The sequence below is a fragment of the Pelecanus crispus genome, chromosome 17, assembly GCF_030463565.1.
Source record: "Pelecanus crispus isolate bPelCri1 chromosome 17, bPelCri1.pri, whole genome shotgun sequence".
Taxonomy (NCBI): domain Eukaryota; kingdom Metazoa; phylum Chordata; class Aves; order Pelecaniformes; family Pelecanidae; genus Pelecanus; species Pelecanus crispus.
Window position 1 is genome coordinate 3,534,696 of NC_134659.1, and position 69,093 is coordinate 3,603,788.

The 69,093-nt window shown below is 58.3% G+C and overlaps 2 protein-coding genes across 2 annotated transcripts; one reads left to right on the top strand and one right to left on the bottom strand.

Annotated features, from left to right (window-relative positions):
• Positions 1–22,056: 22,056 nt before the first annotated feature.
• On the bottom strand, positions 22,057–33,027 carry MTCH1 (mitochondrial carrier 1). Its single transcript, XM_075722285.1, is given in 13 exon segments — positions 22,057–22,794; positions 23,205–23,280; positions 23,993–24,060; positions 24,251–24,298; positions 24,665–24,758; positions 28,070–28,129; positions 28,940–28,991; positions 29,444–29,501; positions 29,819–29,896; positions 30,360–30,466; positions 31,807–31,891; positions 32,748–32,954; positions 32,956–33,027. Coding segments are annotated over 13 exon segments (1,080 nt in total). The 3' UTR covers positions 22,057–22,719.
• An 866-nt stretch (positions 33,028–33,893) lies between these two features.
• Positions 33,894–42,555, top strand: FGD2 (FYVE, RhoGEF and PH domain containing 2). The gene is made up of 17 exons (XM_075722323.1): positions 33,894–33,958; positions 36,050–36,052; positions 36,085–36,352; positions 37,016–37,096; positions 37,603–37,751; positions 38,164–38,320; positions 38,450–38,588; positions 39,153–39,211; positions 39,611–39,757; positions 40,166–40,258; positions 40,582–40,661; positions 40,741–40,771; positions 40,912–41,004; positions 41,224–41,349; positions 41,538–41,684; positions 42,097–42,240; positions 42,325–42,555. The coding sequence occupies exons 1-17, from the start codon at positions 33,894–33,896 to the stop codon at positions 42,553–42,555; spliced, it is 2,013 nt and encodes a 670-aa protein (XP_075578438.1).
• The last annotated feature ends 26,538 nt before the right edge of the window (positions 42,556–69,093 follow it).

Genomic DNA, 69,093 nt, shown 5'->3' on the forward strand with positions numbered 1-69,093 from the left:
CTGTCTAGAGGTGCTTGAAGGGGTGAGAGAAATTGGCAGGTAAAGGATTAATATGTTTCTTCACAGCAAGATCCTCCAGGCTGGCAAAAAAATGGCATTTCCAGTCCGGCTTTCAGACTCATTTTTGGGAGGGAGAGGTGACCTACAACTGTTCTTCAGTTAGCAGGACTCAGGGCGGCTCGTGATGACCAGCCGACCAGACCCCCAGCAGACAGCCCAAGCTGATGCCCCCCCCCCCTCCCAGATTTCAAAGCATCTGCAGACCAACGATGCCCGAGCACGGCCAAGTCTCTGCCTTTAAAACGGGGAGGCACGGAGCCCGCCTCGGAGAGTAGCTGGAAAGGCTCCGAAGCTTTGAGGAGCTGATCTGGTTTATTAAGGAGCACTGAATGAAATGGAGGAGGGGGGAGGAGGGAGGAGGAAACCATAAAACAACAAAGTCGCTCCTTTAAAAGCAGACACTGCTTTCAGCCTTTGTATGGCCGCAGTCCCGCATGTCGGTGCCAAAACGTGCCGGGGACAGGCAGGGCTTCTCAGTGGGAAATCAGGGCCCCGCTTCTCTGAGAGGCTTTTCAGCCTCCTGGAGCACCGGCTGGACTGGGACAGAACCAGCCATGACCAGCGCAAAGCCTGTGTGCAGCCAGCCGGCTGCGTTGGCACAAAATGGCTGACCGTCAGCCATTTTGTTTGCTTAGCTTTGTGTGTAGAGAAGCGGGTAGTGACTTCATGTCCTCGCCTCGCCACGTTGCTGGAGTAGAAAAATAAAAAGCAAACAGACAAAAAAAAAAAGCAAACCCCAAATAAGCGAAAACAAAAAGAGATGGGGAAGGTTTTCAATAGCTCCCCAACATTGCCGGGGCATGCAGCCACATACAGCACCATTCAGAGCCGCGCAACTACTGGCCAGCAGCGAGGAACCCGCTCACAGAAAAAGCAGCAGACGGCCCAAAAAAACATCTTGAACGCACCCTGTCCCACTGGAAAGCAACAAAATTACATTTGCCAAACTAGCCACGAGGACAAGTTGCTTTTAACTTCTCACAGGCCAGGCGAACCTCTCAGAAAAGCAAGGCCAACTGTCTTCCCAGGCACCCGATCCTGGAGTCGATATTAAAATACGACATTTCGAAAAAGTTAAGGTGCTGTGAATAGGGAAAGGGAAATGGAAGTAAAAATATTTAAAGTTCATAACTGCAACAGCCCCTGTGTCTCAGCAATGCTTTTCCTCCATGCTTTTTTAGTGACGTATGTAGTATTTCATATCAATGTTGTCGTAGCATTTGTTTATTATTAAACAATTAGCAGGTATCTTAATAAACAGCTACTCATCTGTTAGAGGTTGTTTCAAGTCCTATCAGATGTTTATAAACATCTGGATCATCTTTAATGAATCTGGTATTGTTATCTATAATGCACGCATCTGTAACCTGCTTGTTACACGACTTATCTTTTATTAACCCTTCATAAATCCGTTATTAAAGGTGGCCGCAAAGGTAACATTTTTTTTCTAAACATTCATGTATTTTCCTTGTAAATTAGCATATAATTTACACTCTCCTGAAAGAAAAAAAAATCCCAGAATTTTTGTCATAAAATTAAAACAGGCGCTATTGATATTTCATAGAGTAATTCCTCCAAAATACTAAAAATCAAGAGCTCTAAGAGAAAAAAATACCTTTTTGGGGTTTTTTTTACCTGCTCCATACTCAATTCTATAGGTTAACTCAAAAATCTAAAGAAAGAAGATCCTTTCCTGTAATACTCTCTAAAGCTCTTCCATTAATCCTGTTTTCCTTCTCAATGTTCAGTTCAAAAGCTGCTCACGAAAGGTGCGCAGGTAATGTCCATCCCTAACGTAGATTTGGACCAAAATATTTAATTCGCAATGCGAACCGCCCGCCCAGCGCCCACACATGCAGCCCCGGCTCCGGGACCACCGTCACCCGTGCAATTCTCTACATTGTCCGTTTGTAAGCAAGCCAAGCAGATATGGAGGCAAATACCTTTCTGTGCAAGAAAAGCGATTCCCCTCTTTCTGCTCTCCTTCCCAGATCCTCTCTGAAAGTGTCTGCTTCTCTCCAGATGTCCGGGCAGCCCCTCAAGGAAAGGTAGGACGATCACCCCAACACTGATGCCTTACCAAAGCCCGATCCCCCCCATGCCACTGGACAGAGATCCGTTCCTCCGAGCTTCTGTGAACGAAGAGACGTGACTACTAACTCCAAGACATCCAGGCTACTGAAGGAAATGCAGAATCACTTGTGGGAAAAAAAAAAAAATCTCGCTTTTATTTGGCGCATGTTCTGGTATTTTTGCCATGCTTCTGCGCAAAATTGTATGGTAACGCCACCAAGTTCCCTTAAACTTTCAAGGCATGTTACTGTTGATGGCGTCTCTGTCGTGTATCACACCTTAACGTGTGCAGGATACACACGCTGGTGCAGTAAACAGCTTGTTATCACAGTACAGCTCCATCCTCGTAAGAAAAGCAAGGGCTTAAAAAGCCAAGAACAGCTATTTCTTTTAATATTTAAATTAAGATTTTGTACTCCTGAGATGAAAACTTTCAAGGCAAGAAGGCAATAAACAAAACAAAAATCCCTAAAAAAAAACAACTCCGGATCACATCAGCTAAATCCAGGCACTGCCAGATCAGTGGAAAGGTCAGATCTCATATTCACCAAAAACAAGAGGACACACAACAGGTTAAAATGCTACCGTCCAGGAATGACCGGCTCTAATCATACCAAGCCGATGTGTAAAACCATCCGCCCGTCCAAAAACAAATTAGACAACAGTGCTCTCTGGTACTTTATAAATACAGAAGAAAGGAGGGCTGTTTTATTGAATATAGCGAACAAACCTTTCCGTCCGGCTATACCGTGCAGCCCCGCGACTCTGCATGCACCGAGTAGCCTTACGCTGCTAATACAAAAGCTCAGTTTGGCAATTCCAGGCATTTTCAGTGCTCAACATACGCCAAAACTACCCACTCTCTGCCTCTGACTTTGGTCTCGTTCCAAAAGGTCCTTTTTTTTTTTCCTTTTTTTTTCCCCCTCTCTCTCTCTCGCTACAGCCGGTGCCACGCAGAGACGGGAGAGTTGGGCTCGAACATGGCCGCAGCCTCCAAAAAAGAGCCAAGTTCCAGCGTCCTGGCTTCCCCCTTCCAGACGGAAAACAAAATGGCCATGCAGCAGCCATTTTGTTTGCTGCGGGATGGGAGGGAGAAGGGAAGGGAGGGGAGACGCAGGCCAGGCGGGAGTGCACGGGAAGGATGGGGGGGGAGAGGGAGGGAGAGGGGAGGGCGTCGATTCGGCAGGAACCCAAAAGCTCTGCAGCGATGCCCGGGCGCGTCCTCCCTTCCTCCCGCCGGGGCTAAGCGGCCCCGTCCAGCCCTGCAGCAGGACCGATGCAGAGGGACAGACATGGGGTCGGCTTTTCCAGCCCTCCCAGGCCAGTTGAGCTCGAACCGTCCAGCCTGACAGGGGTTACACTTCCTTCCCTGGGCCTGGCTGGCACCTCCGTCCTGCCCGCTGGCACGGGCAGGCTCCTGCCTGGCCACTGCTGGCACCGCAGGGCTCGGGCTCTGCGAGAGCTCCCGATGGGAGCCAGGCAGGAGAGCGGAAACCAACCCGGTAACGTCAAACTCCTGAACTTCCCTGGGCAGGAAACGGTGTAAATAACACCCGCGGGGAGGGGGAGAGGAACCCAGAGCAGGCGAGGAGGCCTTGGGGACGGTGACTCGGCGACAGCATGGCCTCTACAACCTGGATCCTAATGGCACCTGCGACAAGGAGGCCCGGGGAGGAGCGATCCGAGGTTTCCTCGCTCGCTCCCAACCGGATGAGCCCACCTCAGAAACGGCGCTGCATGGCCAAGGCCTGTGCAGGGTCTGGGCTGGCCTGCAACGATGCTCCAGGCTCTCAAGCACACCAGCTTGGACCTGCCCATAATGCAGGGTGCATGTCTGTCCCTGTCCCGGTCCCTCCGAGCACGCCAGGAGTGCAAGGCTGTGCGAGCAATGGAGGATGGGGCTGAGCCATGCTGCAGGCAGCAGGGTTTGCAGGCAGCCCTGCCTGCCCACTGACCAGCTGGCTCTCTCCAGCAGTGCCTCACACCTGCAAAGCGCCTCGCAAGCTCCAGGACTTTTACCTGTCTTTCTGCCCTTCCACAGACCAACACCACAACTGCTCATCCAGACAGCACGCCTACGGCTTGAGGGACCAGAGAAGCGTGGAGTGAAACCTCCTCAACTCTCTTCTCCCTAAAGAAGAGAGCTGAGATCCTAGTTAGCAGCCTTACTGAAGAAGCCAACCCTCTAACCACAGATGTGAAGCCCCTTCAAGTCCTGAACAAAACCAGACAAGAGGTTTTTTTAGAGCAGGGCAAGCACCTCACAACCTTGCGTGAGTACCCAGCATGGGAAGACCCTTAGAAGCACACAAATCAAACACCCCCAGGCTTTCTGCTTCTGTAGGCAAGACAAGCGGTGAAAATCGTGACTATTCCCAGGATTTAGGATGGGCTAGAGTTGCCAGTTACAAGCCCTATCCCCTAAGGATGCAGGGAACTGGAAATGCCAAAACCTAGCACAGTTTTGAAGCTGTTACAGATCTTGTAGGAAAATCCTATAAGGATGTTGGTTAATCGGACAAGGCACTTCGCAGCATATTCATGCGGGATATATTTAAGCACTGGAGGCTGGACCTGCTAAGCTTTATCTAGTCAGTGGGGAGGGCAATTTCTCTGCAGAGTAATTCAGAGCAGAAACATAATGCCAACATCTCGAATTCTCCTGTGAAAAAACCTAAAAATCTTAAGATTTTTTCAATAACTGCTATTCCTCACCATCTGATCCTCTACCAATTTTCTGCAAAGTAACCTAAGATCTCCAGGTGAATATTATTATGTAGGTATTGCTTAGTAATTTGCTGTGATTGGTTAGTCTCATTAAAATGTCCCTGAAAATAAGCATCACCTTTAACAAACTCTATCAAGTGTCTGCTCGTCCTAACTTCTCACATGGGCTTGGTGGGGAGCCATACGACCTCAGAGGTAGGTTTGTGTGCTTTATATTAACCTTGTAGTTTGGGAATTTCAAAGGTATTCGAGAGATCCAAGTCCAGTTTATTTTAATAGGATTCTGGGAAGGCAAGGCTCGCTTGAAAACCCTAGCTTTTGCACTGAAAGAATATTGCGTTTCTTGTGCAATACTCTTCCAGGAAAAACACCGAGGCAGCTTGCAGAATGAAGACCAAAGGGCTCTAGATGCCTATAGCAATAGATGAAGAAATGTCCACATGCAGCACGTCAGTTTGAAGCTAGGAATGAGAACCAATTTCAGCTGCTCTGACACTGATACTCTATTCTAGAAAAAAAATGACAAACTGAGGAACTTTATTTTTATCCTAATGCTAAGTGAAAACTTATGAACAGGGCAGGACGAGGTACCTTTACAAGACAGGGTGTTTTGCCTTTCCCAATAACAGGGCCCCTAGATCAGCTAGGCAGCACCTTGCTGGTGGGTCCTGAGATGGAGCAATAGGGGATTAGGGACATGCATGGGGCTAGGATTGTTGAAGACCTTAATAGCCCACACAAAATCACATATAATCCCTCAGCACTAGTTGCTTATTCAATACATCTAAGTCAAAAGGCAGGGGGTGTGCACAGGGTGAAGGATGGGAATAAGAATTTAAGAGTAAACAAGAGGGTGTGTGCTCTTGGGAGGCTTATTAGCATGGAGGGGAAGGTATCTGACTGTATAAGCAAGTGAAGGAGATCACGAATGCACGACAGGTTTTTGTGGACCTGGGTTACTGAGAGAGTTGAGATGGTTTGTGTTAGGAGAGGGAGGTGTGAATACGATTGAAATGCTGGAGCTTTACAAAGGACAAAGGAGGAGTTGCTGAGCAGGGGGCTATTTTTGTAGCCTCCAATCTGGGCTGTTGTGGGCTCAGTAAAGGGGTGGTCATGAAAGGAGTCCCTTCTACAGGACAGGCCGCTTGCTCTTGGTGCTTTCTGCTTTCAGATGCTGCTGCTGTGGCCTCACCAGAGCTCTCATTCAAGGCACAGCCTTGGCATTGCTGTTCAAGCTTCCAGTGCTGTGAAGGGCTTACTGCCTGGGCCAAAGCCGGTTCAAAGCCAGGAGCAAAGGACTGGTAAGGCACATGGGCCCATATTTAAGCCCCAGGACACTTCCTCAGGGACAAATCACTGAACACAGGAGTTGGTTCTCATTCTTCTACACACATATACTTGCTGCCAAGGACCGTCATTTGATAGTAGGTAGAGCAAAGCGTGCTGTCTGACTTCAGATCAGAGCTGGGTGGGGAGAACAAGACTCCCACTTCTGTTTGTGATCAAGGACTTGTGAGAAAGGGTCTGTGATGCTGTCATGGGTCTTGCAAGCCAAAGAACTCTATCCTTATGCTTTAGCTCTGGCTTTTTTCTACCACGTTGTAAAGCTGTGGAAATCAGCTGCTCATCATCATGTCTTTGGGTCTGTGGACTTCCTCAGCATCAAAGCCTCCCCTCTGGCTGTTTGCTGGAGTCACTTCGCGTCTTATCCTTCTGGTCTATTCACATCCCAGTGACCCTGTACAAACACAGCCCCACCGTCATCTCTCACATGCTCTCTCCTCCCCGCATTGGCTGTTTTGCTTCTGGTTCATGAAATTCAGAGTGCATGAAAATGTGAGTAAGAAGCAAAGAGATTTTATTCATTTGCTGATGGGAAAAACTTTCCTTGTGAATGGGGAGAAATGGCATTAACTTTTTTTCCTTAGCTGGTGCCAGCATGTGGGTGAACCAGATCGCCTTCTCTGGGTATATTTGGATGGATTCTTTTCTTCTGCAGGTTTGTCCAGCAGCACCTTTCCCCACCAGGCCTGTCTTTAGGACTCCTCCATTTCTGTGTCAGGGGAACTATGTACATAAGGCGGCAGCAACAACAAAATCATTTGGGAAGGAAAAAAACAGACTTAACAACTGCATTGCTGAGCTCCTGCATCCAGTCTCAATGAGTCACTTTGCCTCTGTTTCCTCCTTTGGGAGATAGATACTCCCTACCTGGGATGCTGAGAAGGTTAATTAGTTAATGTACTAATTAACTGAATGTGCTTTGAATAGTGGAATTGCTTGAGGCAGTAAATCTCATGAGGGTCTAAGTCTAATACAGGCTTTAACAAGGGTGGGCTCCCAGTTCTTTATCAGCTGGGACACCTTGCCCTCAGCCAGAGAGAAAAGAATTTAACTTATCTGCATTATTCATACTGTTGCCACAACACATCTGAGGCACAAATGGCCAGATTCCATCCAAGCTCTCCCCTGCCTGCTTCTCCGACCAAGGCTGAAGATGCAGCAAACTTTCTTCTTCTCACAAACACAGCTCTGGTGCCGCAGACCAAGGAAGTGGAGAAACTGAAGCTAGGGTTTTCAACAATGTTGCTAGTCTTTCTGGTATATGCCCAGCAGTCTGTTTGTGACCCATATCCCACCTTGCTCTGGACGACTGCACGCACCCAAGGCAGTTTCTCCTCTGTCTTCCAGAAGATGGATGGTGGTAGAGAGCGCTCTGCCTGCTAAAGTGAGAGATGGCTTCACTTTCCACATCACTGGGACCCATCCCAAACTGAATTTGGAGCTGCAGCTGCAATCAGTCCCGCAAGCCAAACCATTCTAGACTTTGGCCGGTCCTGAGCTCATCCAAAGGCCATTTTATGCAGCTTCAAGCACATTATGTGCCTATAGAGGTACTGGACAGTGAGGTCAAACCCCACAGCGGAGGCTGTTACCTAGTTCTGAAATGTTCCAACAAAGATGTATCCACCGGAGATGATGGAGGTTGTTTGCCTTACTGGGGCATGAATACAGCAATCCATCTAGCCCCTGCACTTCTTCAGGGTGCCAAGAGTTACCCTTTAAGAGTGAGACTGTTCCCAGGCCATCCCATGTGGGCTGGATGGAAGAGAAATTGTGACAGTTTGGATTGCTCAGGGAACTGAGGTCGAGTTTGATTTCCAAATGTGAGACCAAATTATCCTTCCACTACAGTTCTGCAGGTTTAGCTGGGTTCCTCCCCAGCTGGAAAAGAAAATACAAGGCAATGTCACAGCTCTTTCTTCTGTGTCACATTTATACAATGCAAAAGCCTAATCTTAAGAAGCTGAAATTCATAATTAGGCAGGCAAGAACCTACAGTCTGAAAAACTCATCCCTCTTTCTAGTCTAGTCTAGTCTAGTCTGAGGCATGTATTGTATTAGGCTCTTAAGGGCTGAGTTTTCAGAGCTTCATTTTTCAGAAATGAACTGCTGCTGAAAGCAGGCCCCCTAAAATAAGCAAGATTAGCAAATGTTCCCACCTCCAGCAGTTCTGACGATGACACCAACAGACAGATTTTCATCACCCTTTTGGCTGAGCCCTTCTGGAGCTGTGGACCTATTTTCTACAGGCAGAGTTCTTTACAAAACTCCCCTTTTCCAACACAGAAACTATACAGATTCCTAACTGCAGCCAAGTTTGACCACAGATACCATAACACAGATCCATCTCTCTTCCCTCTTTGTTGATGCAAAAATGCCTTGGAGAAATAATATCAATGTGTCTTTGCTAATTGATGGTGTTGTGTTGGCTTTGACCCATCAGTTGTTTGGCCATCCTCAACTGTCATTTCCTAAAAACAATATTTTTTTGCTTGTTTATCTTCCCTGGCCTTGTTTGCACACAGCCACCACCCAAAAACCTCTCTCTGTCCAGGGAGTAGGATTTATCACCTCTGTTTCAGTAGCAGCAGAACAATGTAGGCCCTATGCAAACAAGTACTGCTGTTTTCTTTTGCTTTTCATTTATTCCTTAGTGGTAAATCAGTGCATTCCAAAACAAACAAAAGTCAGAAGATTTAGGACCCAAAGAGCAGTCCAGAGCAATGTAATAGGGGCTGAAGACAGGTTGCATTTGGAAGTTAAGCAACAAGTACCCCTTGAAAGCAAATGAAATGTTTAATCTGTGATGCATACCTCAAATTGTTTCTGGCCGGTAATGACGTTTTGGCACGCTGCAAATGGCAGAAGCTCAGGTGCCTGGAATGCTTAACACTACACACAGGAGAGATCTGGGCTGAGCGTGTAAACTGCTCTGAGTAGGGACCATCTTTATCTTCCATATGTGGATAGCACTTAGTCCAATGGATCCCTCAAGACACTCCAACGACCAAATGCGACACAAGTAAGAGCTAATATAAGCACAGGTTGACACAGTTTGAGTATAAAGGACACCAGGACTGGGAACTGCAACCCTTAGATTTTGTCCTGACTCTGCCACCAAGTTTGACCTTTCAGAAGACCTGAAAGGACCACGCAAGCTTGAGCCACTGCATTACAAAAAAGCATTGATCCACACACCAGCTCCTCCTTTGACTTCATTTCAGCCCAAGCCAGCACTTGGCCTGGCATTTGCAAGTCAATACAGGGCTGCCACATGGGTTTTGCATAGTTGGACAAGATTGCCAAGGAAAAGAAGGTGGAAGGAATCTTCAGGATCCTGCATCAGCAGCTATCAACTTTAACCAGCGTTCCTACTGAGCGGGATGGAAAGCCCAGTCCCTTCTGCGCCCATGTGGGGACTGTATAGCCTGTACTCAGGATCCCACGTGATGAACAAGACTTTACAAGCTTGGCAGCCGAACATAATCCACCTTTACCTGCCTGTGGTAAAGTTGAGCTCAGATGAGCAGGCAGTATCTGGAAAGCTGAGCTTATCAGTGTGTTACAAAGATCACTTTGAACTTTTGTTCAAAGCCCTTTGGAGAAGACATCCGCCCTCCCTCCCTCCAAAGAGGTTTCTCCTGGGCTTGGTCCTGCTGTTTGCAGCAGTCATAGCTGGTTTTTTGGCTGCAGCTCTCCTGGGGCTCACTCTGGCCTGACCTAAGCTGCAGAGCCCGGCGGGGAGAGGGAGCAGACGCCGTCACGGCATCCATAGCTCAGAGTGAGCCTTGTTCTCAGCCTTCCTGGAGTGGCCATGGCAGACACAGATGAAAACAGTGCCTGGGAGGCATCTGCCTGCAACGGGGCGTGCGCTGTTGATGCGCAAGGATGAACAGATGGGTTGATTACACAGAGAGAAATGGACACTAATCGTATCCAGATTCACCAGCTGCAGGATTTCCTCCTGAGCCCTAAAGGACAGGAAGCCCTTACCTGCTTCGTTATCCTGTCTCTGTTCATTAGCCCCTTCCCCCGCCCTGGGAACCACATCTCGGCTAATCCCCTGGGCAGGGGAGGGCCCAGACTGCAAAGCTGAGATCCAGATGGGAACTCCCACAGTGCTCAGGCATGGCTGGATCCAGCCCCGGGTCAGGGGCCTATCCTGGCTGTCAGCTCCAGCACAGCCAGGCTCCACCGGCTCAAGTTTCCCTACTTTGGGAGCTCGTTGCTGGACTCTTCTTTTGCCACTGCCTCTCTGAACAGCCTGGAAGATTTCAGGACTAATGAGAGCAAGTTGTGCAACAAAGACTGCGCTGGGAATCGACACATCGTGTGTCACCACGTCTCTGCTGCATCTGCAGCTGCTTCTGGGGTGGAGTCCAGCGTGTGTTGAACAGCACACGGCCGATGGAGCCAGGGAGCGAAGGAGCTTTTGCAGATTTAAAACACCAGAGGCGATCCCCCAGCAGGCTGTAGGACGACTGGCCAGACTGAACTGGGAGGTGATGGTGGAGACCTTATCTGTATTCTTATTCCTGGGAGACTGAGACCTGCTGAGTGGTCAGGTTTCATCGCCTGCTTAGCTTTTGTGCAGTGCCAGCTTGGAGAAAGGAGCAAAACCCTCTAGACCCCTTTATCCGTGTCCTTCTGCGTCCATCCCAGCTCTCTTCTGCCACAGTGATGCGCTCCCCAGGCAGCACAGCTGGAGGGATGATCCCAGGCATCTTCCCTGTGGGGCTGCTCAGCTCCCAGGGTCTTTGCCCAATCCTTCTCCCACAAACAGGAGCCCTAGGAGCAGACGTGCAGAAATGCAAGCTGTTGATCACGTTAAGTGTCAGCACCCGCCCTGACTTTTGATGGAGTCTCCACACGAGGAGTGCAGGCTGCTTGAAAAATGTTATAACCCAAGCCGTTGCTCCGAGTCGGGCTTTTTGGGACCCTCCCTCCTTGCATGCCCGGGGTGCCTCCTTTCCTAGCCCTCAGGCTTCTGTTGTCAAATTCGGTGCAAGCAAATTAGCCTGCTCCCATCCTGCTGCCTGCTCCCAAGCCATCCTGGATCCACACGCCGGGATGCCACGTGCTGCCCCTGTGACCTCCGTTCCCTTCGGCAGAGCTGGTGCCCAGCGCTGAGCAAGCCAAGACTGAAGGAGAGGAGAACCACTCCCTGAATTCTTGGTGCTACTCCCAGAACCTCCCTGCCCAGCCGAAGCTGCTTCGGGTCCCCACACCTGGCACTAAAACATCAACACCAGCCATTCCGTGAGTTCAAACCAGACCCTGAAGATCCTGACTGAACAGTCGACTGAGTCAAAGGTGACCATGGCTGCCCCGCAGAGCCCTCAAGCTGGGAGGAGGAGGAAGCAGCAAAACGCTTGTCACAGGTGAGGAGAAGCCTCCTGCCTGGTCCTGCATGGGCCGGGGCCGCCCTGGGATGCACGGCCATCTCCCTCGGGCTGGTCCTCAGTCCCCAGGCCCAGCAGGACGGTGCCGCTGATGTGCTGGCCGCAGCCACAGGACAGAACAGCGCTGGTGGGAATGAGCGGGAGAGGCGCTTGCAAAGCCACCACCCCACAGCCTGGTTATGGACCTCCCAAAACCACAGGGTGTTACATACAGGGTGATATTTGGTTGCCATCATCACAATAATAGAACACCTACCTCTTAGACTCCACAGACCTCACTTTACGCAGCATGTTGGTTGTGCCCTTTGCTGGGCTACTTCTTCTCTTACATTTTCTGTGGCCAGGACTATCTCGTGAGCAACCCTCGCATGCCAAACCCAGCATGCATTAGCCCTGCGTATCTCACGGGCTTTCCAACTGCAAAGCCAGACAGCACAGCTCAGTGCCCATGAGCAACCCTACAATAACAAACCGGCCGCCTCGCTTTGTCCTCCCAGACCTCACCTTTTGCAGCAGCCAAGTAACATCAAAGACAAACAGTAGCCATGAGCAACTCCACAATAACAAACCAGTACTACAGAAAAAAATGGAGGGAAATTAGGGAATGAAAGAGGTGGCAGAGAGAGAGAAAAAAAACTGCAGGAAGGAAAATAAATTATATTGATTCTTCTGAGGACCAGCTGTGGGGTGGTACGAAGGATGAATCAGATCTGGGTACCTCTGGATACTGTATGTTCCCCATGGTGCGTGAAGCTGCTAGCATCAGCTCTCCCTTGGATGTGTTTCTACAAGGATCTCGTTAAACTTGTGCCCCCAAATCCATCGGAACAATTAGTGGAAAGGCTGAGGACGGAGCCCACAAAGGCCAAATTCAGTCTCCCTGCCTTTTACCCCCTCTTTCCCCACCAGAAATGGTCACTGGAGTGAAGCTGAATACATGGATGGTCCAGCATGGGGGAGGCTGGTCCCCTCAGGGCCGGCCTGTGCAGACACAGAGCACGGCATTTTCTGCAACTGTAAATCAGGCAATTTTCACCAATGCAAGTTTTGCTCCAGGTTTTTTTTTTTTTTTAAAAAAAAAAAAAAGGAAAAAGAAAAAAGGAAATCACAATCCAAACTCTGCCTTGGCCAAACCTGGCCCTTTTAAGGAAAGGAAATTTCCCAGAGCCACCCTCGACAAACCTGGAGGCCCGATCCTGCTCTCAGGAATGTCAGTGCAAATCCAGAGTGGCTCCGCTGACTGCTGGGGGGTTGTAGCAGCCGAATGAGGCTCGAGCCTTGGAGAAAAGCTACCGGTCTCTTGCCTGGAGATGGAGCAGAGCTCGCACCAGAGCAGCCTGAGAGCAAACTCCTGATTCAAAGGCAATAAACAGCAGAAAGATCCAACTCCCAATTTCAAGAATTCATCCTTTTTGCTGAGCCATGTTCTGGAAGCACGAGCCCTACTTTGCTGCGAGCTGTGTGGAATAAAACAGCTGCGTCCCTTGGCTGGATGGCGCTTCCAGGGGTGCCAGATGTTTTGCTTAGGACACGTCAGAAGTGTCTTGCTTGAGTTCAGACTTTCTCTCCTCTCAGGCTGCCCACTGCACAGCCCACTGGAGCCATCGGCTTCAGCGCCTTTTTTTTATATCCGCTCTCCACTAGCTTTTCCCAGGGAAGCAGTAGGGATTGGGAACAAACTGGGAAAGGTCTGGTTCCACCCCTGCCCCCATTTGTAGAAATGATCTGTAAGGGGAAAGCTGGACTGACGAGCAAAACACTAGTGCTGCCTTCTCACTGGCATTAAGGGTCTGGATGTAAACCGGTGAGTAAACGCGCTCCGCTGAAGAGGGCATCCCAACACATTTTGGGGGTCAGACCCCACGAAAAACTGACCGCCCCCAGCTCCCACAACACGGGACTTTCGGCTTCCAAATCAACCGTGGGCTATTGTGAAAACCTACCGACGGCTGCACCGACCGGCACGCCAGCGAGCGGCAAGGCTCAGAGCTGGACCCCAGCGTCCCAGCTGCCAAACCTGGGTGCATGAGGCCACGAAGCTCGCTGCGGGGCCAGGAAGATGCGCAACAGGCGGGACAGCACCTCTGGGAGGCAAGGGGCAGGCGAGGCAATTTTGGGGATGACCCCGGATCACGGCTGATGTGGCCAGCACAGGCTGGCAGGTCACGGAGGCAAAGCAGGGCTGGGGCATTCGGGTGCTCTCTGGCCAGTTCGAAGGCTTTACTGTACGGCCATGCGTCACTCACTGAAAGAGGGGATTTTTTTTTTGGAGAAGGGAGGAGGAGCGGGGAAGCCAGGCAGGGGGGAAGGAGGAGGAAAAATTTGGTGAAGGAGGAGGGGCGTCTTTCATGGCTCCAGAGCGCCTGTGAAGTGCATGGCAGCCGGGAAGGAGGACCCTGCCCTGCAGACAAGCTGCTTTTGTTGCATCCCAAAAGGGCCTAAATTAAGTTTGACAGAAAGAGGGCAGATTCACATGCGCCGGGGCCAAACCCCCGGGCTCGGTTACGGCCGGGCAGACCAGGAGAGCTTCGGCACGGCGGTGCCAAATCTCACCCGGGTGCGAGGGGAGAGGCGCGAACCTCCACGAGGCAGGAGGCACTGGGCGGCCGCGAGCGGCCCCGTTAATCGTCCCGATGCCTTCGCAAAGCAGCTTCCTCCCAGGAGCGCCCGGCTCGGTCCACCTCCAAAGCCTAAAGGCCGTCATCGCTCCGGGAAAAGCTGCCGCCGGAGTGCTCCCTCGGCCAGCTTCGCTCGCCGGGGCCGGCGGAGCCTCCGGCCCCGCTCCCTGGCATCTCCCCGGCCCTGCCGCCTGCCCTGGCATGCCGTGCCAGCGTGAAAAACAAGCCAGCTTCTAAACAGTTAATGCTGACAAAACCAGACCGCTTGAGTTCCCTCCTTCCCGAATCGCTCCTGGTGTAATTCACCCCCCCAAAAAGAAATAAAATTATCCTCCTCCTCTGACCTTGCACCGGTGTCCTCCCTCCCTCCCATCCTCCTTCTCCCTCCTTCCACCCTTCCCATGCCCCCACCCTGCGCTGGCACGGCCGGCCGGGAGCACGCGTGCCCGCCGGTCTGCTCGGCGCTACGAGCTCCCACCACGTTAGCTGCGGCTGCCATGTTGAATTGCAAATCCGACATGATTCGACATATTTTTTTCCCCCCTCGGCGGTGCCCGGTGGGGAACTAAAGAAGCACCCGCACGACACGCACCCAGCCCCGGGTGGCTCTCAGGGATGTCCCGGGCGGCGGGGCGAGGGCAGGGAGAGAAATCACCCTCCAGTCCTGCTCCAAACACTGCACATAGGGACCTGCCTATCTGCTATACATCCCTCTCTATAGGAGACCGATTTTAAAGTCGGATGTTTTAGCACCAAAGGCCGGAGGACTCGACGGGAAGGGGTTTCAGGGAGAAGGCAGGTTACAGCAACAACAAAGCGACTAAGCAAGTGGCGGAACAAAACGTTATTTCAAATCAAAGGCAAAAAAACCCAACTGCATGAACAAAAAAAAAAAAAAAAAACACACCCAAAATTAAGAGTGAGGTTCGATTTCGTACCAAGGCAGCAAGAGAGACGCACCGTGGAAGAGAGTGGTTTTGTTGTTGAGTGGTGGCTGGATTTAGCTCCGCTTATCCGGACAATCATCAGGGAAGGATCCTTTTCCGAGAAAGGCCAGTTTGAGTGAGACAGCTTTTTTTTTTCCCTTCTCTCGCTCGCTCTCTCCCCTTTCCTTCTCCTCGCAGCTCAACGCCAAGAAATGGGCGGTGCCTGGATGCCAGGCTCCATCCGAACGAGACACCCAAGGCCAACGGAGGCTGGCACAAAGGCGAGCTGGCAGGAATTCCTGCACTCGGAGCCGCGCGCTCGCGGGATGAGCCCACCACCTCCCAAAAAATCAATCTCCGACACCGCCCGCTCCGGAAAGTTGCCCCATTGGGCTCGACAACAACCCACCAGGCTCAAGCACGGGGGGAAAAAAAGGACAAGGGGAGGGGGAAAACAAAAAACCAAAAAAAAGCCAAGACTTTCCTTTGCATCGACGCAGGTTAAACAAAAGGCCTGGGGAGGTGGATTCTTTTTTTTCCGCCCCCCCGGGCTCCTTTTCCCGCCTGCCCGTCCCCCTCCTCCCTCCTCGCGCCCTCCATCGCCGGCTCCCTCGCCCGCTGCCCCAGCGTCCAGGCAGAAATGAGCCCTGGGCTCCCTCCTTCCTGGTTTTAGCACGACAGGAGGCGGCGGGTCCTTGAATAGGAACACACACACCCAACGCAAGAGGGATCCGATGGGGGGGGGAGAGGGAAAAAAAAAAAAAAAAAGGCCAAAAAAAAATATATACAAACAACCACCCACCTTCCATGGAGGATGGTTGAGAGCAGTCGCCGCCAAGGGGGCCAGATTGGGTGCCAGGGGGTATTTTTGGCCTTTTTTTTGTTTTTTTGCTGCCCTAGCACCTGGGTCATGCCGATTGTAAGAGGGGAGTCGCGGCGGGTTGGGGAAGGGACCGGAGAGAGCGGGGGGGCGGCCGGGGTTGGTAGCGCTGCTGGGGAAGATGCCAAAAAAACAAAACAAAACACGTTTTCATTTTGTCTGCACCAGCCTGGGCGCAGGCGAGCGCGGGAGAGAGGGAGGGAGAGGGAGGCGCACGCCGCCAGCGAGCTGCCGCGCTCAGACGCGGGCCTGCGGCCACGTCCCTCCGCAGCCGCCCCGGCAGCCGCTCCCGCTCCCTCGTCCCCCTCTCCCTGCCCACCCGGCTTCGCCTGCCAAGTCCGAGTTGGCACGGCTCCCCCGGCTGCGCCGAACAAAGCCGTCACCCATCCCCGAGCCGGCGCTGACAGTAAGCAAAGTGACAGGCGCATCTTCCGCATGTTAATCCAAACGGCGGAAGGCGAACGAGCGATGGAGGCCCCCCCCTTGCCATGCACGCACACACCCCCCCCCCCGCCGCCGCCGCCGGCCCGCGCACCCCACCCTTGGCACCCGCCGGCCTCGTGCGGGGATGGCGAGGCCCCCGCCGGCGGGAGCACCGAAGCCTCCCTGTCGGCGAGGTTTAAATCGAGCCAAAGCCCCGCTCGGCGGGCAAACGAGGCCACTCGGCATCTGCTGTACCTGTTCCCGCTGCCTTCATCTCGCCTTGGAACCGTGACAAGAGCGCACTCGCCTCTGGTGGGCTCTCAAAGCCGCGGGTCTGTAACCCTTTGCAGGAAGTTGGCACCGATCCCAGGTAGGACTTTACTCCCCGGCTCTCGCTCTCTCCCCCCACCTCCGCCTCCCGCTCCCTCCCCTCCGCTCCCCCACCCATCCTGTCCCTTGGGCCCCTCTCGCGTCCCCCAAAACACCTCCCGGCCCCCCGCTCCCCCTTCCGCCACTCGCCCGCCTCGGCGGCCGGGGGACGAGGCGGGGGGCGGCCGACGGCTGCTGGGCGCCCACCGAGCCCCACGCGCCCGCCGCTCTTGCACACATACCCTTTAAGGATGACCTGGGCAACACAGAGAGCAACAACTTCCTGCTCCGGCTCCCTAAAACGCCTGTTTCCACGCAGGGGTTAGGCGGCGCGGCGAGACGGGGGGAGCTGGGAGGAGGTTTGGGGGTTTGTCGTCATTGAACCGTGCTTTTTTTTTTTTTTTTTTTTTTTGCCTTTTTTCCTTGCCTTTTTCCCTTTTTTTTTTTGCCTTTTTTCTATTTTTTTTCCCCTTTTTTCTTCTTTTTTTAACGCTTTTTTTTTTTTTTGGAACGTATATTTTTGCCCAGCAGCCCGAACCCAACGCAAAGGGAAAGGGGGGGGAAGAGAAATCAAATGGGAAAAGAATAGCTCCAAGTCGGCAGGACAATGCACGGGAAACGGGGAGATTAGCGTAGCTCTCGAAATCCATCGCGCCCTCCCCATTTCTGAACCGTTCGCCCCCGCGCCTCGTTTTTTTTAATACTCCCAGCTCCTGAATTATTCTAGTCCACGAGCGGGAGGGGAGCGCACAGTCCGGAGTCCCTCGGAGCTGCCAAGAGCATTGCAACAGGAAAGAAAGAAAGCGAGAGAGGGAGAGCCGGGCAGAGCCCTCACAATCGAGCAGCGAGAAGAGCAAGGAGAAATTAACATCCAATTAGTGCCGTGTTTAACGAGGGAGACAGAGGCGGCTGTTGTTTTATTGCCCTGTTCTTTTCAGGCGCATCTGACAGGCAGCGGGGAAGGCACCCCTGCTCCAAGTGACGTCATCATATTTTATTTTTTAATTTTTTTTTCCCCCCTTTTTTCCCCCCGTCTTTCCTCCTCCAAGTTTCGCGGAGACCGTCTCGGCAACTCGGCCAGGGAAATTCAGGACTTTCTCGCGTTCAAGCCGTCGGCTCCCCCCTCCGCCTCTGGCCTCTTCCCCCCCCCCCCCCCATCCCCAACACCAACCCCGGAAAAACAAACGCGCCAACCCACCCCAAAGTCTTTGTTCTTCAAAAAAAAAAGGAGAGGAAAAAAAAAAAAAAAAACAAAACGTTGGGATCAGAGCCGAAGGGAGCCCGGAGGAGGTTTCTCCGCGTGCGCGTCCGAGTGCGTGCGTGCGTCTGTCCCCTCTCCCGTCCCTCTCCCCAGACGGCTCGCTCGCCTTGTAAAACTTTGCGGCATGTGACGCTGCTCCGGCCTCCTCTGGCAGCCTGACAAGAGCCGCACCGCCCGGCCGCAGAGCGCAGGCGGCTTTTAAGGGAGAAACTCCATTCCTAAAGATTAGAGAATTAACACGTTTTCGGCAAGGGACGGCGCCTCGGACAATGGCCGCCAAGGCGAAGGCACCGCGGACCCTCGCCGTGCCGGGGCGCGGCGGGGGGGAGAGGAGCCGAATCGAAAGCCGGGGAGAATTTTCCCCCCTCCCCGGCTCGCTGGGCCTGCTGCTTCTCCCCCGGACCGCGGGGCCCAGCGCCGTGCGAGCGCCGAGGGAGGCATGTGGGGGCCACGGCAGCTGCGGGCAAAGGCACCTCGGCTGACGCCGGCCGGCCTGTGCCGCCACCTCTTTCCCCAAGGCCTGGGGTCTCCTCGGGGTGGGATGAAATGCTGCCGGCTCCCCCCGAGAGCACCGCCATCCCAGGAGGGGACGGGGAGGCTCAGCTTGCGGGGAGTTGAGGTTTCCCCCCAAAAAAGGGCCCGCAGCAGGGAAGGGGGAGCGTGGAAAGCAGCTTCCCCACGCTCTTCCCCTGCTCTTACAGAGCCGCCGCCAGCGTGGCAGGTCAGGCCACCGCGCCGAGCTTTCCCGCCGTGCCCTTTGTGGCCTTTTCTCCTTGTTTCCAGCCGAGATTTCCCTTGTCCAGGGAGGGAGGAATCCAGCGGGACCCAGCTGGCTCCTCCGTAACATCCCGCTGCGAGGGAAGGTCATCCCGGGGGACGGGGCCACCCCGCTCCCACCAAGGACGGGGCTGTGCGAAGGCAGGGGACAGGTCCAGGGCCACCGCGCCGCCGGCGCCTGGGTCCGCTCCAAGTCCCCACCCTGAGCACTTCCCGGCACCGGCCAGTCCCACCTCCCCGGCGGCAGGATCTCCTCCGCGAGGGTTATTATTATTTTTTTTTTATATATATATATATATAGTTTTTAAAGAATTCTTTGCCTACGTGGAGCTCGGTGCTGCGGGAGAACAGCGCAAACAGCCTTATTGCGGGCAGCCGCGCCGCAGGGGTGCTTCCTGACGCGCGGCCACAAGACGGGGCCCCTCCATCGCTGCCAGGGCTGGCAAGGGCAGGTGGAGGGGGGGCTGGCAGCCCCGGGGCCTTCCCGCTGACCAGACACCAGGGCGACGGGCACCATGCAGTCATTGGGAGAGGTTTGCCGGGCTGCTTTCATCCCGGCTCCGCAGCAGGGAGAGCAGCACGCGCCGGGTGCGGGTTTGGTTTTAACCTGAAGGGTCTTTAGCCGGACGGCTCTGCAGGGGGAGAGGGAAGGACGATGCAACCAAGCCGAGCTCAGCTGCGCTTTCCCTGGGCACAAGGGCTTCACCAGCACCTCGTTGCTCCCCAAATCCTGCCAGACACAAGCGTCCAGGCCCTACGCAGAGTCAGGGCAGCCTTGACCTGAGTTTCCCTCTCCGGCTGCCGTCGCTGCCTCCCTTCTCCCCCGGCAGCTGGGAGCAGATGAGGCCAAAGTCCTGGCAATCTCTGTTTTCCACTGAAGGCTGATAAACCACGCAGGCACAGAACGGCAGCAATCTCCACCCATCCCCGGTTTTGTGCAGGAGAGAGTCAATATTTAAACCTAAGTTTGTTTCCTGGGCAGATAGGGGAGCGCTGGGGCCGTAGGTGGGAGAAATCCCCGGCACCATCCCAGGCACCGGACCGAAACCTCCTCCTACACCCCTTCATTTGTTCTCCCCAGGGCAGGTCTCACCCTGGATCCCCTCTCCTGTGGGAGCAGGGCCCCATTCCCATCAGCTGTGTGACACGAGCACCAGCTGCGGGGCTGGGCACCCACTAACGGGGCGGCAATTTAAGGGAGGGGGGGTACTCAAGCACAGTTTGGGTTGTCTCCTTCCCTGCTCCTGGTACAGATGCTGTCCCTGTGGTGGAACACCTCAAATGAAGTGTGGGACAAGAAGAACCAGGGTTAGAAACAGGAGGAGGGAAGGAAATATTTAATCATCCTATGAATGGCAGCCCCTGCTTCAGGGTAAGGCCATGCACTGAAACCTTTGAAACATGGTTTTCATTTCAATTGCCCAAAAACTATATTCAAGTGTTGCGTTTTCAGCAAACCTCATGGGTCCCAGTGAACTGGGCAGAAATTGCCGGCAGGATGCTTGCTCTGGTGCAGATTTAGGTAAATTCCTTAGGTAAAATCCTTAAAGGAAAGGAAATGGCACTTTCCATTGCAGTGGCTGCAGCCAGGCTGCGTGCAGGGTATAGGAGGTTTTACAGGCATGTGAGCAGCAGAAGGTGGCCTTAATTTGGAAGGCAAAGGCATGTGTTCCTGAGCAGGCATTGCGCGAGCTGGGAGCTGTTGGGTACCCAGTGCTGGGGTAGGCAAGAAACCAGCTAATGTGTTACAGGGCAGGTGGGCAGGGACCCTGCGAGCTGCACAGGGGAGGATGGAGCGGCTGAGCCCACCCGATGGGCTCAGAGCGGGTCTGACAGCAGCAAAGGGTCTCTGTCAGCCCTTCCAGAATTGCTCAGGGTCAGTTTTGAACTCCAAATATCTACTTTTGTGTGTGGTTTCAAGCAGCTGAGCCCACTGCTGCCTCCACACTCGCTCCAGGTGCTCCCAGTTTGCTCAGCCTAAACCTGCTGACCTTCCACAGAGGTGAGGAGGATCAGAGGGAATCTGAGTTTGCAACAGCTGGTTTAGCCCTGGCTTTGGGGAAGAAACCAAAGGAAATGCCTGTGTTAAACTGAAACCTTCCCTGAGTGAGGGAGCCCGTTAAGCAGAAAAAATTAACGTTTTAAAAAAAACACCCAAGAGTTGTTTTTTAGTTGTATTTCGGAGCACAGTTAAATCCTCTTTGAAATAAATCTCTGGTGTTAGGGAACGGGGCCATGCATTATTTAACTTTTGTTACTGTAACATAAACTGTATGGGAGGAAGGAAGGACAGACAGGACTGACTTCACAACACTGAAGGGAGCTGGGTGGGAACCACCGGTCCCAGCGCGTACCAGCGCTGTCCCACAGGCCCTGGCTGGGAGGTGCGGATCAAACCCATCTGACAGATGAAGGACCCCTGTGTGATGCAGGCTGGGGTCCCCAGAGGACCAGGATGGGATGTGACCCCCGCTGCTGCAGCACCCGGAGAACCTGCTCAACGACCCCAAAACCTCTTCCCAGGGAGTGCAGCAACACCTCTGTGCAAAAGACTGCTTCGTGGGGGAACCAAAATGGGGGAAATCTGCCTGGCTGCTGTGACAGTGCAGACTGGTGCAAAAAAAAAAAACAACCCCAAAAAAAACCCTCTTGTGTGGGGAGCTGAGGATAAATCCTGCCCTGCCGCCACCGGCGAGCTCTGCTATGCAAGGGCTGGCCGTGCTCCTGTGTGCACGAGGAGCCCTTGACCCCGACGCCTCACAAGCCTTTGGCCAGCTTGAGGTTTATTCCTTCATTCCAAACAGCAATGGACCAAGCCCCTCCTGCAAGGCGAGCTGTTTGGCATGTAGCTATTAGCAGGACGCTGCCAGGCAGCAGCCCAGTGCCAAAACGCGTAGCTCCGCGTCCATCAGTGAAGCGGCGATGCTCGGGTTCGGCAGGAGCCCGGCAGGGCTCGTGGTGCTGCCAGCTGGGAGACACCGAAGGGATGCAGCTGTGCCGGTACGGAGACACGCTGCACCCAAGCATGGGCCGGTCCCACCCAGGACCCATCTCCTGAGAAATGCGTACAGGCTGCCTGCCCAGGTTACCCCCAGCAGCTCTGTTGGGCGTATCCTAAATACAGCCCGTCCCGCTGCAGAAAGCCTTCCCAAAGCAGCTCCCATCTGCAGCGCACATCCCTCCCCAAGCGCCCCTCCATGTCCAAGTCCCAACGCTGCCCTGGAGCTGAGCCATACCTGCCTCTTTGTAGTGTGACTCTGTTTCCCTTTTCTGTTTTGATACTAGAATTTCTCTTTCAAGCCCGTGGGAGGTGGCGTGCTCCCCAGTGTTCAGGTACTCTCAAAACTTTAAATATGGGTCACAGGGTTGATCTCGCCCAGGATGAGCTACCTGCCATGCAAGCATTTGCCCTCTCCAGAGGAGGTGAGGCTGGTCAGCCGGCGTAGCCTTCCCAGCAAGGCGACCTTGCATCTCCTGCCGCTTCTCAGCTCAGGCAGAACGAAGCAGTCTTTTGTGTCTGCATCTTGGAGCTGGCTCGTGTAGTACCTGGGCATTTTCTGGTTTCCCAGACTTCCCCAGTGATGCCGAGAGCTACAGCCCGGACCAAAGAGACAAGACAACTCCCTTCTGCTCTCTCTGCTACATGTCCCGGTCGAGACAGCCATGAGGATGGGGCTTTGGTCCAGCTGGAGCCTGAAGCCAGATCTCCAGAAGCCAACTTGTTGTTGGCCTTGCTGGAGAAGAGGTGTCTTGTTCTGGCACCACAGACTTTGGATCGAAAAGAAAAAATATACATATATCGAAACAAGCTTAGGGTTTCTTGAGGAGTCCAAGTTCATCGCTTCTCCCTGCCCAGGAGTCAGTCGATGGGGAAGCAGGCGGCTGGCATGGGCGCTCTGCGGAAGAGCAGGCTGGAGCCGCGGAAGAGCTGCCCCTGAGGAGGAGAGAGAGCACAGGGTCAGGGCAGCCGTGCCGAGACCCGGCCAGGGAATTGCAGCTGGGGACCGACTCATGGCCGCTGCAAGGCCTGAGCACCCCGCGTTGCTAGAGGAGAAAGTGGGGTTTCAGCCCTGTGGGTGCTGGCATTGGGCATTTCCCCCAGGGACGACTGATGGCAAGGGGCAGAGCCATCTTGCTTTGCTGCATGCAGTGCGTTGGCTAACAGGCTGCAAGCTCAGGGCATGTAATGGGCACACCAGTACTGCCATGCGTGGTACCAGTGCCAGAACGGAAGGAGTTACAGAGCACACCAAGGATGCAGCACAGGCGCTTTTTGGGCAGCACCAGAGACCTCAGGTAGGAGCAGAGGGAGCCCAAAGCCCCGCGTGTGCCCTGCTCCCTCACCTGAGCACTGAGATACCTCCAGCAGTGGATCCAGGATGTAAACGCGGGAGCGTAGGGAGGGAGGCCGGCACGCAACCTGCATGGCAACAAGAAATAGCTGAGCCGGTCTGTACAGATGTCACATTATCCAGACAGGTAACACAAGAGCAGCAATAAGTGTAAGTGAGGACACAAACAGTGTCCACACCAGGCTGAAGGCCAAATGACCAGCTCGTTACTTACAATGCAATGGATCATGTAATTTAATTACCCCTGGAGTGTACAAAGGAGCTTTACCTGGATACGTTGAGAGTCCAGGACTATACACTCTATCTACACCTTCAAGAGCCAGCGGATATCGAGAAAACACTACACCAGCGGCTTGCATCCAGTCCGCTTCCCAAAAGCATAAATGCAGAAGACCTCTTGCAGCAGTGGGATTGGGAAAGCAAGCTTGGTCCTGCTCCTGTCTGCACCCATCGCCGCATTAAGAGCTTTGCTTTCCCTCGTGCTGCTCCCCCGAGCCAGCACGGTCCCTTTGATCCCTTCTGCCTCCGGTCTAGTTCAGATCGGACCGCACCACGATGACTCTCCCTATTTCTCTCCACTTGAGCTTTTACGCTGCTCTTGTCTGTGCCCTCTGATCTAAAATTATAAGCGACCTGGGACAGGAAACGAGCCAACTCCGTGAGGTGCCATATAGTTTATGGTTCTGTATGAAAGCTCTACGATCGTTAGCAGAGGATTCAGACAACAAGGGGCTGGAAGAAAGGAAGGGAAAGCCTTAGATCTCAGTGTGACAGACATACCCACAGTTGTTCACTGCCATGAGATCTCCCACGAGAAGGAATGGGTACGTCAGCATGCTTACGGCGATCTGAAAGCACAGAAAAACAGTAACCTCTCTTAATGTTCACCATGTCAAAAAAGCTAGTTCCAGCTTTTGCATGTTAGCAAAGTTATCCTCATCTTTGGATATAAAGTACAGACCAGCCTTTTCTCCCAGACCATGAGCTCTAACCCAACAGGTGTCAAGAAGAGAAATGACATGGCAGTTGCCTACGTACCCCCATCACAAATTTTGTGTAGCTCCGGATCACCGATGCCTGGCTGAACTGGAAAGAGAAACCAAAGGGATTACAGAGGAGGCGGATGACACCAGGCTGTCACTGTCACTACATGATATCCCTCTGAGCCTGAGACGATGGGTGTGGGGCAGGGAAAGAAGACAGAAAGCAACAGTGACCACACTGCATCCCAGCTGAGAGCCAGGAGAAACATTTGCTATCAAACCTGATCCCTTAAATGGCAGCTGAAACGCAGCCCTGAGCTGACATGGCACCTTTAGCACTTTTACAGTGTTCTATCCAAAGCCCAGTGTCTGTTTGTACTAAATTAGCCATTAACCTCCCATTAACTCCCTCCAACTGCAGCTGCTTGGTACAGGCCCCCCAAACCCTCCATCGGGCACTTCCACTCACATTATCGTCCACTGCATAGGTGTTGATGAAGTGAGCCAAGAGGTTGCAGCACCAGAGGAAGATGACATCCCCCAGGATGTGAGGGACTAAGCCGCTGCAACAGCAAAGAGGGGTGTGAGGTGCAGAAGGGTCCCAGTGCCGCCTTCCGAGGTGCCCAGCCCTCCCTCACTCCTTCCACCAGCGTAAAGGAACCCCATTCCCCCAAAATGCATCTTTACTTTGGGAAGAACTGAAGGGAAAAGCGGAGACTTCAGGGAAGAGCTCCCCCGGCCTTCAAATGTGGTCCTACACGTGCTGCCAGCTGCTCCGGACAGGGGATGCTCTGGAGTAGGAGTGTGGGATCTGTTGTTTGGGCATGACTCAGCCAAGTCCCCTTGTTCTACCCCAAATCCCTTCTTGGCCCAACTCCTGCTCTGAAACCCAGGCAAGACACAGATGAAGCAGGTTTCTGTTAAGCTCATTTTGCAGATGCTCTTCCGGATGCAGAATTAGAAGTTTGTGGAATCTCTTTGTGGAATCTCCCTCCTTCTGGAAATTAAAATGAGGGGGGTAGTTCCTGCAAAACCTGCTCTACTGCAAAGGGGGATTAACTGGGGGCAGCACTCCAGCCCCTGATTTTCCCCGTCCCTGCTGCCATCTGAGAGCACAGGACACGGGTGATGTGCTGCTTTGGCTTACGACTCTCATCGACACGCAGGCTGGAGCTCCCAGCAGCACAAGCACCCCCAGCTTCTGCAGCTAATGGCACTAAAATATTAACAAAGCCTTTCAGAAGGTTTCTCCAGTTCGTCAGAGCTCCTGCAGCATCTGTTGCAGCAGCAGAGGCGTCAAGCACAGGGGCCTCCTGCTTTGGCTGTGCAGTTGTTCCACTGCAAAAGGATCCAGGTGCGTGTTAAACCTGCCTGTTTCACCAGCAGATGTGTTGAGACAGTTCTGAAAACGAGCCTGTTGAGAGCCACACGAGTGTTTGCTGGCTGGAAAGGGCCACCTCTAAGCACCCTAGTTCAAGTCCTTGATTTCTTCCCAAACACCATGCTGCCCTTCAGAGAAGGGGACCAGTTTTGTTTCCTGCTGTGGTTGCTGCAGCAGCAGAACGGCAACAAGGACTGCATGCTCTGATCCAGCCTGCTTTGCTTGCTTGGTGTTAGGGCTTATACTTTCTGAAGACAACCTGTGTATTGTCAAGGCTGTGGCAGCTCTGGAGACGCAGCCGAGGTCTCAGGGGCTAGGCACAGCAGAAGTCTTCAACAGAAGATCTGCTGGCTTAAAAGATGTGATACATGAGAGCAATGGACAGGACTAAGAAATCAAAGCTCTCTGGTCCCAAAGAGATGGTCTGCTTTGCATTTAGCATTCAGCCTTTGTAAAAAAAATCCTTTAACTCAAAGTCAAGTCTGAAGCAGACTCGTGAGCTGCTGCAGATACAACAGGGGCTTAATAAAGTCCAGAAACAGAGGGCTGGTCCAGGACTGGGCCATGGCAGCTGTTTAAGCAAAACCTCACCCATCTGTCGATAAGATAATCGGATCATTTGTTCTGTTTGCAATAAGGATCCCACCCCTCTCTCTCCTCTGCCATCAAAGTAATGATGGATGCTGGGCCTGAGTTTATGGGATGACTGGAGACCAAGGGTTTGAGAGAGCTGCAGAAGGGGTCTAAAAAAACCAAATTCATTGTGCTACAACTCTCACGCATGGTGAGGTGTCCAAGGAGATCCGGACTAGGAATATTTTTAGAAGATGACAAGTCATTAAAAGCTGAAACAGCAGCAGGCAGATGAGGAAGCCTGCACAGTGTACGGTGATGCAACCCAGCAGGAGAAACCCCAGTGCCGGGGAGCTGGGACAAGCCATCTTCAAGCTGACCGTGCACAGCAGTTTCGGAGCCCCGGGAATATCTTTCTGGTTTGCTGGCAGGCAGGAGACTGATGCAGATAGGAGGGGAAGTGAGATAAGTCCATCCCCTGAAAAGTCTTTATCTCTAGCCAGGCACACATCCAGAGTGAACGTGTGCCGCTGTTATTGCTGCAGAGAGGTTATAAGACCATGAGAAACAAGTGCGCCGCAATGATTTTAAGGGAGCAGATGTGTTTGGATTGTTAGGAGGGCTGAGAGCAGAGAAGGAGCAGTTTGGTCCTACAGATGCAGTTTGCGTTCCCTTCACAGCAGTGTGATTTCCTAGCGGGGTTGTAGAGCACGTACAACTTCAGAGCCCTCCTGAGACATTTTGGGTTGTGTTAAAGCCTTTCCTGTGAACTATTAAGTTTAATTAGGCTACCAACAGTGTTTATTTTATGTGGAGGAAGGGAATGCAGCAGCTCCTTTCATGTTATTTCCTCGGGAGGTGGAGGAGAGGGAGGGCTGCCAGGCAGCACGCTCTGGCCGTGCCCCACGCACAGGGAGCATCCCAGAGGAACCTGTATTTGATGGAGGAGAGTTGGGGCTGCACAACTCAGCAGAGAAGCTGGGGGCCGCAGAAGGAAGAGGCGGTGACACTCAAGTGATGGGGTCTCCACAGACCCCTGGCCCTTTCCCCTTGGGGAAGGACAGGGTGAGACCCCCTGTGATTGCTTGCCTCTTCCTAATGCATTCATGTTTCCTATGGAGGCCCAAATTTTGTGATTGCAGAGCTAAAGGCATCAGGCCTGAAAAGCCCTCCTGAAATTTCAGAGCTGCCTTTACTGTTATTGACATAACAAAGTGAGTTATCTCCCCACCGGGAGCGGAGGCAGCAGGTGGTTCTGCTTTTATATAGATGTGGGGGAAAAAAGGCAAGAAGTGTTAATTAAGGGTTCAAGCAAAAAGGTGTCCACTAGACTTCCCCTTTAGGCGATGCCATCAATTTGCTGCGCTTGTAAGCGGCTGGAAGCATCTTTCAGCTTCAGGTCCAGGCAGCAACGCCGCTGCTCTGGGCAGCATCACGCTCCTGCCGTACAGGCGAACCTGCTGCAGGCACAAACCACCTGCTCGTTCCAAGCACCCACGGTGCTCTTCAGAGGAACGTGCTGCTTATCCAGGCCCTGGCTTTTATTTCAACAAGGGGTCTCATTGTTGCGCTTGATCTTGGTGCCTGTTGCACAAACAAATGCTTTAAATGCCCCTTCACTGAAACACAAAGAAGTGCCAAAGGGAAAAAGAAAGGTAAGAGAAAATACAGGGGTTTCCCTGGGCTCTGAAGGTTTGATTGAAGATAAGATCTGGGGCAAACTTAATGGTCAAACTGGAGTGCGGTCAAAGGCACAGATTTAATCTGTGCTCATGGGAGTGATGTGAGAGTCCTGCGGTCAGACAAGGTTTCAGATGGGGGGAGCTCAGCACGACTCCTTTAACTGAGGTTAGCAGAGCAGCCAGAAGAGTCATCAGCGCCTTCAGACTATGGGAGAAAGTATTTAAACAACTCACGTACACAAAGAATCCCAGGATCCCTTCTTCCTTAAATATCCTGCCGATGGCGCTGAACACACCACTGCCGAGAAAGGAAAAGAGCTGTAAGCGTGCAGGGGTTGCTCTGTCTCTGTCCCATGCAGCTTCACGTGCGCTCTGCAGCCACCAGCCATAGCTGCGTCCCGCCCTGCCATCACACCAGCAATGCAGCAGGCAGCTCTGTTCTGCTGCTTCTCCTCAACCCGTGAAGGAGGGTTTTGTCTGCAATAACGCCTGGGACAACACTCAGCTTCCTGACAACTGTTTAAATGCTGAAGCTGGAAGAGCTCTGCTTGGCTTTGTGTGAGCGGATACACGTGCCACAGCACGTAATCTGCGTCGATTAGGCTGATTCTCAACCCAAGAACCCTGTCCCGCCTCTGGGAGCTCGCACTGGCAGTCGTGGTTTAGCTGCAATCGTGTCTAACACACTTTCAGGTGTTCAGTGCAGTTTTGCCCTGCAGTGAGGTAGATATTACTGAAAAAGGCTTGGAAAAATCTTGCAGGCTAGCAGGGTTGTAGCACCACCTTGTATTACCTAACTGCCTCCCTGCTGACTTCCCTTCCTATTAACACCTAAAGCAAAAGGCAGGAGACTCACTGTGTGAGCAGCAAGGTGTGCTACAGCCACCAAAACCCCCATGGGCATGAGGCACATCAGGGGCACAGCCCAGCCTTCCCACATCCCTTCACCCCGCAGTTACCCACCCTCTAACCACGGCTCAGATTCACTTTTCAGTCTCCCAAACCTCCTGGGTTGCCATAGCCCCCACTCCACGGGAGCATCTGGCATGGCTGATTCCAGAACTCACGCTTCTGTGCGCCCAAACCCTTCAGACCTGCAGCCGCTCACCTGTATTTGACTTCCCGGCCTACGAACTGGACCATGCAGCGCATAGAGATCACTATGAGGAAAGAAACACAGGGCTGACAAAGAAACAAATCCAGTTTGGGTTGCAACAGATGCGAAGGAAAATGCAACCTGACCCTTCTGCCCTCCCTTCCCTCAACTCGCATCACCTCCAGCTCCTCTTGGTGGTCCTCATCGCTGCAAGACTCGTTAGAAACCAGTGCCCTCCCCTAGTATGTAAGTGATGGGAAGGATTTCTGGCCCTAACCGCAACAGGATCTCTAGGACAAGCTCTTGGATGAATGGGAAGAGAGCACCTCGCTGCTTGGCTGAGTTAGGCCCTGAAGGGCAACGCAAGTGTCAGCCTCCCTAAGCAACCACTCAGACCTGCATCTGTTCCGCAGTTTCATAAGAAGCCATTTCTGATGGAGAAGCACATCAAGGAAACGGGGTTTTGGGGCGATTCTCAGTCTGGAGAGGGCTGCCAGGCAGAGGGACAGGACTCACCGTGCAGCGGGTGTGAGACAACCCGGGACACGCACTGCATCATCATCTCGTGAGATGTCTGGGGAGGAAAAAAGCACACCTGTATGAAAAGCTGCACTGCTCCACCTGCACAGATCAGGCCCTTTCCCTTAGTGTAGGGAAACGCATTTCAGGTCCCTCTTTTGAAATCTGTTGTTTGTGATAAACCTCTATTCCTACAAAATATTTCACAGCTGGACAGCCAGAGTGGCTACTAAATACCACAGCCTTTTCACCCAGAGTTTCTCTCCAAGTAATTTCACCTGCAGCCCACAGTTTAAGCTTCCTCTGCTCTCCAGGCACATCCTCAATGCGACCTCCCCGATCACTCATCAACATGCAATATCCACTTCGCACCTCTTTCACCACTTTCCTAAGGGAGGTCTTCACATCATCCTTGTTAGAAACGTGCTCCATGTCTTCCAGTGGAAAGGCCTGAGTGGAGAGAGAAGAAACATATGGTCAAAGCTGATGGAGACGCTGACCCACAAACCCTCGATGCCTGAGGACAGGAGGAAACCACGAGCAGTTGCACTCTAGATGGGACGAGAAGAAAAGGAGAAGAAAAAACAGGCAAGAAGGAACATAGGAGAAGGAAGGATGAAAAGCAAAACAGGGGAAGAGAGGTGTCACGAAACTGCTTACTAAAGATAAAAGGCAAGTGGTTGTTCAAATTAAATTAAAATTGTTTAAAAAGCAAGTTTTAGGGATATGGGCAGTGTTCTCCTGTCCTGGAGGACTGTTCAAAGCCCTTCAGAGATGGAGAGGGATGGGCACTTTATTCCTCCACGTGCGATCGTGGCTGGGTGCAAGCATCATGTGCAGGCTCCCTGGCTCCGCCGCAGTAGCACCGGCCAACCCAGGAAGCTGATTTACGGAGAGAGAAGCCGACCTTTACCTTCTTCACGCTCCCCCTGGTGATGGTTGATAAAGTGCTTGAGATGAGGCGAGGAGTGAGACCGCGGAAGAGGCCTCTTTTCCCATCCACTTTCACAATGTGTCTGGCTGGGTAAGAAAACACCAGGCTGCCGTCAGTCGGGAACCGGCCAACTCGCGGAGAGCATCCCGAACACCACCGGCGTTCAGCCGAAACTGTGCCAGAGCTCGGCACAGCACAGCAGCCGCTCTGCAGTCCCACCATAAGTGCTTTATTCTAACAGTCCTAAATAAATTTCATATAGGATGCAAAGAATCCTTAAGTATTCCCTGTCATATCTGTCTAATCTGGAAGGATAGCTCCAGTATTTTGGGCTACTTCTCATCTTTTGACTGTTTTGCTCACCTGAAAGGGCTACAAGGCAGTTTGGACAGAACCAAGGTAGGGAGGGATCATCTCATGTGGTGTCACCTTCTCCCTCCACCCCGGGGGGGGTCAGACTCAGGGTTAATATGGATCTCACAAACCAGGTTGAGTTCCTGCCCTGCCACCTTCTCCCCCGCAACCTTCCTCAGGTCTCCAGCCAAAAAAAAAAAGCCAAAGGATCCAATTTCTCCCTGATATAACACGGTGGAATACAACCCACTGTGTGCTTGTGGGTACTGACTGCTCCTGCCCCCCATCCTTTGCTGTCCCAAGGGAAGCCAGGGAGGCTCTGCACATCTCCATCACGCAATGCTGGAAATCTGTTTGGAAAATCCATCTTCCAAAGGGCAGCACCGGCACATTTCCAGCCCTGTGTGTTCCGGGACAGGTCTGCAGTGCTTTCGTACTGGTCCTGTGCTGGGTCCCCCTGCCCCACGGGTGCTGCTGTCCAATTTTGGTATCAGCCCAACTTGGCTTTCAGGACTGTGAGCTCTCCTTCCCCACAGCAAAGCCGCTGTGAAAGCAACCCCCAAGGTCACAGAGTATCCACCTGCCTCTCCTGTGCTGCTCCAGCCACAAAAAGAGAAAAATAGTACTTTTTTTTTTCCTTCAAAACATATTACCCTCCCTTTTCTTGGTATTTCTGTCCCTTTAAGGCCCCATCTACAACACAAATGAGCAGGGCAGGGGGCCAAGTTATTGCAGGGCTGTTTTGTAGCAAGGAAAGGCGCTTTGCTGTCTCTAACACACACAAAACCCTCCACCAACAAACCATCTAAAACCCCACCGCCCTCCCTGCTATGGTGCAAACCCAGAGCAATGTGCCGGGGCCGCCACCTCCTTGTTGCCAGCAACAGTTAGGTAAACCTGACAGCTTTGTGACTAGTTGTAGTGTTTTATGTCTCCTTGCAGCCTCAGAATGATCCCAAGGATGCTGCCAGGGATGTGGGAGTGCTGCTGGAGGTCAGCTCGGTCTACCTGGCAGCTCCCAGCCCCGTTTTTGGGCAGGACCTTGCACTGGCAGGGAGGGACGTTCGCTCACCGTAGGTGAAGAAGCCAGGCAAGTACAGGACTTTCCTCCCCAGCACGTTTCTTCCCACGGTTGGAGGTAGTGGCTCATGCCCAACCTGCAAGAGAAACGCCATGAGCAGGTCCCGGCCCCTGTCCTGGCGTTCCCAAAGCCCTGGGGCCTTGATCCCGGCATCTGCGAGCTGCCAAAGGGTTGTGTCCCCCGCCGTCACCCTCAGATACATGGGGGGCCATGACATGGGCAGTCTCTTCCCCATTATCCAGGGTCCCCAGGGCACAGGGGGTCCTCATCCTTCCCATTTTATGGGGGTCCCTATTACAGAGGGGTTCTCAGGACACTGCAGGTCCTCATCCCCCCCTACTGTATAGGGGCTTCCCATCCCTCACTATATAGGGGTGCCCGTTGCAGGGGGCATCCACATCCCTCCCATTTTATAGGGGCCCCCACTCTACAGGGTGTCCCCATCCCCTGCCATATGAGAGGGACCCCGATGCCCCTGCTATAAAGGAGTCCCCACTGTACGGGGCTCCTCACCCCCCCGTTACATAGGGTCTCCTCGTCCCTGTTATGGGGGGCCCCGCTGTAGAAGGTCTCCTCCTCCTCCTATTGCACAGACGTCCCCATTCTATAGCTGCCCTCACCCTCCCAGGCATACAGGGACCCCCGTTACACAGGCTGACCTCGCCCCGTTACATACGGGGGTTCCCGTTGCACGGGGGTCCTCACCGCCTCCTTATACAGGGGTGTCCCCCGTTACATAGGTGCCCCCACCGTGTCCCCTGTTATAAAGGGCGGGTGTATATACAGCAGTCCCCAGCGCACAGAGCTCTCCATAGGGGCACTATATAGGGGTCCCCCTCCCTTCCTTACATCGGGGTCCCGATCCCCCGTTATACACCGGCTCCCCGTTCCCTCTTTCCGCTTCCCCCCCCCCCCCCCCGGCGGCCCCGGACCTGGACGAGCAGCTTGACGTAGAGCAGCGGGTGGCTGGCGGCGGCCAGCCCGGCTCCCAGCACCACGAACAGCCCCTCGGCGCCCTCGGACCGGGCCGCCCCCTCCCCCGGGGCCGCCGCCGCAGACCCCCCCGGGGCGGCCGCCCGCCCTCCGTGACCGCCAGGGGGCGCCCGCGCCGCCGGGGGCAGCGGCGCCGCCGCCGCCGCCATGGCCGCCGCCGCCACTGCGCCTGCGCCGCCCCCCGAGGCGTCTCTGCGTCACCGCGCCGGGAGGAACCATTGAGTGAAGGGCGGGGATGGAGGGGGGGGCGGGATGCGGGCGGAACCATTGCGGGAGGGGGGGACGGAGGCACGGTGTGAGGGCGGGGACGGGGCGGCCATGACAGGGCCGTGCTCGGGGCGGCGGCGGCCGCCGAGGGCTGTGAGGGAAGGGGGGAGGCAGCGAGGCCGTGGGGCACAGGGCGAGATGTGGCGCAGTGGGGCCGTGCCCTGTGCTCTGCTTTCCCGAGGGCTCTCCTCAGAGGGCGGGCGCCAGCAGGACACACACGAGCGGGGTCGCCATGGGGCCTGCGGTGCTGGCCAGCCTCTCGCCCGTCCCCTCCCTCCTCCGCAGCGGGTCCCTTCCAGCCCGTTCGTGGCCCTTCCTAGCAGCAGGACTGTTCGGACTCGCACACAGCCCCTGAGGGGCACCCTGGGCTCCAGTGCCTGGTGGGACGCAGCCCACCCGGTTGCGGGGGGCTCCCAGCAGCCAGGCCCGTGCAGCCGCTCAGGCCTCCTGCCCAGCTTGTGCCCTTGCGCCGTCCCCGCTGCTGCTGTGGGCTCGGTTGCGCTGCCAGTTTGGGGCACGCAGCAAGGTCCTCCCAAACTGAACAAATTCCAAGTGTTTTCTCAGCATTTCTCCTATTCGCAACCTGCTGTGCTTCCTCTTTCCTTTTGAGGCCGAGGCCAACCCAGAGGCAAGCTCTCCTACCGCAGTAAGAAAGACAGCAGATGGTCTTCGCCTTGTGCAAATCCTCCTTCCCCAAACAACATCGTGGGTCCCAGAAACACCTCAAAGCAGAGAGAGGGAGAGAAGAAGGGAGCCGCAGCCATCAGCACCTGCCTCTGCAGCTCCTTTACACCTGGGACCCGCTCCCAGCCGGTGCCATGGAGGGAGAGGCCGATAATCAACGGAGCGTGTTGAACCTGGTAGCTGTGTTTGAAGAGCACTGGTAAAGAGGGAGCATCCTGGGCACTGTGGGTATGTTAGGGTTCCACGGGGTGTGGGGTTTGGAGGATAGAAACCTGCTGTGGAGGTGGTTTGGAGGCTGTGGAGAGGCTAACTAGGTGATTTGCTATTCTTTAGCACTCAGATCTGCCCTGGTGTCTTCCTCCTGCTGTGGAGTCATGGACAGAAGTCTGAAAACCCCAGTGGGATGTGACTGACTTTGCTGGAGGTTTCTGTGCCTGGCTCAGGGTTAGGTTGTGGTATGCTTGTTCCCTCTGCGCTCAGCACCTTGCAGTCAGCCTGGCTGGTGAATGCTTTTTCTCCTGCTGCCGGGGAAAAAGGATTTTGGTTTGCAAATATGTAGGCAGTGTCTTCACTGGGAATTAACTGCTTGAGCATCTGGGAGGATCTGAGCCTCAGGCACCAGCCTCAGTTTTTTGCAGCGATGTAGCTCCTTAGGAAAGGGAAGAGAAAGAATCATGTTAAGGGGGAGAGCAAGTTCCTTTTGGGCTCCATGGCAGCCCCATAAAACAGCGGCTTCACTTGAGCTGGGGCCGCAGACAGCATGTGCCAGGGTTGGAGCAAGGGGATTTGCCTTGCCCTTGGTGTAGAAGCCATTCTGAGGTTTGAGGTGAGTCGTCTTTGTGGTCTGTGCCTCAGTTTCCCCATCTGTTGAATCAGGATACCAAATCTTGCCTTTCCTTGTGTCAGTGAGGTGCTCTCAGTGAGCCTTAATGAGTCTGGGTGGTTGGGCAGATGAGTTTTGCAGCACTTAATAAAAATGGTCAGGCATGAGAGTTCCTTCTGCTCTGGGAACTTCACCTGCGGCTCCGCTGCGTGCTCTGCCCCGAGCTTTGTGCTCTGGATGGCTCCAGAGCAGCGTGGTTGTCCCCATGGTCCCACAGTCAAAATTTGGCCTGTGATGTTGTCACGTTGGAACCGTTTGTGGTGTTTGATCTGCCTCCGTTTTGCTGCTGCAGTGTGTTTTTGTTTATCGTGAAGCGTGAGTTCAATTTAGAGGAAATAAAAGTAACTTAAAGACTTTCAGAGGAAGATGCGGAACCTGGAAGTGAGTCTTGTGGAACAGAAAATGGTTTAGCCTAAGTCGATACAAATAGAAAGAGAGAAGTTCCCTGTTGGATCTCAGCAGTGGGTTTAGGCTGGCACAGATTTTGGGAGGCACCAGGAGGGACAGATAAAGCCTCTGTGTCACATGAAGGGTTATGCCAGCCCCCATGGACAGGAGGGAATGCGTGCATGGCTGTGGATGCGCTCCCGAGCTCATAGACACGTGCTTATCAGCGTGGGGATGGACCCGTCATCCTCTTCAGATGAATGTCTGCAACTCAAGTCATTTCCTATCCTCAACTTTGCGGTTTTATGTCTAGTTTCATCACGGTTTTCTCCTCCTCCTCATCCCACTTCTGTCTGCAGGCCACTGGTGGATGTCTTTCCAGTTTCTACCCAGAGCAATTTACCACAGGGACCATCTCTTGGATGACAGACATCTTGCTTGCTGTCATCTTCATGGCCCATGCCCTGCGTGGCTTCTCCCCCATGCCTGCTCTGGACCTGTTTTCCTTGTCTTTGCCAGAAAAGGGAAGAGAGAAAACCGCCAAAAAAACCTATCCCTCTGCAAAACCACCTACACAAGCCCTCCTTTTGGCTGACACCTCTTGGCTGTTTGGCTTTTAGGCTGCTGTGTGTGCGCATACGTTGTGCCCAAGGCTGCTGGCTCCCTGATTTGGCTCTGCAGTGGCAGCAGGCAGAAAGCCGGAGCTGTGCCAGCACCGCAAAGGGCAGGGCTCTGCTTTGGGAAATAAATGGCTGTGGGTGGGCTAAACGGCAGAGTCGTGCCATTCTAGGGCAGGACGGGGACTGACTACATCAGAAGGAGGCACTGGGAGAAGAGGGGCTGGATCCTGGCCCCCTTGGGGGATGTGTGGGCTTACAAACCACAGTCTGAATCCGCAGGGTTCTGGCGGAGCAAAGCAGCATCAGTGCTGGCGTGCTGCTGGGTCTTACCGCCTTCGCTTGAGGACGGTGGCTTTAACTTGGGCCTGGGAGCTGGGTGGGCCGTGCGGTGCTGGGGGAGCAGGTGAGCTGATCATGCCGATTCCTCCATGGCAGGGCCGACAAATTTGCCTGGAGGGACAAGCAGGCTCTGCACATCCAGACTGCTCCTGCAACCAGCCAGCCCCAGCAGCTTCCAGCGTCCCCTGCCAGCCGGAGCCTTTCCCAGATGGCTGCCAGGCACCGAGCACAGCAAGAGAATGAGGAGGAGGAACAGCAGGGTCAGCGGCAGCTCAGCTTCAAATGCCTCCGTTCTCTCCGACACAAGATCAGTGACGACAACTGGAGGAGGCAGCAGGACGCAGGCCTCGAGCCTGGCAGCAAGGTAAGCTCTGGAGGCAGCTCAGGCGAGGCTGGCAGGGAGTCACGTGGGCTGGATCTGAGCTGAGGTCTCTCCTGGAGCTGAGCAAGTCCCTGCCCTGCAAGGGCTGGTGCGTGGGGTGACAGAGAAGTGCCACCTTCCCTGATGCTTTGGGCACAAATTCCCCATAGTCAGATAGATCCAAGCAGACCTTGTCTCTTCCAGCTCTGATATAACTACGCCGTGGGGGTCAGATGCGCAGGTGGGCCCAGCTAGGTCCATTCCAGGGTGTACCTGGGCTGTGCTGCCCTTTGCTGACTGCAGGCACGTTTCTGCAGGACTGCATTCAGTTCCTAAGTGCGATTGTAGACTGTGGGGTTGACCCACCCCACCCTGCCCCACTCCTCGGGATCGCTGGCCCTGTAGTGCTCTGGGAGAAACAGGCACAGAGAAAGGGGTGGTGCAGGAGGACATGAGCCAGGCTTCCTGACAGCCCCAAAATAGCTTTGTTTTCACCCTTGTTTTCACTGCATGCTTTGTAGACATCCTTCACTTGCCCTCACATGGAGCGAGGTCCAGTTTGATGCTGGGCTGTGGTCTGTGAACACTGGGGAACAGAACTGAATCCCCTCAGGCTGGTGGGGGTCCCATCTGTGACCACGAGATTGAGCCCTTCTCCCCATGCAGGAACCAGAGGAAAAGAAAATCGCTCTAGAGCTGCTGGAGACAGAGCAGGCTTACGTCAACCGCCTCCACCTTCTCGACCAGGTGAGCTGGGGAGCAGAGGAGCCCACGCAAGTCTGGGAGGTGATAACCCTGCCGCTGTCTGCCCCCGCCAGCACAGCTCGGCCACCCCGTGCTGACAAACCAGGCAGAACCATGGCGCGGCTCCGCACTCACCAATTTTCATGTGCTCCTGGGCAGGGCTTGGACCCTGTGGCAGTGCCCGGGCTCAGTTCAGGGCATGCACAGGCCAGGCACTGTTTACTGGAGATTTTGAAGAGAATGAAGCTGTACAGATGAGAGCTACACTGGGCTGCTGGTCTTCCAGGCCAGAGAATGGGTCTGGCCTTTGCCCTTCCTGCACCCCACACCTTCAGGGAGCACCTTTGTCGCAGCAAAGCCTTCCATCCTCCCTGCTTCTCTCTTGGGGCCTGGGATTTCCCTCCTGCACAGTCAGGCCTTTTCACTGGGCAACGTGCCAGTCTCAGAGAGGGAATGGGATCCTCGAGACTCTTCCTGACCCTTTTTTATTCACCCCTTCTTTCTTCCAGATATTCTATACAGAGCTGATGAAAGAAGCCAAAAACGGGAAGACAGTCCCAGAGGAAGTGGTGAAAATGATCTTCTCCAACATCTCCTCCATCTACCAGTTCCACGCCAAGTTCTTCCTGCCAGAGCTGCAGAAGCGCATGGAGGATTGGTGAGCTGCAGGAGGGGAGGGCAGGGCCCCTGGTTTGCTTTGCCAGAATGGGGGAGCGGTGGTGAATTTGGTCTCCCAATAGGACCAGGGAGCTCAGACTGTTTTGTTCCAAATGTCTTTGTGCTGGAAAGCACTTCCTTAAAACGCTCCAGCCCATGTTAGGGTATTTCTGAAAAGGGTGGTGATACCTCAGGTGGTTTAGGGCTGTGCCCGGGCATGAATGGCCCAGGCTGGCTGCAAGCTGGGGACATTCCTGGTCTGGAGAGCAGGAAGTTGTGTGGGGACGTAGCAGGTCGCAGCAGTAAAAACCTCTGTCCTCCACTGTGCACAAGCCGCCCCTTTGCTTTAGCCCTCGCGGTCTGTCTGCCCCGCTGGACTGAGGAAGCTGCCAGCCTGCGGTTCCCTCCCACAGGAGCTGCAACCCACGGATTGGGGATGTGATCCAGAAGCTTGCGCCGTTCCTCAAGATGTACGGCGAATACGTAAAGAACTTCGACAAGGCCATGGAGCTCATCACCATCTGGTCGGAGAAATCCCCACCCTTCCAGGAGCTCATTGCTGACATCCAGGTAATGGGCCACAGCAGGGTGGGGGACCGCAGCAACGCTCCCCAAAATCTCCCTGCAAGGGAGAAGCACCGGAGGGTGGGAGCTGCCTTGGTCACTGTTTCTCTCTCCGTGCGCGGTGTCTCTCCCCAGAAAAGGAAGGTCTGCGCTAACCTAACGCTGCAGCACCACATGCTGGAACCTGTGCAGAGGATCCCGCGCTACGAACTCCTCCTGAAAGATTATGTCCGAAAACTACCACCCGAGTCTCCAGACCGGGAGGACGCAGAGAGTAAGGGCTCTGTGTGGCTCTCCCTGCTGTGGGGAGTGGCAGGGTGGGTCTGTAGGGGAAATAACAACCCCTGATGTTGTATGTGGGCATCAGGATACCTGGATTCTCTCACCAGCTGCACTATGCCCTTGGATAAACCTCGCAGTCTGACCCTTTTCTAGTAGGGAGAGGGATTAATCTGCCCTTTCAGGGTCTGTGGAGGTCAGCAGGGAAGGTGGGGTGGTGTTTCAGGATAAGAATGGTCCCTCCAGAGCATCCCCCAGGGAGACCTGCACTGACTAGGGGAGCTATCAGATCCCTACGGATCTCAGCAGCTCCCAGTCCTGCTGGGATGGAGCGATAAACGAGCTGGCTGGCTGTCCCCTCCGGGACCCCACCACGCCACGCCACACAGTCCTGCGGGACGCAGACGCTTGCGCAGCGTTCAGGGCCATTCAGGTTGTGTCCAGGGGAGGGCAGCAGCCACCACGCTCTTGTCTCCCCCGTGAGGGGAAGACGCAGGGATTTTCTCCCACAGCTCCTTAGCAAGTGTTTTAACCTCCGCCCTTTCTCTTCTCGTTGCAGAGGCCCTGGAGATGATTTTCATGGTGGCCAAACACTCAAATGCAGCTATCGCCGAGATGGTGAGTGCCTGTCCCAGCTGGCAGTGCTTTGCGGCTCACGGCACGGTGATTTGCCAGATTTCTTCATGGCCTCATTGCTGTGGGGCTCAGTGGAGCACAGCCCTGCCCCAAATGGGACAGGAGCGCTGTGGGTTCAGCAGAGGAGGTCAGACCCTGCTCTTGATGCCTGACCCTGTCACCCCGAGCCTGGGGAAGTCATGTCTGCAACATCAGCTGTGATGTGACCAGCTGTTTCAAGGCCGGGAGTTGCTCTCGAAGATCAGTTTGGGGTGAGAGAGCTGTGCCACCTCTCCTGGTACTCAGCAGCTGGCGTGGGAGGTGGGGAAGGAGGGGACCCAGGGGTGACAGGGTTGTAGCTGCTGAGCTCCCCACAAAAACAGGTCCCTCTGCCTCCCCCAGGAACGGCTGCAGAACCTCTGGGCTGTCTATCAGCGGCTGGGCCTCGAGGACGACATTGTGGATCCCTCCAACGAGCTGATCAAGGAGGGGCCGATCCAAAAAATCTCCACCCGCAACAACAGCACATCGGAGAAGTACCTGTTCCTGGTGGGAGCTGGGATGCCCGGGGAAGGGGCAGGGAGCAGATAGGAGAGGAACGGGGAGAGGGGCAGCACAGCCTGGCTGGGGTCTTGCTGGGTCATCTCTACGCAGAAGGGACAAATTCAGAGCGGGGGGGGTTTGAGTCCCCCAGTGCAGGGCACCCTGTGTAGGACATGGTTGGGAACCTGCTCATCCCCTGGGCGCCCTTGGGGGATGTCACGTTCCCAGAGTGCTGCTTCGCCTTTGCAGGGTGGGAGAGGGCTGGGGCAGAAGCAGTCGCTTTTTAGGCTGGATTCTTCCCAAGGACCGGCTCAGCCCAGGGCGGTGAAGGACCCTAGATCCCAGGGAACCCCCCAGCTCTGAGCAGGCAGGGCCTGGGCTCCAACCAACCCTCTCCTCTTCCCCCCTACCCAGTTCAACAACATGCTGCTGTACTGCGTGCCCAAGGTCATCCAGGTGGGCGCTGAGTTCCAGGTCCACCTCCGCATCGACGTGGACGGCATGAAGGTCAGACGGGCACCTTGTCTTTGTGCTTCCCCCAGACCCCAGCTCCCCTAAAACGCACCCCGCTCTGGGGTGTAACGTGGCTGCTGGCCCTCGCCTCCTCGGAAAGGAGGGAGGAGCTGGAGCCAGGGGCGGCTTTGTGGGTGAGGAGGAGTGGTTGATACGCTCTGGTCCTGGGAGATTGCAGTGCAACCTCGTGCACGTGGGATTTGAGGGGCCGAAGGGCTCGTGCCCAAGGGAAATCCCTGTCCCCCACATCACGGAGGAAGGTCCCTGCGTGCTGGATGTGGGTTCAGCTGCTCTGCATCCTTTCTTTGGTCTCTCAGGTGCGGGAGCTGAATGACACGGAGTTCCCTCACACCTTCCTGCTCTCAGGAAAGCAGCGGACGCTGGAGCTGCAAGCCAGGTAAGGGGAAGGGCGACGGTCCTGCAGACCCTCTCGAGGAGGAGGGACGCCGGCTCATTCATCTCCCGTTTTGTACCAGGTCTGAGGAGGAGATGAACGCCTGGCTCAAGGTACCGCTGAGTGCTGGGAGATGCGGCGCATCTCACTCACCCCAGCTTGGATGCCTGAGCCCCAAATGGGGCTGATCCCCCGCTGCCTGTGTCAGGGGCAGCCCCCCTGGCTGCCCCTCCAGCCCTGCCTTCTCCTCTAGGCCTTCCAAGATGCCATTGACAGGAAAGAGAAGAGGAGTGAGACCTTTAAGACAGCGGTGCATGGGCTGGAGACGGGCACCCCTGCATTGAAGGTAACCCTCCCCACGCCTCGCCTGCCTCCAGCACCCCCCTGCATGGAAGCTCAGGGAGAGCCCACCTTGCTGTGCCTCAGTTTCCTCACCTAAACATAGCTGGGGAGGGAAGGCTGCAGCCAGGGGGAAGGGCTGGGGAGGAGAAAGGCGAGAGCAGAGGGGCTGGGACCACCCAGACCACAGCTAGCCAGCCCCAGCGATGCCGTCTCCCACCCCCAGACAGAGGAGCTGGGCCGCCGAGCCCCACAGTGGGTGCGGGACAACCTGGTGACCATGTGCATGCGCTGCAAGGAGCCCTTCAACGCCATCGTGCGCCGGAGGCACCACTGCCGAGCTTGTGGATACGTGAGTCGCCCTGTCCCCCTTCCTGGCCTGCTTGCTCAGGTGGCCACTGGGGCAGGAGCGCACCTCTCTGGCACCTCGTACCCCTTTACCTGGGCTCAGGGCTGCTCCTGCCCCTCAGCTCCTCATGGATTTGTCCCTGGGTTCCCCCAGCCCTGCCCCAGTCTCCCCAGCGTCTCTGGTGCTCATAGGTGGTGTGCGCCCGCTGCTCTGACTACAAGGCTGAGCTACAGTATGACGGGAACCGCCTGAACCGTGTGTGCCACGAGTGTTACATCTTCCTGACAGGCCACGTGGTGCTCGAGGACCGGGAGGGGAAGCACAAAGGCATCCTGGAGGTGAGCTCTGCCCCTCTCTGCCCATCCTCCCCGTGCCCTGCTCCTCTGTCCCTCTCCGTGCTGCCACCTGCCCTGGTCCCCACCCTTGCTGTCACAGCCCGGCCACGCGCTGGCAGCAGGAGGGGTGGGAGTCGCTCCCACGGCGGCCGGAGGGTGCCTGCTAATTGTGGATGGGGGCTGTGCGAAGCCCCCTCCCTTCTGCTCTGACCCTTGGGACCAGGCAGCCGGGGCTCTCCCCGCCACAGGATCTCAGCAGGAGCCTCACAGCCAGGACCGCCCCTCGCCTGCCCCTGCTTTGGGAAGGGTTTTGTGGAGCGGGCAGGGAATTCCCCAGGAAATGACCTTCGCTCGGTGCCCTTTCTGCCTCCCGCACAGGGTATTTTTAGGGATTCATTTGCTGGTTTTTTGGCAGAAAGGAGCCGCGGAGGTATCGGGCAGGAGTTTACTGTGCAGTTCCCTGCAGCTGCTGGACAAGAACGGGAAGGGGGGCACGCGGGGCTGGTTTGTGATCCCACGGGATGATCCCCTCGTGCTGTACATCTACGCGGCCCCCCAGGTGAGGCCGGGCTCGTCTCCATCTGCAAGGGACAGCCCAGCGTGCCCATCCCCTGCCTCCCACTGCGCTCTCCTCTCTTGGCAGGATGTCCGAGCACATACCTCCATCCCGCTGCTGGGCTACCAGGTGAGGGACCTGCCCCAGGGCGACTCTCGCCACCTCTTCCAGCTGGCGCAGTCCCGGCAGGTCTACACCTTCGTGGCTGACACCGAGGAGCTGAAGCGGCGCTGGATGAAGGCCATGGCGCGCTCTGCCGCGGGGATCACGCACCCGGAGGAGGGCAAGGATGCGGACTCCTGCGACGAAGCGGAATGAGGCCATGCCCACGTCCTGGTAGGTGAAACCTCCCCATGCCTGTCCCCGTCCTGCTCGCAGCCAGCCTCAGGCAGCTCCTCGACCTCTCTGCGCTTTGGTTTTTGGTCACGGAAAGGGCAAGGCAGAGGCATGTTTTGCCACCGCATGGACAAGCCGGCTCTTCCTCTCCCTCCTTGCTCTCTGCCCTGGACAGAGTCGACGGAGGTACCTGAGCCGTGAGGCGGAGGGAGAGCCAGGGGTTTTTGGGGAGCCTGTGGCCCCGCAGCCAGCCTGGCCCCGCTGTGCCGTGCCGCCGGCTACCGCCCGAGGGCAGCAATGCCTCGGCCTTCCTGTGAGCCTGGCCCCGCCGGCGGATGGGTTTGTGAAAGCATCTGTGGAATTGGGACTGCTGTAATAAATCCTACCTGCAAACCCCATCTGCAGTCCAAGGAGTCCCTTTTTTTTTGGGGGGGGGGGCGGGGGGGGGGGGGGGGGAAGGTGTATTTTCCAGAGTGCCCCATGGGATTGTCACTGGGGTCCCACATCGCCTTAATCTGTAACCAGCCCTGGCCCAACACCATGCAGAGACCCAGCTTGAAACTCACCCTTGTACCCCTTTCCCCAGGCTCAGGGCTGCTCCTGCCCCTCAGCTCCTCATGGATTTTGTCCCTGAGATCCCCCAGCCCTGCCCCAGTCTCCCCAGCGTCTCTGGTGCTCGTAGGTGGTGTGCTCGTAGGCTCAGGGACCCCAGTGCTGGATTTGGGATGTCCCCCTCCCAGCCTGTCACCACTCCTGGCCTCACGCCGCTGCAATCCCGTGGTGCGGGGGTACCCCTCGACCACAGACACCTCCAGCCCGCGTCACTGAGCCAGCCTACACTCCTGCCCAAGCCCAGACTTTCCCTGCACCCCATCCTGCCCACGAGCACCTTGCACCCTTGCACCTCTCTCCATCGCTCCTTTCCCGGGCAGGGAGATGCTCTGGGACAAGGCTGGCTCCACACTGGTGCAGGGCAGTGATGTTGGGGAGACACGGGGGAATCCCTCTCCCCGCTGTCAGCCTAACGAGCAACCCTGATCGTTTCACCCAGCGCTGCAGGCTGCAGCCCCACCTTTCTCTCTCTGCATCCTCTTTAGCTCCCCAAAAATCTTGCTCAGGGAGAAGTTGCCTCTTCTAAGCCATGGGAAAGGGAGCTGGGGGAGCCCCCTGTCCCCAGCAGGCAGGGAAGGCTGGCCCCAGCAGGCAGGGATTTCTGCCTGCACCTGGAGCACGTAGCAGCTCCCGCCCAGCAGCCAGAAGCACGGCAGCCACGGGCAGGGCCCGGGGGTATCACGGGCTCGATGGATCTGTGGAGAGCGGGAAGGGAAGTGAGTTGGAGCCAGATACTGCAAATGGGGTCAGGATGGGGAGCAGAGATGAACCACAGCTGTCACCACTCTGGGGGGCTTGGGGGAGCCAGGAAAAGCTGTGAGCGTCGTCCTCCTTCCTCGATCTACCCAGCTCATCCCAGGAAAGGGCAAACCGTGGTGGCTTTATCTCCTCCAACTTGAGAGACACCATCAAGGAAGGGGGAGCGGAGCTAGATGTTGGGGGGAGAGCTCTGCCAAAGCACCTCGGCGTGCTGCCCAGCACAGGGCTGAGCCCAGCAGCAAACAGCACCCGGTTTTCCAGGGACACCCCAAAAGCATCCTCACCTCCACCTCATGTGAAAGGGAAACCCTAGCACCCCTGGAAAAGCTGGGGAGCGCAAGATGCTGCTGGGGGGGGAAAGAGCCAGCGAGGGGAAGCCCGCGGGGCTGGAAGGTTCTGCGTGGTGGCCTTCCGCCTCGGCGTCACCCCTGTGTCAGGGAGGAACAAAACGAGCCTGGAGCGGGGAGCTGCCGTTGGCCCGCGGCTCATGAATGGGCCTAAGAATAGATTTCCTGTTTACCCAACGAGAAATCGCTTCTGGGGCAGAGGGCACCTGGGTGCTATTTTTACCAGCTCCTGCCCACCCCGTTCCCGGCCCCCAGCCGCCGTCGGGGGCCACTGCCCCACCGCAGCATCCACCTGCGCCGGGGGAACGGGGCTGCCGGGACGGAGAGGCTGCCGAGGGACGGAGGGGTGATGGGGCGCCGGGGCAGGTTCCTGCCATGGCCTCGGCATCAAGCCGTCCCCAAAGACGGCTGGCTGGGCCGCGACATCGCTCGGCTGCCCCGAGCATCCCCGAAAGGGGCTGGTGGGAGACCTAACTCATGGGGTCTCGCGATTCCCCCGCTCCGCTTTCCGAGAAGAAGAAAAAAAAAAAGTGGTGGGTTTTTTTTTTTTTCACCCTAGATGTGCAGCAAAACGCACTGATGAATTTTCCTCTTCCCATACTTTTTTGGTCCCCTGGCTGCGTCGCAGCGATGGTCAAGCGGAGCAGTTTGGCCTCTTGCCTGCGCAGAAAGCGAAACCCCGTGGAGAAGTCGCACAGTTTCCTATTCTTGAGAATGAGGAAGGCTTGGAGGCCATTTACTGGAATCCCTCCCGCCGCAGCCCTCCCCGCTGCGGCCTCTTCTTGTAAGCACTGACCAAAATACATTGTGAAACCCGTGCGCCGCGGCTACGCTGGGGGCCGGGCCACCCCTCATTGAGAAAACCCAGCCCGCGGCAAAAGGGGAGCGGGCGCGGGTGCAGCCGCCGCGTTGCAGAGGCTTCGTTGTCCCGTGCTCATCCCAAACCCCGGGTACCGCACCCCAGTCTGCCCCGTGCTGCGGGAAAGGGGATGCAGAGAGGTTCAAGGGCACGGAGCGGTGGCCGGCGGGGACACGGAGAAGCGGGGGGGGGTGTTGCCATCGCCCCTGCGCCCCACTGCAGGGCTCTGTGCGGTGCGATCCCCCCCTGCTCCCCGGGAAGGGGCTCAGCAGGTTGCAGGGCCGTGCCCCCCCGGGTGAGGGGTGGGATCGGGACCGTATGGACCCTATAAACCCCCCGGCGCCGGACTGCGGGGCTGCTCTCTGCTTGCCCTGGCAGCTGCTCTGCGTGCCGGGGGCTCTCAGTCTATAGGGACAGGCTCTATAGGGGGTTGCTCTGCAGGGCAGGCGTTGCCCCTCTATAGGACCTGCTCTGTCGGGCATATTCTCTTGCTTGCTAATTGCAGGTCCCTATAGGGCTCGCGCTCTGCTACGCAAGATGGGGATTCCTGCTCTATAGGGGCCATTCCCCAGGGCGCTGCATCCCCAGGGCTCTACGATGCCTGGGGTTGGGCCGTATAGGAGCTGGGCTCCATAGGGGCCAGCCCTCTGCAGCGGGGACCCTTGCTCTATAGGCACTGGGCTCTATAGGTGCCCAGCTCCACAGGTGCATTCCCCTGCGCCATCCCCTATAGGGCCCGGGACCTATAGGGGCTCCACTGGACGATGCCGAGCGTGCAGCCCCGGGGGCCGTGCCGGCAGCATCGCCCTCGCCGCAGCGCCGCGGCGCTGGGGCTGCGCAGGCCGGAGCTGCGGCAGCATGGCCTCTCCCCGCCACGCAGCCTCCGCAGCCCACGGGGCTTCCGCACCGCTCCCGCCGAGCGCTTTCAATAATAGATACGGCGAGGCCGAAGGCAGCCCCGGCGGGGGCCTGCCCCGCTGCGTCCCTCCCGGCCGTGCCCGGGGCTGCGGGGTATGTGGGCACCCCGGCTCCCCGAAGCGGGGGGCACCCCCTGGGCGGGGGGATTTAAGGATGGGAGATGATGCTAAATGATGCAAAATATCTACGATGCCCCCCCCCAAAAAAAAAAACCCAAACAAAATACAGCCAGGATTGTGCAACCTTAGGGCTGGGGTCCCCCCGTCCTCCTCTGTACCCCCCCAAATCCCCAGGGAGCAATGCAAAGCAGGAGGGGGACCCCAGGATCCAGCCAGCTGCAACCCCCCTTTCATTGCACCGGCAGGACCTCGCTGCTGGGGTGTCCCCAGGCTTGGGGGAGCTTTTGGGGGGGGGGGGGGGTTGCAGCTTCCACCTCCTTTTCGGGGGCCCCCGCAGGCTGCTGGCAAAGGGCGTTTCGTGCAATTGAGAACCAGGTCGTGCATCCCGGCATCTGGCGAGGCGGGAGGTGTTTCCCGGTGGCGCAGGAATTTGCTGTTTGCGCCTGTGTTGCAGGAGGCTGAGGGAAGGGAAGGGGGGAGGGGGGGGGCCTGACAGTTGTTATTATTTAATTTTATTTTCTTGCCTCCATCCAGGAATCTCTGCAATGTGCCGGCTGCTCCCCGGGAGGCTGGGGCGGCCGTGAGTCACTGCTGCCGCTGGAACGTGACTCAGTCCCGCTGCTCTCCCCGGCAGGACATGACCAGACTGCCAAAACCAGGGAGAAGCCCCAGCGCCGCCGCCTGCCCGTGCCGGCGGGCGAGGACGCGCGAAATCCCCCCGGAGAGCTCAGCCCCCCACTTCCCGCAGGGATATCAGCCCATCGCCGTGGGGCAGAGGTCAGGCTGGGGGGCAGAATGAGCTCTTTTCTTTATTTTTCTTTATTTTTCTTTATTTTTCTTTATTTTTCTTTATTTTTCTTTATTTTTCTTTATTTTTCTTTATTTTATTTTTTCTCTTTTTTTTTTTCCCCAGCCAGGAAAACCGTCCCCACCCACTGTGGCTCACCCACCCATGGGTCGCCGTGGGGCTGCAGGTACCTCCCCAGGGTTTTGCTGCCCCATCTTCCAGGCCAGGCCCTATGGGGCAGCAGGGAAAAGCCCTGGATTGCCCCACTCCTGGCACCGCTCCTGCCCCAGTTCCCGTGCCTCAGTTTCCCCATCCGGTGGGGAGCGGAGATTTCCCCACGGGGCAGCGGGACGCGGGTTACTTCAGGTTGTGCTTTGAGATGGGTGAAGGGCAGCTGCAGGGAGCTGTTATTAATATTAATGGCCAGGCTCAGGCAGGGCTCTGGTGCTGGGGGGGGCCGTGAAGCAGCCCTGAGTCACGGGGCAGGAGCAGGGGGGGGTGGCCCAGCCCCGCGCTGAGCACCGACACGCTCGCCGCACCCCAGGGCCACGACAGCCAGGGGCTGAGGCCGCCCCGCTCGTCTCACCCGGGGCTGGATGATGCCGGGCGTGAGCCCTCCTCATCCTCACACCGCCGCTGCGTGGGAAAACGGGCTCCTGGGGTAGGAGAGCAGCGGAGGCGGCCGCGGGGCAGAGCTGAGCACGGGGACGCTCATCGCACCCCAGGCCGCACGGTACCGCCGCAGCCGCAGCTGCCTCTGTCAGCCGTGATTGAAAGCCAAGCCGGGCTGGCAGGCCTTCTCTGTGATCTTGTTAATTAAGAAATACATTTAATTAGCAGCACCCCAGCTGTGACTCAGCTAATCATCATGATCGAAACACGAGTCGGACTCCAGCACAGGGACAAGGCAGCGCCAAACCCCTCCAGCAGCCGTGAGCCCCCCGGCTCCGCCGTGGGACCCCCACTGCCCGTCGGGCACAGCCCGCTGCCCCCCTGGGATTTTGGGGTGAGTTTTTCCCTGGGCCGGAGGCAGCTTGGGGCTGAGCCCATCCCCGTGCAGCACCTCGCACGCTCAGGGTGTCATCCCCACCCGGGGCAATTACCCATTGCCACGCTGCGAGTAATCATATTAATAATCCATTTACTGTGCTATAAGTAGCCTCCATAATAACACCCTAGGCTTTCCAGGAATAGATCGTCAAAAATGCTGGGAAAGCCATTCCCACCCTAGTCCAGGTTGCAAATGGGGAAACTGAGGCACGGCTGGCGTTTTGGGCACAGTTCTCGCCCACTGCGCCGAGCCGTCTGCCAGGCAGCTGTGGAATTTGCTCCCGAATAAACCGTCATGTAAATGAGCCCTTATGTATATTTATAGGCGCCGTCCTGCCAGCTGGAATCTAATAGGGGAGAAAATAAACTGGGAAACTGCCTGGAACAGGAGGGCGGCACTTCGCACCTCAGCCCCACGCCCCCGCCGGCACTGCCGGGCACGGGTGTCTGTCCCTGGGGTGTCTGTCCCTGGTCTTGGGTGCCCAGCCCTGCACCCTGGGGTGCCCAGTCCTGGTCCTGGGTGCCCAGTCCTGGTGCTGGGTACCCAGCCCTGCACCCTGGGGTGCCCAGTCCTGGTTCTGGGTGCCCAGTCCTGGTGCTGGGTACCCAGCCCTGCACCCTGGGATGCCCAGTCCTGGTCCTGGGTACACAGCCCTGCACCCCAGGGTGCCCAGTCCTGGTTCTGGGTGCCCAGTCCTGGTGCTGGGTGCCCAGCCCTGCACCCTGGGGTGCCCAGTCCTGGTCCTGGATGCCCAGTCCTGGTGCTGGGTGCCCAGCCCCACACCCCAGGGTGCCCAGCCCTGGTGCTGGGTGCTCAGATCCCCGGGTTCCCAGGGGACACCGGGTTCTCTGTGGCTGCTACAGGCTGCAGTGGGCTTTGGGGGCTGGAAAACGTGGGGGTGTTGCCAGCACTGGGTGCAGGGGGGGTTCTCAGCGGGTGAAGCCGCGGTGCATTTGGCTTCCCTGTGCATGGCGGGGGGTGGCACGAGGGGTCCCTCCCCCCTCAGCAGGGCCTGGGTGGCACCTCTGTTCCCGGAGCCGATGACGGGTGCTCCCTCCTTGCCATGCCAGTGTGCGCATGTGTGCATGCGCGTGTGTGTGTGCATGCATGTGTGCACACGCGTGCACACACGTGTGTGCGTGTGGCAGTGCCACGCTGGCGCCGCAGGGCACAGAGCACCCACCCAGCAGGCAGCCGGTTGCAGGGGCGGCCGCGGCAGTGGGGCTGGCGGCACCACCCACGGCGGGGGAGCAGAGCCGCGTGCCCGGGGGTCCCCTCGCCCGGATTTCCCGCAGCCTCCGCAGCCGCGCTGGGCGGGGGAGCAGGCGGCAGCCGGCGGGAGCAAGGCCGATTAGAGATGCAGACAGCAGCGCTCGCCTAATGTCTTCCTGTCTCGAGGAGATGGCAGCAGCGTGCACGGCCCCTCCGCCGCCAGCATCCCCTCGGCACCCCGCACCCGGGTGGGTTCCCCATGCCAGGGTGCCGCCCCGCTGCCCATGCCGGGCTTTTTGGAGCGCGGAGGCAGCGGGTGGCACGGGGACGCGGTCCCTCGGGTCGCAGCAAGCCGTTCAGGGATGCAACGGTGCCAAGGCCAGGCGTGACCCTGCAGCCATCCCGGGGAGCGGGGGGGTTCCTCCCTGACCAGGGAGGGCGGCGAGGCCGGGGGTTTTAGGAGCAAGGATGCTGGCGGGGCTTCATGCTGCAGCACCTCTCCCTCCTGCTGCTCCCGAGCGCTTGCTGCCATGATTCCCTGCAGCAGGCTAAAAATATCCCGGGGAGCTGCCGCCGCGCACCGGCACTTGGAGGTGGTTATAAATAACCCGGGGTGGGGGGTGTCGCGCCGGCCCCGCGTCGCTCCGGCCCTTCCCAGCTGCTGCGGGAGGAGGTTGGAGCCCCCGGCCTCACCGTGCCACCGGAGGGGCGGATGGCGGCGTGCGGGGAAATGGGGACGGCGCAGCCCCTGCCCCTTGGCTGCACGGGGAAACTGAGGCACGGGCGGGCGCAGGAGGCGAGGGAAGGCGATGGGCCCGTTTGCCGCGGTGCCGGGGGAGAGGGGATCAGCCCCGCTCCGATGGCAGGGCTGGGGGGGGACGCAAGCCCCGGCGCTCCTGTCACTCTGAGTCACGTCCCCCCGCATCAGCCCCGTCCCTTTGCGGCGACTCCATCCCCCCACCGCAGAACCAGCCTCCCGCGTCCGAGCCATCCCTCTGCGCTGGATCCGTCCCTTCGCACCAGCTCCATCCTTCGGCTCCGGCTCCTTCCCTTTGCACCGGATCCATCCTGCTGCCTTGGATCCATCCTGCTGCCTCGGATGCATCCCCCTCCACCCGATCCAGCCCAGGACCACCTCTCTCTTCCCACACCACCCTCCTTGGGGTGGTGGGGCGAGCTCTGGGGTTCTGCCCCCTCCCCTCCCACCTCTCCGTCCCACGGGGCCCCACTCCCACCTCTGCTCCGTGCACCGAGCTGGGGCAGTTCTCATGCCCGTGCTCCACGTCACGGCCAGCTTCTTCCAAGGCCACGGGGAAGGGGCTGCAGGAGTGGGGGGCCAGTGCAGGAGAAGGGTCCCGGTTGGGTCCCATCACCCTTTTGGGGCCGAGCATCCCGGGGGAGCCCCCTCCCGCCGTCCCTCCCTCCTCGCTCCCATCCTCGCCGCGCCCCAGCCCACCCCGGCAGAGCTGCCAAAGCACAGGGCAAATGGGGACAAGCCAGGAGAGAGAGTGATTTTTTTTTTTGCGAGCGTTTATTTTCCTCCATCAAAATCCACCAGCCGGAGAAAGCAGCGGCGGGGGGAAGGATGGGGAAACCCATTGGTTTTCACGGGGAATGCTGCCGCCCCCCGTGCCGGCGCTGTATTTATTTCCCCCCCGCCTTTCCCCGCACCACATTTCATGTCGGCCTCGTAAGGAAGCCGGGTAATAAATATCAGCGCGATGGTAAGCGGTGAATCACCGCCCGCTCCTGGCACCGCTGCCGCCGCCGCGGCGTTTCTGTCCCCGGCCCTGGCCCCCCGCCAGCCTGGGGGGGTCCCCGGGCAGCGAAGCCCCCGCCGCCCCCGGCTCCGCACCGCGGCCAGGTCACCGGGCAGTTTCGGCCACGGCACAAACATGTTTGGCCGCATTCCCCTGGCTCCCGCTCCGGGCCAGTGCTGGGAATCGGCTCCAAAAAAACATGTTTTGTGGGAAGGCACCCGCTAGGTAGTAACATTTCGCTGGCTGATGGGAGGTTGCTGGAGACCCAGGGATGCTCCTGCCCCACCCCGGCTGCTGGGGGTGGCCCCACGCCGGACCCCACGGTCACCCCATCCCTGCGGCGTCCCCAGCCTGCCTCGCTGGTCCCCGTGCGTTCATCTGACCCCGGGGCAGACGGCTGCTTTTCCAGCCCCACGTCCCCCCCCAGAAGGGTTTAATTGGGAATTAACCCCCTCTCTGAGTCTTTTTGGATGGAAATGGGGGGTCTGCGAGGTGGGAGTGCCGAGGTCTCACCCGGCTGGGGCTGAAGCGTTGCCGGCCCCTCAAGTCGGGCATTTGCTTGGAGCTGGAGCGTGGCTTGGGGCGACTTTCTCGCCCTGAAAATTTGAGCGGGTCCAGTGACCCCCCTACCCCAGCGCCGGGTTCTGCCGCCTCCCTGCTGCCTGCACCCATCCTGCACCCTTCGGCCTTGGCCAGCCGGTCCCTGTGGGACGGGAGGGGGACCCCGACCCTGCCGTGGTTTCCCTCCCCACGTCCCCAGCTGAGGAGCCAACGCGACACATCCGTAAACTGCAACCGCTGGCAGGGTGCCCTGGGCTCGGGGAGAACCTCCCGCCACCCCCCCAGCACCAAACTCCCCCAAAGCAGCTCCCCAAGGACCCCCCAGTTCCACCCCGGACCCCAAACCCAGCCTGGGTCGCGCTGCTGCAATGGGGCTGGCGCACGTGGGGCTCGGTGTCGGTGGCGAGTGCCACAGCCCATCCCAAGTGCCACCGGAGCCTCGCAGTCCCCGGGGGGCTGGAGTTCAAAGTCCCCTGAGCGGCTGATCCCCTCCACAAGTTACAGAAGGTCCTTGGACCTCGTGAGCAGCTGGTGTGAAGCTGTAATTACCTTAATTAGCTCTGGGATTGCATTCCCTCCCCGTACTAATTTCGTTTCTACAGTAACCAGCCCGAGAGGTGTGCGTGCGCTCGGAGCGAGACGGAGGCAGGAGCCCCGGCAGCCAAACCAGGCACCCCGAAACCACCCCGAAACCAGGGGCCACCCCCAAATCCCCACGCCCCAGGGGCTCAGCCAGCCCCGCTCTCCCCGGGCAGGGGTTCAGGAGGGTCCTCGGTGTTTCCCACCATCCCGGGGGGGTCATTTGCTGCCAGCAGCGTCCGTCCGGCTCCAGGGAAGGGACCGGGCGCGGGAGCGGGACCAGAGGCTGACGGTGCCCAAATGCACCGGTGGGTTTAGGAGCAGGCAGAGCCTGGGCTCGTTCCTCGCTGCTGGTATTTGCTGTAACCCAATATCGCCCTGATGTAAGAGCCATTTGGGAGGAAACCATAAAAGCTTCAGGAAATGGGTATTAATTCACATCGTGGCAATAAAAGGGAAGGAGGGCTCCGGGCAGCGCAGCCGCCTCAGGGGAGCGAAGGCGAGCGGGGCTGGGGAGCGCGGCTTCTGCTGGGCACCGGCCGGGCGGCCGTGGAGAGGACCCCCCCGTAACTGGGAATTAACCCCCCCCCGAGTCTTTCTGGATGGAAATGAGGGGTCTGAGAGGTGGGAGTGCTGAGGTCTCACCCGGCTGGGGGTGAAGCATCCCCAGCCCCTCAAGTCGGGCGTTTGTTTGGAGCTGGAGCGCGGCTTGGGGTGACTTTCTCGCCCTGGAAATTTGAGCAGGTCCAGCTCTTCCCCTGCAAACGCCAAACCCTCCTCTGCCCGCATCCCTCCCCGATGCCAACCGGCCTTGGCACGGCAGGGGCAACCCCCCAGCACGGGCAGAGGCCAGGGCTGCTCCTGACCCACAGACCGAGCAGCGGGGAGCAAGGATGGGGGAGCCCCGCACTGGGGCTCTGCCCAAGGCCAAGGACCGGGCGATCCCGCTGCCGGGCTGGTCCGGTCCCGGCACCGTGGCCATCACCACGGCGGGCCTCATCCTGCAATAAAAAAGGTCCCTGAGCCGGGCAGGATCCATCCCACTGCTTGTGGAGGGAGTGGGGCGATGCTTCGGGGAGCCCCGGGGGGATGCGTGCGGGGTGCCCTCCCCTCCGCCACACCAGGAGCCCCGGGCTTGCCGCGCACGTGGGGCTGTAAATGGTGCTGGAAAGCAGGATGCGATGCGGGAGGCTTAGGCAGCCCAAAAAGCCAGTGCGAGGAGGACTGGGAGGGTGCAGAACCGGGCCCACGCTCCTGCCCCCCGTTTCAGGCATCCAAGAGCCACATTTCCCGGGACAGCTTTCTCCCCGGCGGCGGGCAGCAGCAGCAGGACGGGCGGCGGAGGCGAATTTTGCTGAGTGTTTGCTTTTTAAAAATAACTCTGCCTTTGTCAGCAGGTCAGGGTTGCTCCAGATTGAATAATCGCAGCCGCCCAGCCCTCCCCTGCTCCCGGGCGTTCGCTGGCAGCCCCAGCCCGGGATGCATCGGGCAGATGCTGGACCACGGCCCCTCCGCCGGCATCGCTGTCCCCAGGGGTTGGACATCTCCCGGGGGACACGATGTTCTGCATCCCCCACCCCGCTTCCCCCAAAACCCAGCCCAAAAGCCGCAGCGGGTGGTGATGCCCCAAGCTCGCACCCCCCAGGGCGGGGGGGGGGAACGGGGGGAGCTGCGGGAGGAATCAGGGCGCACGAGGACGGAGCCGTCGGGTGTTTGCCGAAAGGGCTGACTCACGCGGTAATTACGCCTTAAATGTGAGCACGTTCGTGCAGAAATGAAATGCTCACAGGAGCCGAGGCAGGGAGTTCACCCGCTCTCCCAGCGCCGAAGGCTCTGCCCCAGCCAGCGCCGCGCAGGGAAGGAGCCGATCCAGTCACCTCCCGTCAGGAGCAGGGAAAAACCCCGGCGTTGGGGCAGCGGCTGAAGGACGGGCAGGAGGGAGCGTGGGGGTGATGGGGGAACCTGGGGGAGAGCGGACAAGTGGCAGGAGAAGGAAGGTGAAACCCTGCAGAGCAAACCGTGACGGCAAAGAGCGGTGCCTTCAGCTGAATCGCGGTGAAGCCAGCGATGCTTGGACCGGGCACGGCACGGCACGGCACGGGGACGCCTGTGTGGCGCAGTTTGATGGCTGGGCTGGCTTCCAGGCGGGCTACATTTGGAAAGAGATGAAGCGATTTGGCAGCACCGGCCTCACCGGGCACCTACGGCATTGGGAGGGGGAATAAAGCACGTGGGAAGGAAAAGGTTGAGCGTGAATGGCAGCGAGCTCGGACCGGGGCTGGCTCCAGGTGGTTGAGGTCAATTCCTAAATTCTTGCAATTGGGGAAATACTGCCTGAGGTGGGGAAAATGGAAACGGTCTCTGTCTTGGCGGCCAAAGGAGGGGTTTAGGGCTGGAAAGCAGCGCCCTGGGCTTGTCCTCACTGCCGTGGGGACCGGGGACACTGCGTTACGTGGGGCTACGCCGCACCAAAAGGATGCTAAGGAAAACAGGGAAAAATGGAAAACACCCCCAGCCACGTCCCCTGTCCTGTCCTGGGCAGGATGGGGACAAGGGGACAGGCTGCCTGCAGAGGCCAGACTGCCCTGGCCACCCAAGGGCTCCCCGGAGAGCCCCTGGCCCCATCCCAGTCTCTTTGGGGCAGGCTCGGGAGCAAACGCCGGTGTTGCACGGATCAACCCTGCTCCAGGAAGGGAGCGGGTGCGGTGCGGAAACCGCAGGTGCCTTATTGATTGAATCTATGATTCTGTGATTATTCCACGATTATTGCTCCCCACAAACACCCGCAGGGCCGCAGCAGGTGGGGAGATGCCAGCTTGGCTGGGACTCCATCAGCGGGACACGGAAGGGTGGAAAAGAGAGGAGATGCTGAAAAGGGGTTCAGGCTGCCGTGATCGGCTGTTCAGGCTGCACCGGGCCATTTTCCCCCGATAGCAGAGCGGTGCCGCACTCAGCATCCTCACGCAGACGTCCTCACGCGCCCTTCACCGAGCTGGCAGGGACGCAAGGTCTCCCCGTCGCGACGCTGTCGCTGGAGCGAATGCTGCCGGCGAGGCCAGAATTCGCAGAGAAATCCTCCGTCTTGTTCAGGTCTGATTTACACCCCGGAGACGCTGCTGCGCTCAGTAAAGCCGGCGCTGATTGATAGCAGAGCGACAGCATCCCACCCCGCGCCATCTGCATCCTCCCCCGGCACCCGGGGACAGCCCCGCGCTGCCCGCCCTCCCGCAGCCCCATCTGCCCGCCACGGCATCGCCCCACGGAGCCATCCCCACCCCGCCACCGGCACCAGGACGCGGGGATGATGCTCCCCAGCACCCCGCGGCACCCGCGGCCACCTCCAGCTCCGTCGGACCGCGGTGGGACCGTGCATCCCCGTGCTGCCGGGGCGAAGCATCACCGCGTCACCTCACCGCCGTGCCCGGCAGGTACCAGCTCTGCCAGAGGCTGATCTGGTGATGAAGCTTTGGGGACCTTTCCACATCCCCTTCGCATGTCTGCAGTCGCTCCCGCCCTCCCTCATTGCAAAAATGCCTCCCCCCAAGCTCTTTCCATTAAAATCAAACCCTTCAGCACATTTGGGTTTGGAGTCAACACTGGGGATGGCGCGGATTTGGCTTCCCATCCCTCCTCCTCACCCCCCATGCCATTTCAGAGGTGAGAAAGGAAATCGCAGCCTTGGTTTTCCTCCGTTTTTTTTTTTTTTTTTAAATAATAAAGGCAGGGAGCAATTTGGGATTGTGCTGCTCGCGGAGGGGCTGGCAGCGCGCCGGCGCTCTCCGGGCTGGCGGGGAAAAACGGGGAGGGGGGATATAAAAGGTTTCATGCGGTGAGCCGGGCACTCAGGGAAGAGACTGAAAGGGGGTGGTGAGTGCTTTGTATTTCATGCTTGAAGGCACCGAGGCTTTTACCAGCCTTCCCGCAATGATTTAAGACCGGCTCTGCAGTTCAGGAGGGGATCGGAGCCACGGCTGGCAGCTCGGTGGGACCCCCCAGGTTTGGCCAGGGTGAAGCCTGGCCCTGGCGTGGAAATGCCCCCCGTGGGCAGGTCCCACCCGTGGGTGTTCGTGGGGCAGCTACAAAGTCAGCGGGGGCACCTCTGGGGCGCGAGCCCGGATCGGACATGTGCCCTGGGATGTGCCTTACGGGAGCGGTGACGAGCCCCGGTCCCCACTGTCCCACCCGTGCCCCTCCTGCTCAGCACCTCGTCTGCAGCAGGAAGGGTCTCATCCATCTCTGCCCGCGGCTCACCCCCCCAGAGGGTTATTTACTGTCAGCAAGCGTGTTAATCCTGCAGAGGCAGCTGCACGCGGGTTGTGGGGTCCCCTCTCACCCCCGGGTCCTCCTGAGCTGAGACCCCAAGACGCAGAGCCCCCCAAAAGCGGGTTATTGCCTCCCGAGGGCGCCGTGCAAACGGGCACGGAGCGGGTTGCAGCTGGCTGCTCCCCAGCGCAGGGATCTGGGGGGGACCAGCTCCATCCCCCAGACCCATTCGCTCCAGAGCACGGGGTGCAGCCCATGTTTTGGGGAGCGCGTGGGGCTCGATCTCATGCGTCAGCCACAGCAGTGACGTGTTTGGGGCTGAGGTTTTCATCACTCCCGGCACAGCCCGGCAGCATGGGCTCCATCAGGTTGGGCCATGCCCTGGGACCTGGCCCCTTGGGCCCCCCCAAAGCGCACCCCGGGGCGAGAACGTCTCCTCCGGGTCCCCTATTCCCCACCCTCCATCCCAGCCACCTCCATCCCAGCTGCGGGTCCCACAGCCACCCCCGGCTGGCCTGAATCTGGCCCGATCCCCCTCACCCCACCTGCCCAGGGCTATATAAGCCCTGAGCAGCCCCAGCTGATTTTCCCTCTCTGGGCTTTGCTTTTTTTCTTTCTAATTCTGCCTTAAACCAGACCTGTGGCTGCTCGTCTCCTGTGCTAGGGCTCTTCTGCTTCATCCCAGGCAAGGTGCGGATGGGAAAAGGGCTGGAATGATCGGGGATGCTGTGGGGTAGGGTCAGATGGTGGCAAGTAAATGGCGTGAGCGGCAGCGGAGGGTCTCGCCCTGGTGAGGTGCGTGGCTGCGTGCTGGGGGGAATGAGAGCAGAAAAGGTTGTGGAGAGGCTGCAGTTTGTCTGCAGCTTGGGGGGGAACTGGAAAGGAGAAGTGAGGGTGTGAGCAAAGGTTGTGCAGGAACTGAGGTCCGCTGGGGAAAGCGGGGGGAAAGCGTGAGCCCTGAATGCAGGTTTGGGGGTGAGAGCGGCCAAGGATGGGGCTGCAGCAGGGATGCAGGCGGGAACGTTAATCTGAGCGTGCAGGGGAAGCATTGAGGGAGCACCTCAGTTTGGGATGCACCGGGATGGGAAATGGGAAGAGCTCAGCAGCATGGGGAAAACAGCCCCCTGGGACACCCCCAGCTCTGCTGCTTCCTCCTGGCAGCCTGGAAAAGGGCACGGGGGCTTTGGTCTGCCCTGGCCTTGGGGCAGGCATGCAGCCGTGCCTGGGGTGACACTGGCCGGGGAAGGCGCTCAGTTTGCCGCAGCTGTGCCAAGGGCTTTGCTGCAGAAACCCCAGGGGAATTAAATGTCAGGCTGCTCCCGACCAGCAGCGTGGTGGGTGGGAGAGCCCCGGGGGGTCCCCTCCACCCCAGACCCCCTGGCTCGGCAGGGTGGGGGTGCAGGGACCCCTCACTGGGGGCAATGGGGCCTTGCCAGGGGGACGGGCAGAGCCGATAACCCCCCCGGGCTGCCCTCCCCGAGCAGAGGGAGCCGCAGATAAAAGCACCGTGGGCAGAGCAGGGCTCAGCTCCAGGCCTGGCTTGGACTGATACCAGCCCCGAAGGGCGACCGCTCCCTTAGGCTGGGCTCAGCCCCACAGCCCGGCCACCTCCCCCACTTCACCCCAAATTTCCCCCACCCCCCCAGATAAGCAGCTTGCATGGCTCTGATTGACCCAGGTGATACCCCAGGCATGCCCTTCCCCTGCTCTTAGTCAGGTTTGACCACACTTGGGGGGGGGGGAATTGTTTATTATAAAACAGAGACCTGCGGCAATGCCCAGATCTGCTTGCAAACCCCTGCGAAAGCCTCCGGCGTTGCAGGTCGAGCCGATGAGGCCGGGAGGAGCTGGTCGGGGGGGGGGGGGGTGGGAAGCAGCTGCTTTGGGGATTATTAATGAGCAGCGAGTGATGGGAAAGGCGAGGATCAATTGAAACAAAGGAGTTCAATGGTAAAAAGAAACGTTTGCGGAGTAATGGGAGTCCATTTCTCCAGCCGACTGTCGGAAACGCATCCTGTTAAACATCCATCAATTATCCCAGCTTGCAAATGCATTAAGGTAATGAGGAATTATCCATCAAATACACTTAAAGCCAGTGCCCCCCTCTGCCAGCCGCCCTGCAAAGAGCCACTTCAGGAAGGGAAAATGGCCTGAAGGTGGGTGGAAACGCAGGGGGGGCAGCGAGGAGGCCCCGGGGCTGTGTCCCCCGGAGCCCGGTCCAGCCCGGAGGATGCTTTCCCAGCTCCAGGGTCAGCTCCTGGGCTTGGCTGTCTCCTTTGGTGCCCATGTTTCCTTTGGAGAGCTGCAGTGACACTGCTCGGTGTCCCCTGTGGGCAGCCCACGTACCTGCTCTGTGCCTCAGTTTCCCCATCCCTCCTGCAGCATTGCCTGGAGCCGCCCATGGGTGCTGCTCATGTCCACGCCGCGTCCCCCGTCACCTCTTTTCCCAGGAACAGAAGTAGCGGTGAGTGTGGTGTGTGGTCTGGTAGCTAAATTCTCCGAAATCCATCCTCTGCTGCTGCCTCCTCCTGCATCGCCCACGCCTCTTGCACCCGGGACAGCCCCGTGTTGTGGGGGGGAAGGGCCTTGCAGCCCCTTAGGATGCTGATCACTGGGCTGGATGCACTGAGCAAAAAATAAAAGCACCTTGGCTGGCAGGATGCTGCTCTGCCATCGGTGGGAAGGGGGTCTTGGAGCCTCCATGGCCCCGGTGGGGTCTGGGGGGCTGCAGGTCCGGTCCCTGCGTGTGTGGGGATGAGCCTGTCCCCACGGGTGGGTTTGGAAAGCAGCCCAAGCGCTGCCATCGGGCAGTGGGATCTGAGCAAACAGGAAAATGAGGGATGTGTCCCGGCACAGGAGGCTGGAGGGTCTGGGGCCGGTGGTCCTAGGTAATTAAAAGGGTTTGATCCCTTTGGTGCTGGATTCGGGGCCAGTCCGAGAGTTTTCCAACCTGGGTGATGCAACCTTGCGGCGAGCCCTCGGCCGAGGTTTCAGTGCCGTGATGCGAGGGGACACGTCCTCCTCCCTGGGGATGGGGATGGGTCTATCAGGGCGTTCCCCCGGCAGCAGGATTTGGGGAGCCAGGGCTGCTCTGTGGTGCTTTGGTGTGGATTCTCTGATGTCTGATGCTGTGGTTGTGGGCAGGCTCCTGCCTCTCCCTTCATGTCGGGGGAGGATCGAAGAGCAAAAGTCGGAGTTTCTCCTGGCCGTACACCTGCCTGGTTCTTCTCAGCTCTGCAGGCGCTGCTTGGTTTGGGGCTGGAGGTGGCCAGCAGGTTCAGAAGACCCTGGGAGGAGACAAGTGGACAACCAGCACAGTTGCAGCCTGCGTTTCCGTAAGGAATGGGGAGAAACACCGGCTCCTGGGCTTGTCTTTCCCAGGGCTGATATCTCCATCTCCCAAACCCCTCTGGCAGCCCCATCCAGGCTCAGCAGTACAAGCGTGCGCTGGGTACCAGAGCATCCCTTGGTCCGTGTCTCCGTGGTAAGCTGAGCCTTCCCGGGAGAGCGCTCACTCTGATGACAGTAGCTGCCATTAGGTGTCACAAGAGCATCAGGTCTTTGCTCTTCCTGGGAAGACGAGCAGTGGCGTGGGACAGGAGGGATGGGATGATGAAGTGGCCCTTGGGCTGACACCTGGGAGCCGGAGGTGCCCCAGGCAGGGGAGATGAGCTCTGGCAGCCGGGAGGGGACGGCGTGTCCCTCGCCATGCCACCGGCATCCCTGGAGGTCACCATCCCGCTGCACCCAGCCGCTGCCCAGCTCTCCCCTTCCCCGTCACCTCCTGGGTCTCCTGCCCTGGCGCTGGGGACAGGCAGGGGGTTGGCAACAGTTTCCTGCTGTCCCATGCTTGGCCCTTCGATAACCCGGTGCGTTTTATTGCACGAAAGCAAAAGCAGCGGCCGCTCTCGAGGAAGCGGCCGGCACCGGTGCCTCGCTCAGCAATGCGGCTCCTCCCTGCAGCCAGTGTCCTCCCAGTACGCTCCCAGTGCCCAGGAGAAGCCCAGGGCTGAGATATTTGCAACAACATAGCTTGTTCCTCCCCGTTTGGGATGTATCCAGCTGCGAGGGCACAGCTGGGCGGGCTCTGGGTGCTCCCCTATGGAGGGATGCTCTGGGGTTTGTCCCCTCCTGGGATTCCTGCTCCATGCTCGCTCCCGGCAGGGTCCTGGCCCCATGCCACTTCCCACCACCCTGTGCTGGGGTTGGGGGACAGCTGCCATGCTCAGATAATCTTCCAGGAATTTGCAATTCTTCCCCCAAATGCCATTTCCCCTCTTTAATTTTGCATCATGACCTGAAACAAAGCAGCATCCGGGGCTCAGCACCTCGATAAGGCACTGCTGGGAAAAAAAACCCTTTCTCTCCTCTCCAATGCCGGGCACGGAGCTGTGGTGAGCTGATAAAGCCAAAAACACCGGCTTCCCAGGGGGAAAGACTGGAGCAGGAGCTGCCTCGGAGCATCTCTCCACCTTCCCTCCCACCGGCTGGAGGGGACGGAGGTGGCTGAGCGGGAGAGCCCCGAGCGCTGGGCTGGGACAGCTTCCCGGCCCCGGGTGACCTCCCAGCATCACGTCATCTCTCCCCACTCGGAGAGGCTGAGTTCATGTCTGGCATCCCCGGAGCTGGGGACTGTGCCTGGCCTGCCTGCCCCATCCTGCGCCCAGATGCCGGGGTGATGGCCACCTCCACGGTGCCAGCATCTCAGCTGGACGTGCACCCTGGGTGGGCTCTGTGTCTCCCCTGGGCACCTCTGTGGGATGTAACAGAGGTGTCCCAGGACACCGTGCACCCCCGGCTCACCCCAAAACCCAGGGTGCAGGGACTCGCAGCCTCGAGCTGCCGTCCCCCGGCACGCTGTGGCACCGGCTGGCAGGCACGGTGAGGGGCTGGTGGCGTGGGGATGCCTTCCCCGTGACTCACAGCATTCCTCGTGGGTCAGCAGTGGCCGGAGGACACCCCGACAGCCCTCGCCGCCCCTGCCCTTTGCCTGAACTCCGCTGGAAAAGCAAACTTTCCCCCGCGCCGGATGCGGGGATGCCAGGGGTCCTCGGCCCCGCGGCTGTGCTGGGCAGGGGGGAGGCAGTGGGGTCCCCCCTGGGCGGGGATGGGGGCGGGTGACGGAGAGCCCGTGTGGGTATTCATGCCAGCAAACGGGCATCTCTGCGACCTGTGGGTTTCCTCCTCTTCTGTCACCGGTTCTGCAGAACCCCGAAGAGGAAGGGGCTTCCTGATGCAGCCCTGGGTGGTCCCCAAGCCCTGCCTGGCTCTGTGCCTTGGTTTTCCTGTGCCCAGGCAAGGGGTAGCGGTGCCGGCGCCTCCGATGCATGCACAGAGGTGAGAGGGTTCCTGTTGCTTCTTCCCCCTCCCGAGCTCTTTTTGGGCACATCCCATCCTGTTTGCTACTCAGATTTTCCCCCCACCTGAAATATTTCCCTTTGTCTTTTCAACTTGAGCCCTTTGAATCCGCTCCTGGGGGCCCTTCGGGCACTTCCCCCGGGCACAACCCTGCATCTCCCTGCATCCCACCAGCCCCCGCCGTCCCATCTTGTTGCCATCCAGGTTATGTCATGAGTGTGTCAGTTCTCTTCACTGCTGTAGCAGCCCTTCCCAGCCAGGAGCAGAAGCGGGACCCGGGCAGGATGAGCACGGAGGAGCAGAGCCAGTGGCAGGGAAGCGTCCCCGCAGCACGTGAGCACCCGCCGTGGCCCGCCAGCTGCCCTGGCGCTCAGCACGCAGGAATGCCGTGAGTTTGCAAAGTGGTTTCAGCGAGACGTTATCTAATGGAGGAGGAGGAGGAGGGCGGATTAAGCCAAACCCACAGCACCGGCTTTCAATTAAACCAGGCGAATTTACGGCTTCTTCTTCTGACATGGTAAACACACACTCCGAGCGGCCAACGGGGTCCTAACCCTGCACGGCCCCTCCGTGCCCTGGCAGGCGAAGGGAGCAGCGTCCCGTGGGTGCTTGCCCCATGGCAGTGAGAAACCCTCTGGGCTTTGCATTATTTACCACCTTGCAAAGCGCAAGGAAATGCGGGTGATGCCACAGTGGGCACTGTGCTCCGGAGCCACCCTGCCCCGGGGACCTGGGCTGTGGGGACAGATGAGGGATGAGGGGAGAGATGGAGACCTGGGAGAAGAAACACCCCAGCAGCATCCACTGGATGGGAGAGATGAAGAGAGCCCCAGGGCTTCGGGTAATGCAGCAGCACCCTGGGATGGAGGGTGCTGTGGTCCCATGGATGGGTGATGCTCAGTGCAGGCAGCCCTGGTGCCAGGCTCAGCCCTCCCTGGCAGCCTCCCTCCGCGGCAGCTCCCCTCCATGTCCCGGCTTCGGTCCTGCACGTCCCAGTGCCTCAGTTTCCCCCCTGGAGCAGGGAAGGGTGCAGGCTTTCTGGGGGTGGCAGGAGAAGGGCGAGCCAGATGAGCCAAGAGTGGATCTCGCAACCGAGGCCGGGAGCATCCTGCCAGCGCTGAGGACCGGGGCTGGGTGCGAGGTGCACCCGCACGTGTGCCGGGGCATGCCTGGCATCTGCTGCCAGCAGCCTGGCCTCTGCCCGAGACGGGGGAGATGGCAGCAGCCCCGCGCCCCTCGCCCTGCAGCAAAGGTGAGGCCAGGACGGTGCACCCTGCTACCCTGACCCCAGCACCGCCGGGCACCCAAGGCTCCCTGAGCCCTTTTGGCCGCAGTGGAGGAGACCTGGGCATCACGCTGATCCCCGGCTATGGGAGACGAGGCCACGGTAGCCAGGTGGGTGGCACAGAGGGCAGCGCAGCCTCCCAGCTCCGCCATGCCGCAGCAGCACCCGCACCCCGGATGCAGGCACCCGGCCAGGAAGGTGACAGAGGATCCCGGCGAGGCGGCCAGGGTGACGTCCCAGCGCCACTGCTGACGTCCGATGGAGGGAAAAGCTCTCCCTAGAGCAAATAAGCAGCCGGGCTCTGCAAACCTGGCTCGGCGGGTGTCTCCTGGCAGGTATCTGGGTCCCATCTGGTCACTGTTTACCTGCCCACTGGAATCCACCCTGCAAACTTCCTCCTTGCACAGCCCAGATAAGGCGAAGGAGCCGCTCTTGGCCCTGTGCCGGCCTCCCAAGGAGGACCCCAGCCTCACCGCTGACCCCGAGCCAGGTGGGTCAGGGGGTGGCGATGCCCTGGGCATGCCCTGGTCCCTGCACGGGGCAGTGCTGCGGGCAACAGAGTGGATCCCAACAGGGTTTTGAGGAATGTGAGCACCTGGTGCCCAGCCTCTGCCTGGTCCCCAAGCCCAGGGCTGGACCTGGTTAATGCCAGCTCAGCACTGAGCGCCCCAGGAGCTGCAACCCCGTGTCGAGGGAGCAGGCAGGGCCGCTGGGTCCCCTTCCAGGAGGGTTTGGGCAGGTCACGGCATCCCTGTCGCTGCCTCAGTTTCCCCCTTGGCCAGGTTCACCTGACCCACACGTCCCTCCCTGACCTGCGGCGCTGGCTTCTGCGGCGTGCAGGGACCTGCTGCCACGCAGGGAGGGGACCGCGCCGGGTACGCGCCCGGCCATTACGCTGCCTGACTCAGGCAGGACCCTGCCTGCCATTTCCACTGCCGGCGGCTTCAAAGGCAGCTGGGTCTGCTCGGCCCCTTGGTGCAAACAGGAGCCACTGGCTGCACTGCTCCAGGTATGGCGGGGGGGCACCCAAAAGTCCTCAACCCGCTCCCGTCCCATCCTGCAGCTTGCACTGAGGTTCGACATCCGCTCTGTGGGTCAAGGGGACCAGCGGGTGCCTGGCCACAAGTGCAGCCCCTGGGACCCACCAGGCTTTTCATGGGTGCTGCCAAGGAGGTGAGGGATACCCCCTTCTCCTTGTCCCCCACCTCCAACTTTTGCAAAGGGGATTTTCCAGCACAGCCCTTGCTGCTCAGGTGGCTGGATGAGGGGGAAGTGAGGCTGAGACCTGACACACTTCATTACCCCTTGCAGTGAAACACATCCACACTCTCACTCTTCTTGCAAGCAGCTGGGGCTTGCAGCTCTCGGGCTGTGTTTCCACCTCTATGGAGTGGGGAAACTGAGGCAGGGCAAGCAGGTGTCTGTGGAGCAATGCAAGCCGGGCGGGAAGGATGGCAGCAGAGCGGGGAGCGAACCCGGCCCTGCGCTCGCTGGCGTATGTTGTGAAAGCAGCCGGTTATCAGAGCGCCAGCGTCACGCTCGGAGCGAGCGGCTTCCAAGAAAGGAAGGAAGTGTGGGGTCACCCAGCCCCGCTGCCGCCCTTTTCCAGCAAACAGCCCGGGCGTGCTGATAATGGGGCCGCGCCACCGGCCGCGCAGGAATTTGGGGCTGCCGGCTGCATGTGCTGCCCGAAATGCAAGATTTTGCACCCCCGTTTCCTCTCCCATAAAAGCCGGCCACCGTGCTGGGGCAGCAGCGGCCGGTGCCGCCCGGCTCTTGTGTGGGATGAGGAGCGGCATCACGCATCAGCAATGCCCCAGTTCCACCCCAGTGCCTCTTACTGGTGGGAACTGGGAGTCACTGGGCTGGGTTTGCCCCTGGGCCATGTCGGGGGTGTGGGAAGGGGCTCGGGGATGCGTTTCCCGCTGGGCTGCCCCGGCACAAGGTGGGTAACCCCGGTGCAAGGTAGAACCGGGACACGGCAGGGCAAGGGGGTGCAATGGGGAGCCGCTGCTCCCACACGCCCGGGTCCTCTCCCACCACCTCCCACCAGACGCAGTCCCGGAGGCCAGCAAACCCGCAGGGTGTCGGGCGGTCCCACCAAACTAACGCGGCCCCGGAGCAGCATCAGGGCAGGATCCGACCCCCTGCCACCATCCTGCTGCGCAAAGTGCCCCAGGAGGGAGCACGGACTGGAGCCCGGAGCCTGCTCCACCCCGATACCGAGAATAATTACGTGATTATGTGATTTGGAAGCAAAGTGCAGATTAATCTCTGATCTCATTAGTCTGTGTTTTACCATCTGCTTTGTACAGGCAGGAGAAGCCCTCGTCCCGCGGCGCAGCCGGGGAGAAGCAATGGAAACCCCTGGGGAGAGCCAGAGTCCCACGGCACGGCAAGACCCCGGTGCATCAGGACATGGGTGCTTTAGGAAAGGGTGCATCGGGACCCGAGCGCCTTAGGACAAGTGGATGCCACCCAAGGCACCAGCTGTCACCCATGGCCGCCCGCCCCAGCCCCAATTCCTGGAAGCCACTCTGGATCCGGCTCAGCACGAGGCAGGGCTGCGCTGGGACTCCTCCTTTGACCAACAAGGGCAGGCAACAGCGGCGATGGCCCCGTGCTCCACAGGGCTGCTGGGAGGGAGATGCCGGGGTTCAAGCCATGGGGAGGGATTTGTCATAGTCCAGGTGGGATAAAAAGACGGAGGGACCGGACTGAGGGCACACGGGGGGTCTGTGGCAGAGGAGGGGATGGCCCTACATCTCTTGGGCTCCTCGGGGGCTTCCCTCCATCTCCTCCGCTTGGGATTTTTTTTGCCAAGCAGGCAGGGAGGGCAAGATTTGCCTTTTATTACGCTCTTGCCAAGACACCTGCGCCTGCCCCAGCAGCTGGGCTGCAGCATCAGGCCCAGCCTTTGCACCAGGGCTGCTCCGAACCTCTGCACCCAGCGAGGGGAGAGCCCGGTCTGCAGGCTGTCCTTGTGGGGACAGCGCTGGGTTTCCACCGGGATTTCTCCAGGCTGGGGGCAACACCCTGGCCTGGCTCCCTCCATCACCCAGAGCCCCCCCGGGGTAATGCCGGGGCAGCGACCGGTACCCAGGGACCCTCGTGTCCCCAGTGGGGCTGAGCCACCAGCACCCGCGTGTCGTGGGCATCACGGGGTGCGGGGGACAGTGCCCCTTCGCCCCCATCGCCCTGGGGTCTGGGGGGTCCCGGCGTCCCGCTGAGCGGTGCAGAGGGATGAAGGCCAAACCTAATTGCCCATCGCCTATCCCGGAGGGGTCACCGCTGTGACCCATCCATCCCATCTCCGCACCATCTGCCCCACATGGCAATTCAGCCTCCTCCGGCTTGGAGACAGCATCCGGCCCCCCCAGGAGCCTCCCCTTTTCCAGCCGCAGACAAAACCCTCTCCCGCTCGCCCCACGTGCTCCCCGGCCGCGTGTCGGCTAAAGGCCCGGGAAAAGATGAAAGGGATTTCCCGGCTGACCTCCTCACCCCGCACTATTTGCACCTCCTTTCCTGCACGCAGACAGACATTTTTCCCATGCTCAAGGGGTCAGCGCCCTCCCTGCACTCCCGGCCGGAGCAATGCCAGGAATGTACCTGGGAATAGGCAGGGCTTTGCAGGGCGGAGGGACAAGAGGAGAGCCGGGCACCCTCCGGTCCCCCATCAGCCACCAAAATCATTTTTATAACCTTTAAAAGGTGCTTTTCTTGTGCAAACACTCTGCAGGAAGAAACCTGTTCTGCCAGGGCAGGCTGGGGGTGCCCGGGCACCCTGAGCCGTGGATGGAGCTGCATTTTGTGTCCTTTCCCCCGGTGATGCCACCCAGGCTGCCAGCCCCTGCTGCTGGTCACCGGGCCAGATCCTGCATCCCCAGGCACGGCCAGGGATCTCGCCTGGGTGCGGGGTCCTCCCCGGCATGGCCAGCGGTGCAGGTGCGCCCGCTCAGCCTCCTCTAAACAGCACTTGGCCTGCGCCCATCCACATCTTCCCTGGCTTGCAAACCATTTTTTGCCCTTTCATCCCCTTTTTGGGGTGGAATAAGCCCATCTCCCCCGCTTCCAGCCCCGCAGGGGCTCCGTGGCCCCCCCCATGCCTCAGTTTCCCTGGCTAAATGAGGGAGAGCAGCCCGTCCCTAGCACACACCCCTGGAAGCGGAGCCTAGCTGTCTGCAGCACGTGCCGGCATCTCTGCCATCCCAGGACGGGCAGCCGGCTCGGATCCTGCAGCATTCCTTGGCCCACCCCGGGGGCCGCACTTCCGACCTGCAAGGCTCTCTTCCAGGCTGTGGTATCAGAAGCAGAGGGTAATAGGGAATAACACAGGAGAAATGCATTTTTCCCTTCCCTCTTTCCCACCCTGACCTTGCGTCACCCAAAATAGCGATAAAGGGGAAACGAAAACGAAATATTTGGGGACAAAACCCGGGCCCCGGCTCAGGAGGCGGTGGGACGATGCCAGGCGATGCCCAGGTCCAGGGGTTGCTCCCGTCACCCCCACGGGGCACAAACCCCGCGCCCAGGCGTGACGCCCGGCCCATGCCCCCTGCACAGAGCCCTGGGTCTCCGGCTGCCCCCTCCCCTCTGCTTGTGCCCCCTTTGCCGGGCACCCAGCGGGTGGCACAAGCCCTCTTGGAGAAGCGGATTTTTTTTTTTTCCTGCTTGTGCATGGGGATGATCCGGGCCTCTGCAACTCAGGGGAACGGGAGGGATGGGAAAGCTGCTGGGGCCACGGGAGGACACGGAGGGGAAGGCGGGCCGGGCACCCCAGGACACGCCACACGTGCAGGGGCCCGGCTGCTGGGCCCTCGCTGCGGAGGGGCTCTCGGGGATGGAACCATGTGGGGAGCGGGGACGGTCGCCCCGCTCCGCTTGCCGGGGACGGGATGCGGGCGGTGCGTGGCCCGGGGTCCCCGCCATCACCCGGATGGATACATCCCTCTTTCCCCTCCGCTCTGCAAGAGGGTTTGCTTGTAAACAGCAGCCCCTGGGTAACACTTTTAATCCCTCGCCTCTTGGCTATTATTCATCCCCGGCTAACCTTAAAGCCTCCCCCTTTTTCTCTGCGAGGCACCCCCAGAGCAGAGGAAATTCCTCAGCCCTGACGTGATGTGAAACACGAGCGGCTCGGCCCCAGCCGCCCCCTTCCCTGCCCCAACCTCGCCGGGCCATTTCCCAACCCAGGTTTCCCTGTAGCATCCCACTCCCCACCCCCCTCTTTTTTTTTTTTCCCCCAACCACCCTTTTCTGCTTTAGACATTGTAACCCGAGAGGCTGGAAATGCAGCTCCTTTCATCTTCCATTTCCCACATCCTGAGAGTCTGGGGAGAAGGAGCCCACCCAGATGAAGGAATCCCAAATATGTGGCTCCCTCCACCTCCCCGATCCCCTCCGCCGCCCCCCGTGCGGCTCCATTCACAAAGCAGATTAGCCATGCTGCCGCCTCCGCGCACACCTCTCCCAAAAAGCCCGCGCTAAGAGCCAACGCGCACACACAAAATTAAAATTATTAAAAAGAAGAAATCCCCACCCCTGCTCCTCCTGGGGTGCGGGATGGGTCCCTGCATCTCCCGCCCCGCTCGCAGGTCCCATCACCTTGCTAAGCCGGAGGGGATCTGCACCCAAAGGCCCAGGAGTGGGTGCTGGCTTGGAGGGATTTCGGGGTGCTCCAGCACACCGGCGAGGACCTTTCCCCTCCCTGTCCTCGGGTGACTCCAGCCCAGGATGGGACACGCGGTTCCCAAGCCATCACCGGGGTCTCAGCTGGACCCCCGGCACCCCGAGGATGGGCAGAGGGTGGGAAGCAGCACCCAGCCAGCACCCCGTGTCTGCGCCAGCTCCCAGCATCCACGATCCCAACCCGCATCTAGGGGGGACCCCAGCACCTCTGCAGCCCCTCCGGAGCCCCCCGTGCACCCTGGCATCGGCCGCATCCCGCAGGGCGATGCCCGTTGCGTGCACCACGACAATGCTGGGGAAGGCGCACGCGTTTTATTGCATTTGCAACGTCACGGGTGAGACACCAAGTTGCCTTTTCGCTG

Excerpts from the sequence above, each read along its gene's own strand:
- FGD2 (XM_075722323.1), top strand. The coding sequence starts at position 33,894 with ATGGAGGGAGAGGCCGATAATCAACGGAGCGTGTTGAACCTGGTAGCT. Across the intron at positions 40,772-40,911 it reads AGATGAACGCCTGGCTCAAG|GCCTTCCAAGATGCCATTGA; the intron begins GTACCGCTGAGT and ends CTTCTCCTCTAG. Across the intron at positions 41,005-41,223 it reads CGGGCACCCCTGCATTGAAG|ACAGAGGAGCTGGGCCGCCG; the intron begins GTAACCCTCCCC and ends TCCCACCCCCAG.